The following is a 50,590-nucleotide window of genomic DNA, read 5'->3' on the forward strand; positions in this document are numbered from 1 at the left end:
AGAGAAAGAAAGAAAGAAAGAAAGAAAGAAAGAAAGAAAGAAAGAAAGAAAGAAAGAAAGAAAGAAAGAAAGAAAGAAAGAAAGAAAGAGAATGCTAGAATTTGGAGAGTTTTGTGTAAAAAATTGTAAAAGGACAGCAAAAGAATAAAAGTCATACAAATCCACTTCTGAGGTCAGAGAAAAGCAAAACCACCCGAGGAATGTTGTGAGCTTTAATCATAGAAAGAGAAGAGCTTTGTAGAGAAGTGGTTGTAAGAAAAAATATAAAATATCTGGAAACTATGCAAAGCATTTCAAATATAAATTTGAAAACATTTCAAATGTGAAAGCATGGACCAATACAATATAGAGAAAAATTAGGGAAGTTATAACAGTACAGAAGAAGAGATTATCCAGAAAGGAGCAGTAAAGAGAAATCCATAATTGGATTTTTAAAAAATTACTTAAGGTATAAAGTATAGGAAGAATAAAAATTCTGAGGAGATGTAATACATGAAATTAACTAAAGCTTGATTAAATAATATCAAAATAGTATATAAAGTATGGGGAGAATTTTTAAAATAAAGAATATCAAAGTAGAAAATGAAATATATAGAGAAAGAATATAAAGATAAGGTTACTTATTTAATAAATACTTGCTGAGCACTTATGTGTAAGCAATGTTCTAACACTTTACAGATACTTAACATAACTAACCCTCACAAAATCCCGTGAGGTAGGTAAAATTATTATTCCAAATTTACAGATGAGGACAAGAAGAGACTGAGTAACTTGCCCAGGTTCTCACAGCTCATGTGTTGCAAAATTGTACTTGACCCAGGCAGTGGAGCCCATCCTGTTAACCACTACGGAGAAAATAAGCAGCAGAGAAGAAAAAGAGAAATGAAGGAAGAGAGAAAAATTTAAAAAAGAACAAAAATGTAAAGAGTCAGTACTTGGTAACCAAAATTAATGAAGTAAGACTGAAATAGAGGAAGGAAAATAGAAAGCTTGAATTACATTAATTTTGGAAGAGAAAGAATAGGAGTTGTACTGGCTGTTAAATTTGGGGGGACCAAAGCAAAACGAAAACACAAGGGGCCTCTTGTTAATAAATTACTCAGAATTTCAAGACAATGACAGCAGAACATTAAATCACGTATGGGGCCCTTCTATACATGGAGAAATAAGACAAGGCAAAGCTTTCAAGAATCCTTAAACTGCCTTTGAATTCTCAGAGCAGGGGCCTTTGAAGACTATTTACCACAGGAGATTGCTGCTGCCCACAACTGCAGGCAGATACTCTTGTGCTGTGCAGAGAGGCCAAGGCTGGCTCCTTCCCTTTTAGGGAAGGCTCATCTGCATTTTGACTTGTCATCCTTAGTGCACATGCCTTTGTGGAGGGTGGATTGCTCTGATGCATCCAGAGAAGCTGCAAATAGCTCTTCCAGATGCCAAATATCATCATGGTGAATTTATTAGAATTATTAACTGAAGGTGCAAAGCCACCACCTGGAAACACACACTTTTTCCTGCCTGAACAAGGCAATAGAATATTCTGCTGCATTCCCCAAGGCTCTAGGACTGTGATGGGAGAAATTAATCAGTTTAATTTCACTCAGCCAATAAAATTACCGTGAGTTTTACTATTGCTTGGGCCTTGTTGCATCTTCCCAAAGAATATTTTTTCCCTTAAGATGCTGCTATGACTTTTTTCATTTGGAGCAGGTTTATATTTCTGAAGTTTCCTTAAAAAGCAAACTTAATACTGTTTTGTTTAACGAGTCAATTCAATTTTTAATTGAATTCTCTGTACCTATATTAATTGGTATGTACAAAGTGATTTTCCTAAGATTTTAAAATTTTTACTGTATTTTAATTGCTTCCAACAACTTAAGTGTTAAATATTATAAAGTATATTTTACTGTGAAAATTCGAATGTATATTCAAATGACATACACACAAAAATGCAATATATAAAAGTAAAAATACTTTTTTGCAAATACAAATTTACCCAATAAAACTGAAAAAATAAAATATTGCCAATACTTCGAAGCCCTAAATCTGCCCTTCTCAATCTCATCTTCCTTTCTTCCTCTGTAGAATAATTATTTTATATTTAACATTCTTTTTACTGTTCTCAATTGATTTGCCACATATATATGCATTATGAGAGAATATGTTAAGTTTGCATGTTTCTGAACTTTATATCAATGTTGTTCACACTTCTACATTCTGCTTTGTGAAGCTAGGGCTGGGACTGCAAACCTCACCCTGTACCCTCTCTCAGAATCTAGCAGTGGAGGACTCTAGAAGGACAATGGAAGGCTGGAAAAGAGAGAACAAACTCTCAATTCTGTTGTTCTCTTCCTGTTAGCATCATCCCAGCAGCACTTCACTCTGTAGCAGCAGTAAGTTCCAGCAGCAATTAGTTCACGTTTTCAGTGTTGTTTTCCACACTCCCAGAACCAGCCTCATCATATCCTCTCGAAGATCACAGCACCATCCGGCCAGTGACCCTCCTCAGAGATCTGGCTTCAGCGCTGAGTCCCTTTCTCCAAGCTTCGAGCTTCTAATAACCCCACCTCTTGCACATGTATTTCCTCAGCTCTTGGGGTGGTAGCTGTTTCATGATGTTGCTACTGTTCCTTTTTGCCTTTTTAGTCTTCCAATACCCATTTTACCAATTCCACCTAATACATCCTGTTAAAATAATCAGTGTGCTCTCTGTTTTCCTTACTTGATACTAATACACCTCATGTGTGTGAATCAAAAGACAAAATTTATTTTCCAGTTTTTGAACTTTATATCTATATTGTCTTTTTATTCTTTGTCTGCCTTCTTTTCCACAACTTTTGGTTTGTGATATTCATCCATGTTATTGAATGTACCTGGAGACCATTCACTTTACATTGTGGTATTGTATTCCCCTGCACAGGTATATCACAATTAATTTATTTATTTTCTGGTGTTTGTTTTTGTGAATACACATTCAGATACCTTCCAGATTTTTTATATTCTAAATAATACTGCTATAAACATTCCTGTATTTGCCTTGTAGTACAAATGTATAAGCTTTCTATAAGGCGGTGGTTTCCCAAATATTGGGTTTTATAGTTTTAGCTCTTACATTTAGCTCTTTAATCCATTGAGTCCATTTTTGTATGTGGTGTGAGGTAAGTGTCAAACTTTATTCTTTTGCACATGTCTATCAATTTGTCCTGGCACCATTTGTTGGAAAAGACTGTTATTTTCCCATTGAATAGTCTTGGACTCTTGGAAAAAGTCAGTTGACCATAGACATAAGGGTTTATTTCTGACCTCTCAACTGCAGATTTCATTCATCTATATGTTTATTCTTATGGCAGTGCAACATTGTTTTAATTACTGTTGCTCTATAGTAAATTTTGAAATCAGGAAGTGTGAGTCTTTCAACCTTGTTCTAGTTTTTCAAGGGTTCCATGCAATTGTAGATGCATTTTTGGGGTTGAAGAAATTCCCTTCTATTTCTAGTTTGTTGAGATTTTTATCAAGAAAGAGTGTTTAATTTTTGTCAGATGCGTTTCTTCGTCTTTTGAGATGATCATGTGGTTTTTGGTTTTTATTCTGTTGACATGGTGTATCACATTAACTGATTTTCAGAATTTAAAACAGTCTTGCACTTCTGGGATAAATCCCACTTGGTGATGATATCTAATTCTTTTTACATGTTGTTGGATTCGTATTGCTGGTGTTTTGTTGAGTATTTTTGTCTGTATTCATAAGAAATATTGGTCTGTAGTTTTCTTGTGATGGCTTTGCCTGGTTTTGGTATAAGGATACTGGTACTGGCCTCATAGAATGAGTTGAGAAGTGTTCCCTCCTTTTCTGTTGTTTGGAAGAGTTTGTGAAGAGTTGGTATTAATTCTTTTAAGTGTTTGGTAGAATTCAACACTGAAGCCATCTAGGTCTGGACATTTATTTGTATATAGTTTTTTATTATTAATTTATCTCTTTATTATAGATCTATTCAGATTGTCTATTTCTTCTGGAGTCAGTTTCAGTAGTTTGCATCATTACAGGGATTTGTCTGTTCCATCTAAGTTATCTAATGTTTTGGCATACAGTTTTTCACAGCATTCCTTTATAGTCTTTTTATTTCTATATGGTTAGTAGTAATGTTCAGTCTTTCATTTTTGGGTTCCAATAATTTCGGTTCTCTTTTTTTCTTGGACAGTCTAGCTAAAGGTTTGCTAATTTTGTTGATCTTTTTGAAGAACTAGTTTTTCATTTCACTGATTTTCTTCACATTTTTCTATTACTAATTTCATTAATTTCACTGTTATCCTCAATTTTGCTTCTGTTTAGTTTGGTCTTTTTCCAGTGTCTTTTTTTTTTTTTTTTTTTTTTGAGACGGAGTCTCACTCTGTGGCCCAGACTGGAGTGCAGTGGCCTGGCTGGATCTCAGCTCACTGCAAGCTCCGCCTCCCGGGTTTATGCCATTCTCCTGCCTCAGCCTCCCGAGTAGCTGGGACTACAGGCGCCCGCTACGTCGCCCAGCTAGTTTTTTGTGTTTTTTTAGTAAAGACGGGGTTTCACCATGTTAGCCGGGATGGTCTCGATCTCCTGACCTCACGATCCGCCCGTCTAGGCCTCCCAAAGTGCTGGGATTACAGGCTTGAGCCACCGCACCCGGCCTTCCAGTGTCTTAAGGTGAAAACTTAGTTTACTCATTTGATATCTTTCTTCTTTTTTAATATGGGCATTTATAGCTATAAATTTTCCTCTAAACGCTAATTTACCTGAATCCTGTAAGTCTCGGTATGTTGTTTCTTTATTTTCATTTATCTCAAGTATTTTCTAATTTATCTTAATATTTCTTCTTTAACCCACTGGCTATTTAGAAATTTAATTTCCACATATTTGTGGATTTTAAAATTTCTCTGTGTTTGATTTCTGATTTCATTCCATCATGATCAGACAACATAATTTGCATTATTTCTATCCTTTTCAATTTATTTGGATTTGTTTTATGACCTAGCATAGGATCTATCTCAGAGAATGTTCCATATGCTCTTGAGAAGAATGCACATTCTGCTGCTGTTTAATGGAGATTCTATAAATATTTGTTAGGTCTAGTTGGGTTTATAGCATTCTTCAAGTCTTGTGTTTCCCTACTGACCATTTTGTAGTTGTTCTATTCATTATTGAAAGTGGGGCTGAGGATTCCAACTATTATTTTTGCATTGTCTATTTTTTTCTTCATTTCTGTCACTTTTGTCTTTATGTATTTTGGTGTTCTTATTAATTGCATAGATGTTTATAATTATGATATCTTCCTGATGGATTAGCCCTTTTTGTCCTTACTTGTCCCTAGTAACATTATTTGTTTTAAAGTCTACTTTTTCTATTAGTATAGCCATTACAGCTTTTTTTGGATGAAGTTTGCATGACATATGTTTTACATCCTTTTACTTTCAATTTACTTGTATCTTTAAATGTAAATGGTGTCTTCTCTAGACAAAAGATAGTTGAATACTGTTTCTTTATCCACCCTGACAATCTCTGCCTTTTGATTGAATTGCTTAATATATGTATGTGTAATATTATTACTACAATTATATTACTGCTATATTTGGATTTGTCTGGTATTTACTTTTTATTTTCTGTATATCTCATGCCTTTTTGGTTCTTCTATTCCTCCTATATTCCATTTTTGCATTAAGTAAATATTTTATACTGTAGCATTTAATTTCTTTGATGATTTTTCCACTATAAATTTTGAATTATTTCTTCTGATTTATACTAACTTAATTCCAGTGAGATATAAAAATCTCACTCCCATATAGCTCTTTCTCCTATTTCTCCCTTTTAATCATATTGTTGTTATACATATTACAACTATAAATATTACAAACCTAACATTATTACAATTATTACTTTATGTAATTTTATGTGTTTTAAATAAACTGAGAGAAACAAGAGGAGAAAAAATATGTGTGTGTGTGTATATATATATATATAGAGAGAGCTTATTCTATATTAATCTTCTTATTTATCATTTCTGGTTTCTTTGTTTATTCCTATAAATTTGTCTTAAGTTATTTCCTTAGCCCAGTGCAGCTTTCTTCTCACCCACCTCCTTTTGCATAAAACAAATCCAAATAAATTAGCAGGTATATTACATTTCTATATGCTATAGGCCCCCAGATGCATAATATCCATATTGTTTTGTACAATTACTTTTGAATCAGTTAAGTACATATTTATACTGTCTTTTATAATTACGTGATTACCTTTACCAGTGCTCTTGTTTTAAATGTGTATTTGAATTACCATATGGTGTCACCTTCACTCTGAAGAATTTCCTTTAGTATTTCTAAGACAGATCTTCTAACAACAAATTCTCTCAGTTTTTGTTTATGTGGGAATGTCTATTTTGCTTTCATTTTTGAAAGGTAGCTTTGCTAAATATAGAACTTTGGGCTGACAGTATTTTTTGTTGAACACTTTGAATATCTTATCCTGCCAGGCACGGTGGCTCACGCCTGTAATCCCAGCACTTTGGGAGGCCGAGGTGGGTGGATCACGAGGTCAGGAGATCAAGACCATCGTGGCTAACACAGTGAAACCCCATCTCTACTTAAAATACAAAAAAATTAGCCAGGCATGGTGGCGGGTGCCTGTAGTCTCAGCTACTCTCGGGAGGCTGAGGCAGGAGAATGGTGTGAACCCAGGAGGCAGAGTTTGCAGTGAGTCAAGATTGCGCCACTGCACTCCAGTCTGGACAACAGAGCGAGACTCCATCTCAAAAAAAAAAAAAAAAAAAAAGAATAAGAATATCTTATCCCACTGCCTCTGGCCTCCATTGTTTCACATGAGAAGTCAGTCGTTAATTTGTTTAGGGTTCTTCTGTAAGTGATGAGTCATTTTTCTCTTGCTACTTTCAAGATTTTCTCTTCGTCTTTGTCTTTCAGTGCTTTTACTTGACATGTCTCTTTGTGGAACTCTTTGTATAATCCTATGTAGAATTTATCGAGCTTTCTGGATGTGTAGATTAATGTTTTCCAATTAGATTGGGAAGTTTTCAGCCACTCTCTTTGACAATTTTTTCTACTCCTTTCTCTGTCTCCTTTCCTAGTGCTTTCATTTTGTGTATGTTGGTGTGCTTAATGGTATCCCACATTTCTTTACCTCCTCTCCTGAAACCACTGTTGCACTCTCTTTGCTGTCTCTATTGTTTTGCCTTTTCCAGACTGTCATGTATTTGAAGTCATATGTAACCTTTTCAGATGGTTCCATTCACTTAGCAATGTGGGTTTTAGGTTCCTCTATATCTTTTCATGACTTGATAGTGCATTTCTTTTTAATGTTGAATAATATTCCATTGTATGGTTATGCCATAGTTTATTCATTTGCCTGTTGAAGGACTTCTTGGTTGCTTCCAATTTTTGCAATTATGAATAAAACTTCTATAAACATTCATGTGCAGGTTCTTATGTGGACACTCACTTTAAGCTCATTTGGATAAACACATGGATTGTGGTGGTTGAATTGTATTGTAGGACTGTGTTTTAGCATTGTAAGAAATTGCCACAGTGTCCTCCAATGTGGCTGTACCATTTTGCATTATCATCAGTAATGAATGAGAGTACCTGTTGCTCCACCTCCTCCTTAGCATGTGGTGTTTTGAATTTTAGCCAGTTGAATAGGTGTGTAGTAATATCTTACTGATGTTCAATTTTCAATTATAGTATCTTACTGATGCTTAAATTGCAATCAGTAGTATTTACTGATGTTTGGTTATATATAGCTAAACATTGACATATAGCATATGTCAATGATGCTTAGCATCTTTTTACACTGTTTACCATCTGTGTATCTTCTTTGGCGGGTTTCTGTTCAGATATTTTGCCCATTAATTTTTTACCTTATTATGAGTTTTAACATTCTATGTATGTTTTGTATACCAGTGCTTCAGCAGATGCATACTTATTATGCAAATGTTTTCTCCAGTCTGTGGCGTGTCTTTTCATTCTCTTAACAGTGCCTTTCACAGAGCAGAAGAGAACAGGAGGTGGCCTGAGCAAGGGACTGAGCCGAGTGTTTGTGGAGGGCTCAGGTTCTGGGCCGTAAGGCGCGATTTCCCGTTCGTCCACTCCGGATCTCTGAGGCCACTCCTGATGGCAATCGCCATGAGTTTTCCAAGTGCGAACAGGAAGGAAACCTGGATTCGGCCGCTGGGAGACACAGGTGGATCTCAAAGGTGGCTGTGCGGCAAACGACTGACACCTACTGGCAGCGTCAAGAGCTGCAGAAAGGGAGAAGCGCGGGGATCTTCAATCAGCTGCCTTCCCGACTGCTAGTGCCACAAATGCCATCCGAACGGCACAGATACACCGGTCCAGACCTCCAGTCTTGCGCACCTGCGAAAGCCGCCCGCACTCACCCTGCGGGGCGCGGATAGTGCTCCCCACTCAGACTCAGGGGATCCCGCGGGCAGACAGATCTGCGCCGGGGCCCTGAGCCCCCTGAGCCTGTACCTTCGAGGCCCATAATAGTCGCAGCATGGAAACTGTGCACCCACTCTATTCCAGCTCTGCGCCACTTGGTGAATCCGGACCACAGGGTCCCAGACAGCCGCTGCCGACGCCAGGGGCGTGGGGCCGTGCGCTTCGTCTCGAGTTCCTCTCTCCGCGTCAAGTACTGTAACTCGCTGCAGAGAGAGCAAAAGGTCTGACCGCCCCGCTGAGGTCTCAAAACAGCAAAGCAAGTTACTGGGACTGCTGAGATCCCGCGTGTCCCCCGTTCCCGCGGGTGCCGGGTCTGGAGAGTGCCAAGCGCCCTGAGACTCGCGCTTTCCTCGCGCGTGAATCCCAACCGTCAACCGAACACTGCGCTCTTCGACTCGGTCCGATTGCGCAGATGTCCGAAACCTCGGAAGCCAAAACCTTGTTTGAAGCCGCTGACCGCGCCTCTTCTCTCCTCATGGGCAGTTTCTTGAGCAAGCTGGGACTTTCGCCCTCGTCCCCAGCCCAGGTGCGCACCGACTTGCCCGAGAGGCCCACGAAACGCCGGCCAACTCAGCCCCTTCACCAAGTTCATCGGGTTCAGTTAGTCCACCGCGCCCACCCTGCCCCACGGTATGGACCTGTGAGGAGGTGGCCAAATCTGGATCCTGCCAATCCAACCACGTGGCTGGCCAACGAGGCTTGGAGGCGCTTTCCCATGAAGAAGTCCCGGAATTCCACCCTGGGGCCTCTCCCTTCAGACTGGTGGGAAACTTACTTAAAGCGGACTATTTGGTCTCTTCGACATCCTAGGCCAATTTGGAGCCCAGTGACCATCAAGATCACTCCTCCTGACCAGAGGGTGCCCCCTTCCTCTTCTCCTGAAGATGTAATTGCCCTTGCAGGACCCCCACCCTCTGAGGAGCCCTCAGATCCGTGTTCAAAGGAGACAGTGTTGAGGGCCCTCAGAGAGTGCAGAAAAGGGAAAGGGAGGTTGGAAGAACCACTATTCCCTGAGGGCTTGGACAGTAAGAGAAGGAGTCCAGAGACCAGACCATCTGCATTTAAGCCTCTGATGAAAAATGGAACCCTCACTTCTTTTGTGCCCAGGCCTGGGCCGCTAAAGAGAAGTCTCCATTCCTGGAGCTCAGATCACAGCTTGACTAAGAGACCCAATTGCTCCTCTATGAGCTCCTTGGCCAGCATATACAGAGGTGGCCCCCTCAGCTCCAAAAGGAATGCTATTTCCAGCTCTTACAGCTCTTCCAGAAATTTCTCAGACCCTTGGAAGAGAAGTATTCCCAGTGTATCATTCGAGACACCAGAGTGGCCAATAAAAAAGAAAAAAAGTGATCATCGGCCTTACTCTCCAGTCCCACTGGTATCAGATTTTGAGTCCCCAGGAGCATCTGGAAGTTCTGGGCAGCAAAATCAAAAGATTCCACAGCTGTCGTCTAGCCCTGAGAACCTGCTGTCAGAGATTCCACTTCCCCAGCTTGGTTATGCAGTCTCTGATGAGGACTTGACCTTGGGGAAGAAAACTGAACTACAGTGGAGCACCAACGCTAGAGAAGATACAACTGAGGTCACCACAGACCCTGTCCCTGAGACTTGGCTTGCTATTCAGCCTTCCCTATCTCTCACTCTGCCTTCCTCAGAAACAGATCTAACCCAGGGGGCAAATCCTCAGTTGGAAAACTTAAGAAAAATGCAGAAGTCTCTAGGTCCACTGACCTCCCCACAGTCCACGGGAGAGGCAACCAGTGTGGCCCATTCTCCTTTGAAGACACCCAGCCTACCAACCCCACCAGGGTGCTCACAGTCAGAGCTCCTTCCAGGCACCTCTCCAGACTCAAAGCCCACAGCTACTTTCATCCTGCTGACCCCCACCTCTCCCACATCACCAGTTACTGACACCACCTGGCTGCCTTCAGCCTCTCAGGCTGACAGGTCTCCCATGCCCCCAGACCCACCTGCACCACCCACCATCCAAAGTACTTTGCTTGGAATGGTGAGTAGCCCAACTCCCCATCTTTCCGCATCTGCACCTCCTGATGCAACTTCTGCTCACCTCATGTTAAAACCGATTTTGGGGCCCCTGCACAATAGCGAGATTGGAGGCTCCTCATATTCCAGAATTTCAGTCACAGCTGCAGCATCTTCAAGCTCTTCCCTCTCCACAACTCAGGGCACCTTAACTTCTACCTTCAAGCCTATCTTTGGCAGCATAGATCCACTTAAAACTATGCCCATGATAGCTCCTTTCTCCTCCAAGCAGACCCCTCCTCCATTTACTCATGCTTCTACCCATCATTTCCATGGCCTGGTCAAGGCCACCACTGTGGTCATGCCCACCACCCTAGCCAGCACATCTAAAGACTCTGTTTTTAAGCCACCTTTGGATTTTGGTGTAGTGAATGTTACAGGTGCCATAGGCAACACTTATTCTGTCCCTTCCACTTGCAACACTTTCCTGCTTAGGACTGCTCAGGCCTTCAGGGCCAACTTCACCCCAGCCACAGGATTCATTTTCCCATCACACCACCATCCTGCCATTCCTACTGTGCACACAGTCACCATCTTTACCCAGGTCCTTTCCAGTGCTGTCCAGATATCCCCTAGAAGCAGCACTGCTAATTTCAGGGGTATGGGCAGCCCTCTGCCCGCCTCAGCCCTAGTATCCACGAACTGGCCTGCATCATCCCCCAGCGTCTCCAACCTGACTCCAGCAATCACAAGTCCCTTGGGATCAAGCTCAAGGCCATCTTTCCTACTATCCCAAGGAGCTAATCCCCAGCCTGCATTTGGTGCCACAGATGGACAGAAACAAGGGCCTTCCCAGCCAGCCTTTACTCCAAGTGTCAGTAGCTCTTTTCTTTTTGGGAGCTCAGCAGTGGCAATGCCAACCCCAGTGCCAACTCCAGCTCAGTCAGCCTTCATCAGTACCAAACAGTCAGCCTTGGGGTGTTTGATACCCTCAGCCTCCACCTCTCAAACCCCTGCCAGCACCTGGCCAGGCATTGGCAGCATTCCAGCAGGTTTTTCCATTAGTCAAGCTAGTACAACTGGGTTTAGAATTGTAATTCAGACCCATCAAAGTGGGGCTTTTGGCTCAGTGTTTGGCAGCAGAGCCCCACAACCTTTCTCTTTTGGGGGATTCGTGACCCCTATGGACTGTGATGAGTCTGGGATTAGAATGACTGGCCCAGACATGAGCTCCACCTCCGGAGCTTTCAGCATTGGAGCATTGCCTAGTGGGACCACCAGTACCATGATCCCGTATGGAAAAGGCTGGAGCCAGAACACTCAAGGCCTGCCCAGCCACAGCACAGCTTTTGCCTTGGGGAGAGCTGGCATTTCTGCAAGAAAGACTATGGCCCCCATTGCTCAAAGCACCCCAGTCCCTGGACAAGCTAAGGCAGGCAGCAGTGTTGACTTTGGGATGCCTTTTCCACCTGCCCAGGGCTCTGTTGGGAGAGGACCTTTTAGATCATCAGCCTCTTCATTTTCCATGGGCACAAAATCAAAAACCTCAAAGAATCGGGAGCAAGGGCATTCCCGAAGGCATCATGCCTACAAGAAATAGCCTGTGTTCCCTGTCACTTGCACCCTGATTTGGACCTCAGTATTGTTTTTGAAAAACCTCAGTGTCTTCCAATTTTCTAAAGTAAACATACTTCAGATCTAAAGCTGGAGCTTTAGATGTTCACACTGTGTGTCCTAATCTACATCCTTGAAGAACGTGAAGGACTAAAGCATCTAGTGGTGATTGCAGACTGAGGCCAGGTGGAACCAAACCCATTGGACTTGAACAGAACCTCGCCTTCCCCTTCCTGTCCACTCCTCTCTGTGTCAGGTGTGCAGCATGCACATCAGCAGGATCTATAATATCCAGACTTTCCAAACAAGTTGAATGTCTATCAGTAAGAACATTTTTTCATACATCCCACCATCCCTACTGCTGGTAAACACTAACATGTTCTCTGTCAGTCACTATACATTGTCTTTTTGAGAGTGTCGCTTAAGTGGAATCAAACAGTATGTAACCTTTGGAGACTGGCTTCCTTCACTCAGCATAATGCCACTGAGATTTATCCAAGTTGTTACTTATATCAATAATTTATTTCTTTTATTGATGATTAAAAATCCATTTTAATTGTATTCAGTTGTATGAGTATACCACAGTTCATTTATCCATTTACCTGTTGAAGAACATTTATTTCCATTTTTTCTCGATAATAAGTAAAGTCACCATAAACATTCATGTTCAGGTTTTTGTGTGAACATGTTTTCATTTCTCTAGGAAAATTTCTGGGAGTGGTATTGCTGGGTCATATGATAAGTGTATATTTAATCTTATGAGAAACTGTCACACTATTGAGTTAATGAGAATCCTATGAGTAGGCACTGTTTCAGTCATTATTTTGCAGATGGGGACAGAACAATGAGGAAGCCAAGTAGTTTGTCTAAAGACATACGGTGAGAAAGTGACAAAGGCATGAATTGCGTCTAGGCTGTTGGCCAGGATGCGGAGAAAACATTGTACGTTGGTGGCAGAAATGTAAATTAGTACAGCCATTATGGTAAATGGTATGAAAGTTCCTCAAAAAACTAAAAATAGTACTGCCATATGATGCCCCAATCTCACTTCTGGATAGATATTCAAGGAAATTGAACTCAATGTGTTGAAGGGCTATCTGCACTCCCATGTTTATTGCGGCATTATTCACAACAGCCAGGATATGGCATCAACCTAAGTGTCTGTCCATCAATGACTGAATGGACAAAGAAAATGTGGTATAGATACACAATGAAATATTATTCGGCCTTAACAAGAAGGAAATTCTGTCATTTGCAAATGTGTAAGATGAACCTGGAGAACATCATGCTAAGTGAAATAAGACAAGCACAGAAAGCAAATACCACATGATCTCATTTACTTGTGGAATCTAATATGGTTGAACTCATAGAACTAAAGAGTAGAATGTGGTTACTGGGGTCGGGGGAGAGGAAGGGAATGAGCTATTGGTCAAAGGGTACAAAGTTTCAGATAGATAGGAGGAATAAGTTTTGAAATATATTGCACAGCAAGGTGACTGTAGTCAACAAAAATGAATTGCCTATTTCAAAATAAGAGAGTAAATTTCAAATGTCCCACCATAAAAATTGATAGGTAATTCAGCTCATTTGGGTATGAAAAATAAAAGATAGACAAGGGAACATATTCAGCACCTGATTTAATTTAATTAACTAGCTTGATTTAATCATTCCACACTGTATACATATATCAAAACATCAAAACATCACACTGTACCTCATAAATATAGACAATTATGATTTGTCGATGAAAAATAATTTTAAATTTTAAAAAATTGTTGCTAGGTAGTTTGGCTCCAAAGACTGTGCTCCTCACCCCTCCTTATGGGACTTTCCTGGAGTAAAGGGTAGTGGTAAAAGTATAATATAGTCCAAATCTAGGCTGACACATGGCTCACCTCACATAGGAAAGTTTCTCAATCACTCTGTGACTTTTACCTAATTAATAGAGAATAACTCAAAGGAAAATTAAGCATCTTAAGCCCTTAGACTAGTACTTGAATACAGTGAGGAAACAATGCCTCTTAGCTGATAGTACATTCCACGGTCCTCTTTCCGGACACCCAACACCTATGATGTCTTTAACTTTCCTCAGTGTAGAAAGTGTGATATAAATATGGGTTATTTTCAATCTACACCTGGAAGGCAGTCATTTTCCTTAGTCAAGAGTTAATAATCTAGGAATGGTCCAATTGCTTCAGCTCTCTTTTCTGGATCAATAGCAGACACCATGCTGGTTAGTCTAAAGAATGTCAAAAACTGTGTTTACAACTGTAAAATTAGTGATATATTAATCAATGGACATTGAAAAGAGGTCATGATAAAAATGTATGGTATACAAGATGCAGACTGGCTACATCAGCCATAGTCCAACAAAATATAACACAAGCCACAAATGTGAGCCAGGTACATAATTTTAAATTGTCTAGAAGCCACATTAAATGGATGGTGATATGTATTATTTAATATACTCAAAATATTATTTTAACATTCAATTAATTTGAAAAAAAGTAGAGTTTTTTCACATAAAGTGTCCAAAATCTGTTGTGTATTTTACATTTACATCACATCTCAAGTTCAGTCACATTTCTTTCCTTCTTCTTTTTTTTTTTTTGTTAGAGACAGGGTCTCACTTTGTCATCCAGGCTGGAGTGCAGTGGTGTGATCTCGGCTCACTGCAGCCTCGACCTCCAGTGCTCAGGTGATGCTCCCACCTCAGCCTGCCAAGTAACTGGGATTACAGGCATGCTCCACCATGCACGACTAATTTTTTATAGAAACAGGGTTTCACCATGTTGCCCAGGCTAAGTCTAGCCACATTTCATGTGCTCAATAGCCACTGTAGATAACAAGTACATGAATAGTGCAGGTCTAAAATGTTTTAGAGTTGCTTCTTATCCTTCATCAACACAGCATAAGAATATGGCAAGACTTAGAGCTTTCTCCCTTAAGGAGGGCACCCCAGGTTCAATCCCCAAAGACTCTGTGTTCAGCAATCATATTACAAATCTTCTTACTGGCTAGTACCCTAGCATAAGGAAACAGAATAACTCCCCTTGAATGTTGTTGTGTTTACTTCAAGTGAAACTTTCATGCAAGATATGACTGGATTCTCTAAAAGAGAGAATGCTGGAATTTAATAAAATTAAAGGACTGGTTAAAGAATAGCTATAAATTGTTTAGTGCCTTTGTATGTGTGTCTATATGTCTATCTATCTGTGGGTTTGTGTGTGAGCAGCTGCTCTGTATGTGTTGATTTCCCCACCAGTAGTTTTAACTGACTTACCCACCATTGCCCCAGAAATAGCCTGACTCTCTTTACTCATTTTCCAGGGACCTCAGGATATACTCTCTGCTCCACTCCTGGACTGGCATAGTTAGTACTGCACATGCCCCACCACTCAGGACAATGCATAAAAGGAAGCCAAAAAGAAAACAATAGAAAAGCATATGGTCTTCATGCAGTAATTGCAGCCAGCCACAGAAGAGACCTGTCCCTACTCGAGAGATCTTTCTTTGCCTCTGAAGTCCAGATCTATGGTCCAAACAGACACGTTTTCCTGAATATTGAATGAATGAGCACCTCAGTTAAACAAGAAGTATTTCTTAGTTTTCTGGAGCTCCATTTAATTTCTGTTTTGTTTTTTTTTTCTTTTGGAATTAATACATTAAAAGGTGACTTTCTTCTTGTTTAGGAGAAGGCTTTATCAGAGCCAGTACCCCTTTTAGGTCCACCATTCTGTCATACATTAAGGCCTTTTGTAAACAATCCTGCCTGCCTGGGAGGAGAGCAAGGCTCAGCAAAATAGTGTTTTACATTGAGAGGGTGTTATCTGTGGGAGGCACAGCTCAGGTACTTTTTCCAAATAGTGCTAGGAATTTCCTTCTGCTCCTACGAACCACTTCATGGCTCTACAACTTCATTTAGGAAGTTGTCCTTTGGTCAATTTTGCCTTAGCTCCCTGAAGTGTATATAGAGCATACTTTCCTTTTTCTTGCCTTCTTTCTTTCCTTTCTTCATTTCGGCTTTCACTTTTTTCAGTACTTTATTGAAATATACTTTACATACAATAAAATGTAAAAAGAAAAGTATGCATAGAGCTCAATGAATTTTATACATGTATAATTTCATGTAATTTTGAAATTACACCATCCAGATCAAGATTGAGAAAATATCCAAATTGCATTGGGTTCCTTTATCAAGTCAATAATGCATCTTGCAAGCTAAGTTGTATTCTGACTTCTATCACCAGATGTTAGTTTGCCTGTTCCGGAACTTGGTAGAAGTGAAATCATAGAGCATATCCCATAGTGTGGCATTTTTGCACGACGTTATGGTTTTGAGATGTATTTACGTCTTTTTAAGATTTATTTGAGTTGGGTGCGGTGACTCATGCCCGTAATCCCAGCATATTTGGAGGCCGAGACGGGAGGATTGCTTGAGCTCAGGAGTTCAAGACCAGCATGGGCAACATAGAGAAAGCCCCTCTCTACAAAAAATACAAAAACTGAAAAAAAAAAAAAAAAGTTAGCCAGGTGTGGTGGAGCGCGCCTGTAGCCCCAGCTACTTGGGAGGCTGAAACAGGAGGATCACTTGAACCTGGGAAGCAGAGGAGAGGTTGCAGTGAGCCTAGATGGCCTAGCTGCCCTCCAGCCTGGATGAGAGAGGCCATGTCTCAAAAATAATAATAATAACAATAATAATAATAAATAATAACATTTATGTGTATTTAAAGAGTACTTGTGTTGTCACAGAAATTCATCCTTAGAGCTAAATAGTATTCCATTTTATAAATAAACCAGAATTTGTTGGTATGAGGAAATATAAACTTACTGATTATCATCTTAGCAAAGGAAAGTAAAAGGTCTCTTGGGCCTGCTAGCAGAGTGGTGCAGCAGAATCGTGCTGGGCCCATAACCCAGAGGTGGATGGATCGTTAAACCATTCTCTGCTATCTGCTAGGGTGTTTATGTTAATGATCACTATTTCTCGTGGGTAACTTGATATAATAAAGAAAATCAGATACTCAACGTCCCCTTACTTAACGTCTTAAAATTAGTTATTACTCCATCGCCCAACTTTTATAAAGGTGTTAATAGTTTTCTTTTCTCATCTGTTCTTGCAATACCTTCCCTTATCAGTCATTTCAAAAGAGAGATGACAAATTTAACTTTAATTTCCAGCGGATTCGCGTTCTGTCTTCCAGTGAATATAACATACACCTATCTTTGGTATGTTATGGTTTTATAATTTTCGTACACGAGAAAGAAAAGCATTTTTTACTTCTGCTCAATAACTATACAGTCGTCCTTTGGTATCCGTGAAAGATTGGTTTCAGGACCTCCTGCGAATAGTAAAATCTACCAATGCTCAAGCCCTTGATGTAGAATGACCGAGTATTTGCATATAACCTATGTACACCTTCCGGCATACTTTAAACTATTTCTAGATTATTTATCACACCTTATATCAGGGGTCCCAAACCTCCCGGCCGCGGAGCGGTACCAGTCCGGTCCCTGGAAAAATTGTCTTCTACTAAATCGGTCCCTACTACCAAAAAGGTTGTGGACTGCTGTCTTACATGATGCAAATGCTATGTAAATAGTTGTTATATCGCACTGTTTAGGGAATAATGACAAGAAAATTTCTGTACATGTTCAGTACAGACGCAGGGTTTTTTCAAGTATTTTAGATTCGCGGTAGGTTGAATCCATTGCATGCAGAACCCATGGTTACGAAGGGCCAGCTGTTTTGCATTTTTACTTGGGTTAGACTCTCCTGCTCACTGTCACTCCTTCGTACGCATTCACACATGATTTGTAAACTTTAGACAAAGTTAATGAGAATGCTTTGTGAATTCTTCTCTAAAGCAATATATGTTAATCATGAAGACACCTTCTTCTTTTTTTTTTTTTTTGAGGCGGAGTTTTGCTCTTGTTGCCCAGGCTGGTGTGCAATGGCACGAACTCGGCTCACCGCAACCTCCGCCTCCCAGATTCAAGCGATTCTCCTGACTCAGCCTCCCTAGTAGCTGGGATTACAGGCATGTACCACCACGCCCAGCTAATTTTGTATTTTTAGTAGAGACGGGGTTTCTCCATGTTGGTCGGGCTGGTCTGAAACTCCTGACTTTAGGTAATCCGCCCGCCTCGGCCTTCCAAAGTGCTGGGATTATAGGCGTGAGCTAAAGCGACCGGCCCAAAAAGACACCATTTTTTATCCCCACATACATAAGCTAGAGTCATTTGGACTTTATGGGGAAAACAGAAACAAATAAGTTAAATCTGAAATGCTAGTGGGGGAAATGGAACGCATTAATTTTTTTTTAAGTTTATGCATCAGGTTTCAATAGCAAAATCGGGGAGGGGAGTCTTAGTACGATATTTGCAATTTTTGTTGTTGTTGATGAGGAAAAGGGTTTTTTTTTTTTGGACTACAGGCGCTCACTACCACGCCCACGCAACTTTTTTTTTTTTTTTTAGACGGAGTTTAGCTCTTGTTGCTTAGGCTGGAGTGCAATGGCGCGATCTCGGCTCACTGCAACCTCCGCGTCCCGGGTTTAAGCAATTCTCCTGCCTCAGCCTCCCAAGTAGATGGGATTACAGGCATGCGCCACCGCTCCTGTCTAATTTTGTATTTTTAGTAGAGACGGAGTTTCACCATGTTGGTTAGGCTAGTCTCCAACTCCTGACCTCAGGTGATCCGCCCACCTCGGCCTTCCAAAGTGCTGGGATTACAGGCGTGAGCCACCGCTCCCGGCCTATGTTTTATATTTTTAGTAGAGACAGGGCTTCACTATGTTAGTCTCGAACTCATGGACTCAAGCGATCCGCCCGCCTCCGTCTCTCAAAGTGCTGGCAATTACAAGAATAAACCCCCCGCGCCCAGCCGTGAGAAAAAAAATTTAAATTAAAGCCCTCTTTAGTGAGTCGTTACATATGGAAAACAAAAAAAAGTATATAAATTATTCTAAACAATGAGCACCCTAATTAATGAGAATTTAGCTCTTAAATTAAACACACAAAAGAATGAATCAGACAAATGGAAACAAGATGATTAGGGGAGCACTTTTTTTCCTTTAACCTTGCTGCTTTGAAGATGTTCTTGACCCCCTGGGCCAAAATCTTCAATTTATTTTTACCCACTGACTCCAAAAAGCATTTTGACTAAATGTCCAGTCATAGGAGACTAGTTTATACCTACAGTGCGTGTACACACTGGGATAGTGTGAAACAGAGTGAATAGGGACGATATCTATTAACTTCTACGGAGCAATTTCTAGAAGACATTGTTAAGTGAAGAAAAAGCAAAATGCAAAGGAATATTTATAGTACTATATTACTTTCTGAAGTGCAAGAAGAAAGGAAAAATAAGGCAGACGTGCAGAAGGATAAATCAGGAAGCAATGAAGTCAATTACCTAGGAGTGTAGTGATTGCTGGATGCTGTGGCTCACACTTTTAATCCCAGCCCTTTGGGAGGCTGGGGCGGGCGGGTCCTTGAGATCAGAAGTTCGAGACCAGCCTGAGAGAAGGGCAAACTCCTGTCTCCACAAAAAAAAAACAAAAACAAAAACAACAACCAAAACAAAAACAAAAACAACAACAACAACAACAAAAAAAACGAGCTATTCTGGAGAGGTAAGAGGGTGGTTTGAGCCTCCGGGAGGTGGAGGTTACAGTGAGCTGAGATCAGGGCCCCACATTTCAGCCTGGGCTGGTATTCAAGAGAATACCAAATCACGGTGTAGGAAAAGAAAGAACCAGACCAAGTTACTTTTAACTTGGGGCAGGACGAGAATTACAAACAAATCTTGGACTCTTTTTAATTGATTTTGTTTTCTGTTGTAATGTGGACAAAGCAATTTTGAAGCAATTTTAGGTGTATTATAGGATAGGGCACGTGAGTAAATGTGTTGATTTACTCATTTGAGTAAATCATTTCAGCCACTATTCTAATTGCAGAAGAGGATCATACAAATAGATGGTGGGAAGGCAAAAAATAAAAATTTAAATTAAAAAAAATTTTTAAAAGCCCCTCAGGAGATACATTAGAATTGTAAATATCTGGACAGGCACGGTGGCTCATGCCAGTGCCGGTAATTCCAGCACTTTGGGAGGACGAGGCCGGAGGATCACCTGAGGTCGGCAGTTCAAGACCAGCCTGACCAATATGGAGAAACCCCACCTCTACTAAAAATACAAAATTAGCTGGGGGGTAGTGGCACACGCCTGTAATCCTAGCTACTCGGGAGGCTGAATCGGGAGAATCGCTTGAACCCGGAAGGTGGAGGTTGCGGTGAGCCGAGGTGACACCATTGCACTCCAGCCTGGGCAACAAGAGAAAAACTCTGGCTCAAACAAACAAACAACCTCTCGGCTTTCGGAGGGGGCAAAGATGCTACTTTCTTCTGTCGTCCGGAATCCGGGTTCATCCGACACAAGCCGCCTCCACTATGCCGCCGAAGTTCGACCCCAACGAGATCAAAGTCGTATACCTGAGGTGCACCTGAAGTGAAGTCGGTGCCACTTCTGCGCTGGCCCCCAAGATCAGCCCCCTGGGTCTGTCTCCGAAAAAGGTTGGTGATGACGTTGCCAAGGCAACGGGTGACTGGAAGGGCCTGAGGATTACAGTGAAATGGACCATTCGGAACAGACAGGCCCGGACTGAGGTGGTGCCTTCTGCTTCTGCCCTGATCATCAAAGCCCTCAAGGAACCACCAAGAGACAGAAAGAAACAGAATAACATTAAACACAGAGGGAATATCACTTTTGATGAGATCATCAACATTGCTCGACAGATGTGGCACCGATCCTTAGCCAGAGAACTCTCTGGAACCATTAAAGAGATCCTGGGGACTGCCCAGTCTGTGGGCTGTAATGTTGATGGCAGCCACCCTCATGACATCAACAGTGGTGCTGTGAAATGCCCAGCCAGTTAAGCACAAAGGAAAGTATTTCAATAAAGGATCATTTGACAACTGGTGAAAAAAAAAAAAGTAAATATCGTTGGGTACTCATAATTATTAAAATATTCATATGTATGTGCACACGCATGTATATGTGCACATGTACATATGTGTGTGTCTATTTGCATATTTTGTATATGTGAGTATACACATGTATTTCCTAGATATTGTTGATAAAAGGTTCTAGAAGCAAAGGTGTCTTAGAAACAGTAAGTACACCTAGACCCTGGATACTGGTCTCTAATACATTCCTCACTAAAAGATCACCTCTAAGAAATAGGAGACTTCAGGACGGGGACAGGGTAAATGTAGTAGAGCCTAGAACAATTTGTCCTGCCAGAAATTAAGAAAGTTTTAAGAAATATGGTGGAGGAATGTCACAAGGACAGAGTACTCAGCTTGAAGGGTCTACCTCTGACAAAATCTGGGTTATATGGACTACTAAAGTTATTAACAAGACAATAATGGAATTGTAAACCACTGAAAAATAAGATTTTATGAGCCCATACTGATAATAAATACATAAATGGATGTTAAAGGGGGACTCTTTTTTTATTTTTTGAGACAGAGTCTCACTCTGTCGCCCAGGCTGGAGTGCAGTGGCGCGATCTAGGCTCACTGCAACCTCTGCCTCCCGGGTTCAAGCGATTCTCCTACATCAGCCTCCCAAGTAACTGGGACAACAGGCCCCCGACACCATACCCGGCTAATTTTTTTTTTTTTTTTTTAAGTAGAGATGGGGTTTCACCATATTGGCCAAGCTGGTCTTGAGCTCCTGACCTTGAGATCCACCCTCCTCGACCTCCCAAAGTGTTGAGATTAGAGGCGTGAGCCACAGCGCCCGGCCAAGGGGGATTATTGATTACAATAGAATGCCAAAGTAAAAACTGGTAAATGTGAAGAAAATTCTGGAGTTGAAAAAAAGAACATCATTTTGCAACCATCATAGTAAATATGGTCCAGGTAGGAATTATCAATAGACGCTAACTCTAGAGGAAAATTTTGATGGGGAGTAAGTTATTTGTATGATCTTTAAGCATCTCCCGCTGATTGCTTATTAGTTGCAAGGAGGAAAGTATACATATATATCAACTTGACTATGTGATTGGAATTAACCTCAGTAATGAGGGGCAATGAACATTGCATGTCTCCAGATTTAATAGTCCTGAGAACGACATGTCACATACATTCTATTCTCTGGGATGCATAACGTGAACCCAATTATAAGGGGAGAAAATCACGCAAAGCCCAAATAAGAAATGTTCTCTGTTTAAAAATGTGAGCAGTTACCATGTTCTTCAAAAAGTCAATGTCATAAAGTACAAAGAAAGGTTGCAAAAATGTTCCAGGTTAAAGGAGACTAAAGGGGTACGGAAAACACCCAATTCTAGACTGATTCCTGAATGAGAGGGGGTAAATACTATAAAGGATATTACTGGTCAATTGAAAAAAATGGAATACAGGTTAGAAAATTCCTAAAAACTTATATCAATGTTAAATATACTGAATTGGTAACTATATTATGGCTATAGCACAAGAAACTACTCCTTTAGGAAATACTCACTGAAATATTTAAAAGCAAAGGAACATAATATATATAATTTATTCTCAAATGTTCTGGGACACATACACACAAACATACACAGATATAAACATATACGGAGAGATAGAGAATTAACGTTAATAGGTGAATCCTGATAAAAGGTATATGGGTGGTCTTTATACTATTCTTATTCTTAATTTTTTCCTTAAATTTAAAATTATTTCCAGATAAAAAGTTTTAAAAGCTCGAGCACAATGACTCACCCTGTAATCCCAGCACTGTGGGAGGCCGAGGCGGGTGGATCACCTGAGCTCAGGAGTTGGAGACCAGTCTGGCCAACAAGGTGAGACCCTCATCTCTACTAAAAATGCAAAAATTAGTTGGGCGTGGTGGCAGGCGCCCGTAGTCTCAGCTACTCGGAAGGCTGGGGCAGAAGAATCGCTTGAACCCGGGAGGCGGAGGCTGCAGTCAGCTGAGATCGTGCCGCTGCACTCCAGCCTGGTCGACAGAGTAAGACTCTGTCCAAAAAATAAAAAATAAATAAAAAATAAAAAGCATTTTAATAAAAATTTGAGGAAGTGAAAAGATTAGTATAACGAACATTCAACTTCCCATCAACCAGCTTAAACAATTAACAATATTTTGTCAATGTTTTCTCTATTGCTCCCCAACATCAACTAGTATTTTGAAGCAAATCCCAGACTGGAGATTCCAAAGCACTTTACTTTGACAATAAGCAAAGGTACAGATTACTCGTTTATATGTAAATAGAGAGGAAGGTGACACACAAACACTTCGGTTAATTGTTCGGAGGAGAGGGTAGTCAGGGTCTGAACAATGCCTTTGGTTCTTTGACTTTGTAACATGAAGCACTATGTGAGTGGAGCAAGGGATCGGTTGCACCGTGCGGACGTCTTGGCTAAGAGCCCTTCAGGTGCAGGCAATGCCCGCAGCCCACGATGTAGTAAACTGTAATCTAAGAATGGAGAGTAATTCCACTCAGATCCGCAGGAATTCTGTGGAACCTCAGGAGGAAATAAAACTGATAGATGGTCGAGAGAAATTAGAGGAAACAAAAGGAGGAAAGCTGTAGATAATCTATATAACGTTTACTGAGAACAACTCAGACCTGCGACAGAAACCTGGTTACCCTCTTAAACAAGAGAGTCGACGAAGGTGGGATTCGAACCCACGCGTGCAAAGCACAATGGATTAGCAGTCCATCGCCTTAACCACTCGGCCACCTCGTCCTTCGGGATGCAATGCGTTTTTGGGATAATCCTTTAAGGCTTGCTTTTGACGAAGCTTTGCAGCTTGATTTTGGTGATGTGTTGATATGGATTGTAATGTCCTTCAAATTGTGGTCTCTCTAAAGAATTCTTACACAAAACAAGTTCTTTCCACCTTCGTATGGAGAACCTTTTACAGTTTAATGATCCTGCCCAACGCCTGTGTGTCCAATCTTGAGTGTTATCGTTCCTCCGTATCCATTCTCACTTTCCAACTACAGTGAATTTTTTTTCTCCCCAAGCTCCATGCTCTCCTTCTCATTTTCTACCCGCAGCACTCTTAACTCTTCTCTCTGCCCTCACTTCATCTGTCTTAGTTCATTACTCATTTCTCAGATCTCAAGTTAGGCCTTACAGCCCTTCTTACTGAAGGCTAAGCAGCTGAAAATTGAGGGTGGAAGGGGAGAACGGCGGGGGGGGGGGGACCCTTTTTCTGTTGCAAATGTATTTCTGTTCTGTTTCTGCCACAGAATTTTATCCCAATATTACGTATTTTTATGCTTAAAGACCCTGTCATAACGCACAGCAACGGAAAATACGTATATATGAAAGTATATATGAAAGTATATATATTTATTTTCATAAAATAAGTATATATGAAAAGTAGAGTTGCATTGGAAATGCATCTTTTAGTGAAATGGCTGTTAACATGTTTTTTCTCCATCAATTCATGTGTCCGCGGATAAATACTTCTTATAGCTGGAATAAGAAAGGTTCGGTGGAATTAACAATAAAAAGATTAGTAGATTGTCGTTTTGAATAAGTCCGAGGCTTCCAAAAGGTGTTTTTATGATTATTTAAGGTACATTATTTAAAGTGGAACCTTCAACTCATTCCCATCACGTTTATCTAAGTTTAATAAATAAATGGTAGCAGTAAATAAAAGTGATGGCGAGCAGGAGATTTGGGACCACGCAAAATATGTAACTTTACGGATATTCATATTTGATAAAAGTCAAAGAATTTTCCTACTAGTCTCAATAATTGTAAAAAAAAAAAAAAATGAAAACACTAACTTTCCACGGCCCAATATGTACGTTCCGATTTGTTAAAAATGGAATGTTATTAGTTGGAAGTAAATGAGGAATTTGTCAGTTCCTTCATGAAATCATGTAAAATACGCAATTGAGAAGCGCAACTCTGTGTCTTGTTTACAGAAGACTTTGGAGACACCAGCATTTCCAATTGTTCTGTCACAGTAAGATGTTATCTAAAAGGCGAGAATGATTCGCAGGGGAAGATGGAAGTAGGGAGCATTCACATCCCATAGGGAGTTAGTGCGCGGTAGGGGAGACACATTTGGGGAAATGTTTCTTTGTAGCCTCTAGGATCTCATGGTCTCCGGTGCAGCAACCCTGTCGCTAAGCTTCTCTGCTGCACCGGGCGCTGGCTTCTCTGACATTCCTTAGCTAGCGCAAGAACTTTTTCCTGATCACATTCCCTGCCTTCTCTCCTCGCTCACCGCTTTCTTCTTTCGTCCCCGCCTCTCTCCAAAACCAAACCGCCCCAGCAATTTCCGGGTGATTGAACTTCTCCAATCGTCTAAGAGGGTCCGAGCTCTGAAATCCCTTCTTCAGGAGCTGGTCCATGCCCAGACGTGGAAATGCCAAGAAAGCCGAGTTGCTGCGCGCCCAGCAATGCGCTCAGGGAACCCTCACTAGGAAACGCTGAGAGACTCTGGGCGTTGGGAAGAGTGGGCGGGGAGGGGGCGTAGAGTAAACTCTGTTATGCTGGGACAGGGAGTCTTTTCAGCTCATTTCCTCCTCTTCTCTGTCCAAGCAAAACTTGCTTGTGCAAACTCCAAGCAGCAATTATATTGACTATTGACTGTCGCCAGTTGTATCTTCCCGTCACCTGTTCTATCGGCCCAGCCCTCAGAAGTTGAGCTTGTATCCCCATGTGGTCTTGTCTGAGGACAGTTTTCTCTCGGCTTCGGCGACTGTCAGCTCTTCCAGACCCATTACGTGGGTAAATCCTTTCCTCAGTTTCCATCCCAACTTTTCTCTGTCGGTGACTATCACCAAATTTCCTTTCCTCTTCTCACCAGCCTCAGTTTTAGCAGAGGACAAAAACTAAGGTTCCACCGAGACTTAAACTCGGATTACTGGATTCAGAGTCCAGAGTGCTAACCATTACACCATGGAACCTACGCCTACACACGTGTTTCCTAAAGTCATAGGTGACCTATTTCGCCACCTTAGGTTCCTTCCCTCTGCCCCATAGTTTGGGTGATGGGTACATTCTGCTTTTCCTCGTGGAGGATTAAGTCAAGAAGACGCTTACCTGCCACATGCCTACATTCAACACTTTTACACCAGAGTCGTAATGGAAAACGTTGACTTACAAATGTCCGGAGTACTCTCATCACTGTATTTCCTTTCAAGTGGTTTAGGAGCTTGGCGCCCCGGGCCTCGGGCCTCTCTATTTCATCAATGGAAAACAAGTGAGATTGTTAAACAAGACTGTGTGCCAGGTGCCAGGTACACAGTATACCAGGTTACCGTGTGCCAGGTTTTGTGACAAGTGTTTTCTATTGTTACCTCACCTGTGAAGCTCACAACCACGCTGTGAGATGGGACCCATAATTTCTATTTTACAGGTGAGAAATTTGAGTCAGATACCTGAGATGCTTTACACCTTTTCGTTATAGATCTAATTATTTTCTCAAAAATCATTTTTACCAGGGTGACATGTAGCGTTTTTGAGGACTCGTTATGGAAAGATTTTACCGAAGTCACAGGTGAGCCACGTTGCTGTTTACAGAAAACTGAAATAAATGCACTTGAACTACAGGGTTAGAGGAAGATTCCAGCAACCCTAGGATAGCAACTCAGGGAAAGAAGGGGAAGAGTAGACAAAGGTCCCTCTGGAGTCTCCCAGGACAGTGCACAGCTCCCCGGTCCTTCCACTGCCCTTCACCAATGAGGAATATGTACAGGGTAGACTTCCAAACGGACACAAAGAAAACTCCCTGCTTCTCCTTCGCATATCCCTTTGTGACACACACAGGAGCCCACGTGAAAACACACACACACACACACACAATCGGTTTCTGTGAACAAAATAAAACAAAAAAAGTCTGTGGTTCCTTGTTTAAAGTGATAGCTTCCTCACAGGGCAATTTTGTCTCTCAGTTAAATTCGAAAGGGTTTTCAGAGACACACATCCTAAGAATTTATTCTTTATCTTGTGTCTCGACAATTTGAGAAAGAAGGTAGGTTTCAGGACTAATTTGGAAGGAAAATGTGAAATCAAATAAGCTTTATTTTTTTAAAAAAATGCCAGTTATCTTTCCACTCCTTGAACTCTTTCCGCATTCCCCACCCCCACTCTCATTAAGCAGGCTCCCAATCTTGGAGGTCTCTGCTCTGAACAACTTTCTGTCCCCAATCCTTATTCCTGGAGGAAACAGAAAGAACATTTAAAACAAAAAAAAGAAGAAGAACATTACCTGGGGAGATGTAGCATTTCAGATGATCAGGAAACAAACTTAGGTTCTAGGTTCATTAAGAAACGGGGACGGTGAATTTGAATCATCTTAGAGCATGAAAACCAAATTTCTCGGAGGGGAAAAGAAGAAGCTAGTGGCCCGTACGGGGATCGAACCCGCGACCTTGGCGTTATTAGCACCACGCTCTAACCAACTGAGCTAACCGGCCGTTCGTAGGAGCTCGCCTTTGTTATTCTTCTCACTCGCATCCCGCCCCTGCTCCGCTAAAGTATTAAATTCTTTAACGTAATTCCTGTTTGTCTTACAGGGAGGAACAATTTCTTAGCTGCTTTAGAGTCTTAATAGAAAGAAAGAGAAATTTCCTCTTAATGCAAAAACAGAACAAAATAGCTGTATTCGTAGACTTGAAAGAGGACGCTTAAACATTTCAAACTGTGGCTAATGGCCCAAGAATTTATGGAAATATTTGCTGCCTTCTGAATGTCTAGTCAATACATGCAGACAATGAATCAGATTCGGTGAAATATTAACGAGTCTTTGCTTCGTAAAAGCCTCTCACTAAAACAACATACAAATTGGTACCTGAAGGATTTTCCCAACGAGTCTGATTCTCGATAGTCCCACAATCGAGATCGTCCCAGGTTTCTTTTGTCCAGATCCTCAATTTGGGAGTCTTCCTATGTGTTCCCTTAGATTCCCAAAGTGAACTCAAATCAAAGGTCGCTTCGAAGACCTTGGTATTGGAAAATGCTGGAAATGTGGTTCTAGTCACCATTCTAGGGGCTGTTAAACCGAATCATTGTCTACTCAGCCATTGTTTCCCAAAAGCATTACCATTGTTTTTAACATCTTGTTTATCGTTCCAGAGATTTTGAATACATAGACAAAGTTACCCAAGTGTTTTCTTTTTTCTCTTCACGAATAGTAGCATTTTATACACTTTTTAAATCCTTTGCCTTTTAAAATTTTTACTTACAATGTATTTTTGCAACCTTTCCGTATCAGAATAGACAAGTGTTCTCCATTCTTTTAAAAATATGTATAGTATTATATATACTATACACGTGTATACCTATGTAACAAACTTGCACGTTCTGCATATGTACCCCAGAATTTAAAGTATAATAATTAAAAAATATATGTGTAGTAGTTGGCCAGGAGCAGTGGCTCACGCCTGTAATCACCACACTTTGGGAGGCTGAGGTGGGCAGATCATCTGGGTCAGGAGTTGGACACCAGCCTGGCCAACATGGTGAAACCCCATCTCTACTAAAAATACAAAAATTATGCAGGCATGGTGGCACACGCCTGTAATCTCAGCTACTCAGGAGGCTGAGACAGGAGAATCACTTGAACTTGGGAGGCGGAGGTTGCAGTGAGTGGAGATTGTGCCACTGCACTCCAGCCTGGGCGACAGAGTGAGACTTCATCTCAAAAAAAAAAAAAAAAAGTATAGTATTCAATTATGTTAGTATATATCATAGTTTAATGACCAGTTAGTTTAGTTTTCCATCCTGCTATTGCAAACTCTTTATGTCTATGAACATACACCATGTCTGATATCTGCCATGATACCACGCATTCATGTGGAAAAGCTGTATCAAAGAATACGTATATTGGCAATTTTGACAGCCATTGTCCCCCTGTGTTGTAGAGGATTGATCCCAATATTCTTTTTCCTTGTTTGTTTGTTTTAACTATATTGAGCACAAATAGGATGCTGGGCACATTTCTACCCCTCTTTCTTCCTGAATTACAGTCAGTGAAAATGTAGAGAAATTCATACTGCGGAATGTTTGTTTCTGGAATATCACCTTCTCTCAGTTAGGCAAGACTTTGGGAATGTGATAGAATCAGGTGGGAGGAGGAAGGGTCTGAATGGAGAGCAAGGAGAAGGATCAGCAGAGGCCTTCCTTTGTGCACCTCAGAGAGAACAATATGGCAAAAATACCTGATGGGAGAGGAGCTAAGACAGTGTCAGTGTGTCTGGTGATTAAGACTGAGCTGCAGAGTGATGTGCAAGCAGTAGGAGAGGACAACTGAGGAGGAGAGAACATGTGCATGCTGGAGGACCCTCTAGTAGATTATTATAAATAAATCAGGATACTTTACTTGATAGTGAAGAGGATGGGGCACTAAAATTAACAGGCATTAATTGATCTATATTGAGTCTAAACTAAGAACTATGATTACTCTGTATGGGCCAAGTTAAGGATTTTTGAATTGGCCCTACCAACAATGGGAATCCATGGAAGGATTTTAGGCAGAGAAGTCTCATGAACAGATTTGCATTTTGAAAAGATCTTTTTAAGTTCCTGTAACAGACAAGCCCATTGTTACTGGGCCCATGCTTAGCTTCCATCGCTGACATTAGGCTATTCAATTCATGTAATCAATCTGCCAGCACTGTAGTGGCTAATTATTTAGGCTAGCTGACAAAAACTGGTAGAATCATTAGTTAGTTAGTTAGTTAGTTGTTTAGTTCTTCTGTGGTGGACGCACTCTGGTTAACTTAACTTGTGACACAAAGATCTTCACGCTTTGTGTGCACACATCTCCCCGTCTAGGTTCCTTTCGAGGACCCCAGTGTATTTAAATGTAGGGAAACACGCTAACTTTACCCCATATCCACCTGGAGCGTCCTTAAGTGGAACTTTGCCATGCCCCAGTGGGAGCCAGATTCCCAGCAGCGAGTGAGCAACCAGAGCCCAGCCTGGACCTGGAGAGGCGGGTCCGGCCCAATGTTCCATGCAACGCTATCTTCCCGCAAACGTGCTATTACGCATTGACTTCGCAGTGGAAACGCTCCGAGCCAAAAGGCCCTTAAACAAGGCTCCTGCGAACCTAATCCCTGAGGTCTTTGTGGCGATCGGGAGATGGGACCATCAAGGGAAAGGATCGTGGAGAAACACGCGACGCAGTAGCCTCTGCCCTAATTGAGCTCTCCCTGCAGAATCTTGTCTTACACGTATTCCCTCCCCATTCTCTCTTCTTTTCTTCCCTAAAAGTCATGCGATGTTTGAAAATACTGTCTGACAATAAATGAATTGCTGGAGACTGGTCATGTTCACTCAAGTGGTCAGGGACTCTTGGTCTAGAAGCAGCGACTCATACTTATGGAAATCTCCAAGAGCCTCTCTTCGAATAAAGCCAGCAGGCAACAATTCGCATTAGGAAGAGGGCAGAGACCCCTTCATCCCCAATCTCGCCCCCTTTAAAGACAGGAACCTCCTCCTATTCAGAACACTGCTGACAACATGCAGAGAGAAATACCTAATAGAACAGTATTAATGCTTTTTGAAAGCTGAAAGTGTTCGAGAGATCGTGCAATGGTGCCTTTGTAAAGACGTCCACTGACAAGGTAAGCTAAGGGAATCTTGAAAAACAGAAACACCCCGAAAAATTACAAGTTGTTTCCTCTCGGTTTCGACCCGAGGACCTTTCGCGTGTAAGGCGAACGTGATAACCACTACACTACGGAAACCCGTGTTTGTTGTTGGCTTCCTTCGTTAAGGGAGAAATAAATTTTTCTCTTTCAGCTTTGGTAACGTCGAGTTGATTGGCCTTTCCTTTCAGTAAATTATCAAGGTTACTATACTTTTCTTTACTACAAAGTCTTTCATTAAAACTTCTTTTTTTCAGACGTGACTGGAGAATTTAAGAAAATCTCCCCTGAGATGCGAGGCTCGTTACTGTAGACGTTGATTTTTCTTTTTCTTTTTCTTTTTCTTTTTTTTTCTTTTCACGGGGCAGAGGCAGGAATTCAGAAGAGTGTGATTTCGTTGTTGTTGATGTTTATGGAAAAAAATGTAAAGAGATGTAATATAGTAAACAAGATTCTACATAGTGTAAAAGGAAGGGTTATGGTGGCCAGAATATTGCGAACTTAAGTTGAGGCTCAAAGTGAGTGTATCTCCTATCTTGATGACCAGATGTCTGTGTTTCTTGTCTGGAGATCTTCATATTGTTCTGAATATATCACGAGAGTAAGCATGCTTACAGAATTTGGTAAGGGCAGAGGACTATCAGGAAAGTGGAAAGGTTCTATTGTCTATGAAATACCTCTCTATACAGCATTCAATTTGTATAGTTAATGAGTGTCTCACTGGGGTGATGGTGAAAATCCTGTTCAAATACACCAGTCTGCATTTTTCCTTAAAGATGCTGACCACGAAGGCCATTGTTATTATCTATCTTTTTTAAAGGGAAGAATTCAACTCCTCTTTCCCTACTGATTACACAGTTTCTGCAATTGAGTCCCAAATCCGGGAAAAATAGGAAATAACTCTTTTACTAATTCTGCAATTTGGACAATTAACTATTAACCTCAGTTCTTTGTCTCAAAATAAGATTAACATTTACCTTGTAGAATGGTATGGGTTCACATATTATTCAAATCATATTTATTGTGTGCCCATTGTGTATATGGGCATTGCAATGGACAGTAGGGTTTTATTAGTAAACGAAACCAGGCACTGCACCTGTCTTCTTGGAAATTATATTCTTGTGAGAGACAGACAGTAATCAAGTTATCATCCAAATTAATGCATCATTTCCAAGAAAAGAGAGACATATAGTGCTCTTATTTAATATATGAAGATTAATTTAGAAAGTTTAGGGGAAGATTTCTCTGAGAAAATAATGATTCTGCTCAAGTTTGAAGGTTGGGGAGATGTTAACTAGGTTTAAAAGAATGTTAAAGGTAAAAGAAATCGTATGTACCCAAACCCATGGTAAATAAGAGGGATTGATTTGCAAGTAGGACAGTGTGGTTGGAGAGAAAGGGGCAGTGGGGTATGAAATAAAGCTGAACACATGAGAGTCAGCCGTGGAGAGGATTTCAGGTCATAATATTAAGGATTACATTATTAAATAGCTATAAAATGTGTGATAATCGGCTCTTTTAAAATGCCAGTTTTTGCCCTTTATCCTTTCGTTCTCTCAAAGTACACAGGATGTGAGACCTAGTGTGACCTAATCTCTAGGTTAAAACCAGCTAAAATTTCCCCCAAATAATTTGGGAATACTCAGAGGAATTCAGATCATGTGTATACCCTTAGCCAACTAAAACAAAGGTGATGGTTTCAGTTGAGAGCCCAGCAAATTTGACTCCCCTACGTAGAATTCCAGTTCTGTGTTCTCTCCGCCCCCACTCCCCTACCCCATCCGGTGCTGGGCTCTGCAGATGCACTAGGATTTAAGACATTGAAGTGTAGCTGGACTAGGGAGGTGGTAGCACTTATTTTCTAGTCTTGTACTCAATCAAGCAGAAATCCTGCACTCCGTATTTCTCATTTTTTAAAACCAAAATCTGTGACTAAAATACACTCCAGTAAGTCAATACACTATTAAACTATTTCCTCCTCTCCTTTCTCATTTCAAATTCCCTCAAACATCCTGGCAAATCCAGAGCCCGCTATGCACAGTTCTGATTCCGGAGGGAGTAGGGCTCCCTCCTTGCAACCAGGACGTCTTCATCCCCACCTTGAGCTGAGCTGGATGTCGAGTCCTTGGCAATATCCTGCACCAGTTGCTGCCAGTCTAGATACCCTGCCTGCGAGGGCCCCAATGCCGGATTTCACGTCTGTCCCATAGACCTATTTCTAAATCACACACTCAAGTAAACTCATCCTAAGCCAACATCAACCCAGGCAGGACTATTCCGTGCCTAAATTAAACTCGCCGGAGCGTGACTCTAGTGACAGTTGGATAACTCACAACCTCTGGCAGAGAGTGGCCGCCGCACCCAGGGAAGCCTCCGCCTGGACTCCAGACGCCTGCGCGGCGCCCGGGATTCCTAGAAAGGTGAGGCTCGGAGTTGACCCTGTTGCGGAAACACCTTAGCAGAGAGACGCAGATCAAGCTGGGCTGCTGACCAAGTCCCTGGAGGAATTGCTGGTGGTAAGAACAGGGTCGTGGCGGCAACCGCGGCGAAGGAAAGCAGAGTGAGGTTAAGTAGTCATCTCTATCCAAAGAGATCTGCCGCAGTTCCAGACAGGAAACTTTTCTTAGTAATCTTCTCTATCCCCTACTGCTTTCCACCCCACCCCCTCCACTCACAAATCTCCTGCGGAAGGTTTCTGAAAATAATTCTGTAAAGGAAAAAACAACAATAAATGTTTACCAGAGATGGATGACACCTCGTAGCGTCGTCTCTCGTTTTTCGTTTGTTTACTTGTTTAGACCCTCTTCTTTTTTGTTCAACCATACACCTTAAAGTGCAAATGAAAACAAAGCCTATTAAAGAAAATTTAGAAAAATCCTTCTTGCCTTTGTGATAGCCAAATGTTTTGTAGATTTGACAAAACAAGTAAGCATTTTTAAAAAGATTGAAACTATGGACTTCATCCAAACTAAGCGTTATTTTCATCAAAAGGCTATTGAGAGAGAAAACGCCAGCCTCAGACTGGAAAAAGGTATTCGTAAGACAAATTTTTTGGAAAAGCTGTTGTTTCCACTGGATTTAAAAACCAGAATCCTTTCACAGGCTAGGCGGACATGCTAATTACTACATTACAGAAACTCCCTGCTACAATCAGGCCTTTCACAGCAGAATGAGATGGTGATTCTTTGGATATACTGAAACCTATTAACTTTTAATGTTTCTCTTTTTTCTTTTTATTTCTTTGTTTCTTTCTTTTTTTTTTGAAATGGAGTTTCGCTCTTGTTGCCCAGGCTGAAGTGCAGTGCTGCGGCGAGCTCAGCTCACTGCAACATCTCTCTCCTGATTCAAGCAAATCTCTTGCCTCAGTCTCCCAAGTAGCTGGGATTACAGGCAGATGCTGACACGCCTGGTTAATTTTGTATTTTTAGTAGAGACAGCGTTTCACCATGTTGATACAGCTGGTCTTGAATACCTGACCTCAGATGATCCACCTGTCTTGGCCTCACAAAGCGTTGGGATTACAGGCATGAGCCGCTGTGCCCAGCCACGTTTTTTCTTTATATTTTTACCCACCTGTGTTTCTTTCCTTCATGCTTTCTTTTTTTTTTTTTTCTTTTTCTTCTCCCACCCCCAAGATGGAGTCTCACTCTCTCCTTGGTTGTAATGCAGTGGCACGATCTCAGCTCACTGCAACATCCACCTCCTAGGTTCGAGCAATTCTCATGCCTCAGCCTCCTGAGTACTGGGATTACAGGCGTGAGCCACCATGCCTGGCTAATTTTTGTATTTTTAGTAGAGACAAGGTTTCACCATGTTGGCCAGGCTGGTGTCAAACTCCTGACCTCGTGATCCGCTGGCCTCCGCCTCCCAAAGTGCTAGGATTACAGGCGTGAGCCACCATACCCGGCCCTTTCCTTCATACTTTCTATTTGTTAAAATTAATGCTATAGAAACTCCATGATTCATAACCAAATACAGCTCATACCTAGAGTCTAAATTTCTCCCCCAAAGCTAGGCAGAATAAACACAGAGATTTGATTTCAAGGAACTCTTCAATGTTTTCCTATGGCTTTGATTTCCAACTCTCTTCTTGACCATGAGGAGCCAGGAGGATCCAACACACTAAGATCTGGAGACCACTCAAGCTTCTGCAAAGTCAATGCTTGTCTGGAGGACACTGCTGAGCAGGGGATGTGATGGGGGAGGGGTGGGCTGTGCCCAGTTGACTGTCAGAAGGTGAAGAAAAAAGAGATGGTATCTGGGAATTCATGTGACTGGGAATTCATGTGTGGTGAGTGTGTCTAGGAGTCATCAGTCATTCTATTGTTTGTGTCACTCATACTGCTCTGGAAAGCATATGTTCAGTGATAACATCAATCTGTTTAATGGACAGATGATGTACAACATTTGTCTATTCTTTATTTATTTTCCTATTTCAACTGACATTTGTCACTGTCTTTTTTCCTTTTCCAGCATTTCCCGGGTATCTGGAAAGTGCTCAACAGTGAGATGGTGCTCTTCCTCCAAATCTGTTGACATGACAGGACAGTGCCGCTTATGAATCTTTGACAAATAGCAAAGTGGAAAACTCCTGCTCTTGGCAGCTAAAACTTGGATTGACCACAATGTTTCAGGAAACAGAGAAGAAAGACAGTATTTCCCAGTTAGCAAGATCTTGAGTCTTATGATTTTTTTCTGACATTAAATCTGAAACATAAATGGCATGAGTTTATTATTTTCAACAATTTGATTAGACATTTATTTCAAAGAAATTAATGAGTAGCCTACAATATGCCCCATCCTGAGCTAGGCTCTAGAGGTAACAGATAACCTGAAAAAATTGACATGCCCGAGGTAACAAAGGGCTCAAGCACTGATTTTCGTAATAAAATTACCCAAAACAGGGTAGTTATATTTTAAATTGACAAATGAAACCTCAGAGATAAATACTCATGCACTATCACAGAAACATAGAGAAGGGAAAACTCTGTCACTCCAAATAGTGAGGAAAAACTTTCAGAAGAAGTGATAACTGATCCAAGACTTAATAGATGAAAAGTAAGAAATTGGCTGATGAGAGACGGAGGGGATAGGGGAATCTGTCATTAGAGGCAGCATGGACAAATAAGTCAGTGTTTGGGGAGAATCCAAGGAATTCTAAATTTGAGGCAGGGAGAAGGAGCAAATAAGACAAAATGAGAAAATAAGGGTTAGAGCAGGAAGAAAGAGGAATGTCTTTCACTTAACACTTTAGTGTGATGTGCTGTGGAGAGTTGGGAAAGTTTGAAGAAGAAAAATTATATTTTCCATTTCAAGCTAAAGTCTCAATGGCTGCTATGCAAATAAGAAATTTAGGGGACCAAATATGTAGACAAAGGAGCAAGGAAGGCTTTTCTGCATACGTTAAGGTAAGGCCTCAGAAAATTTAATACTTTAATTGGATTATCTGAAAGAAAGAAAAGAGTCAATAGAGTAGATGTAATCATTACAACGATTATCCAAGGAAAGTTCCTATAAATAGAAGCCTAGTATCAGACTTCTGAACAGTAGTATAAAAAATTAGATCAGTATTAAAAATAGAAATAAAGTGTGAACCAAGAATTACATAACAAGCTAAGCTAATCTTCAAGAATCAAGATTATGGAAAATAAATTGGGAGGCTGAGGCTGGAGAATCGCTTGAATTCAGGAGGTGGAAGTTGCCGTGAGCCGAGTTGTGCGATTGCACTGCAGCCTGGGCAATGAGAGAGACTCCGTCTCAAAACCAACCAACCAAACAAACAAACAAAATATATATGTATATATATGACGACAACTAAGCAATATCGTTTCTTCAAATTAAGGTATTAAGTGTTACTCAATACCCCCTCTGGCAGGTGAAGTTATCTTGATGACTGTGCTTGGGTTCAGCAGTGACGATCTATAGTTTGTATTCAGACATATTGGTTGCGTTCACAGCGTTCACAGATGATCGATATAAATGATGAAAAGCTAACACCCACTGTGGCCCGTTCGGGGATCCAACCCGCAACCTTGGCATTATTAGCACAACGCTCGAACCAATTAAGTTAACCGGCCGTGACGCGAAGTTCACTTCCCTCTTAACAAGATACATATATGTAAAAAAAGAAACAAAAGGCCGGGCACAGTGGCTCACGCCTGTAATCCCAGCACTTTGGGAGGCCGAGGCGGGCGGATCACGAGGTCAGGAGATCGAGATCATCCTGGCTAACACGGCGAAACCCCGTCTCTACTAAAATTATAAAAAATTAGCCGGGCGTGGTGGCGGGCGCCTGTAGTCTCAGCTACTGGGGAGGCTGAGGCAGGAGAATGCCGTGAACCCAGGAGGCGGAGCTTGCAGTGAGCCGAGATTGCGCCTCTGCACTCTAGTCTGGGAGACAGAGCGAGACTCCGTCCACACCCCCCCCCAAAAAAAAAAACAAAAATAAAATAAAACAAAAAAACTATTTTTTTCTCTCTTCATTTTTTTTTTTTTTTTTTGAGATGGAATGTCCCTCTTGTTGCCCAGGCTAGAGTGCAATGACGCGATCTCGGCTCACCACAACCTCCGCCTATCGTGTTCAAGCGATTCTCCTGCCTCAGCCTTCCGAGAAACTGAGATTACAAGCATGCGCCACCACACCCGGATAATTTTGTGTTTTTAGTAGAGACGGAGTTTATTCTTGTTGGTCAGGCTAGTCTACGAACTCCCAACCCCGGGTGATCCGCTCGCCTCGGCCTCCCAAACTGCTGGGATTATAGGCGTGAGCTACCGCGTCCGGCCTCAAGCAATTTTCTTATTCGAGTTCAAAACGGGTCATAAAGCAGCGGAGACAATTCGCAACATCAACAACGCATTTGGCCCAGGAACTGCTAATGAACGTACAGTGCAGTTGTAGTTCAAGAAGTTTTGCAAAGGTGAGGAGAGCCTTGAAGATGAAGAGTGTAGTGGCAAGACAATTGAGAGCAATCAGCGAAGTTGATCCTCTTGCAACTACCACAGAAGTTGCCAAATGACTCAGCGTCGACCATTTTACCGTGCGGCATTTGAAGCAAATTGGAAATGTGAAAAAGCTTGGTAAATGGGTGCCTCATGAGCTGAGCAAAATTTTTTTTTTTAAATGGCCGTTCTGAAGTGTCATCTGCCCTTATTCCACGCAACAACGAACCATTTCTCCATCGGATTGCGACGTGCGATGAAAAGTGGATTTTGTACGACAACCGGCGACGATTAGTTCAGGGATTGGACCGAGAAGAAGCTCCAAAGCACTCCCCAAAGCCAAACTTGTACCAAAAAAGGTCATATTCGCTTTTTGGTGGTCTGCTGCTTGTCTGATTCACTATAGCTTTCTGAACACCCGTGAAACCATTACATCTGAGAAGTATGCTCAGCAAATCAATGAGATACACCGAAAAGTGCAATGTCTGCAGCCAGCATTGGTTAACAGGAAGGGCCCAATTATTCATGACAACACTCGACTGTACGTCGCACAAGTAACGCTTCTGAAGTTCAGCGAATTAGGCTACGAAGATTTTCCTAATCCATCATATTCATCTGACCTCTCACCAACCGACTACCACTTCTTCAAGCATCTCCACACCTTTTTACAGGTAAAACGCTTCCACAACCAGCGGGATGCAAGCATTTTCTAACTGTCCAATCCCGAAGCACAGGTTTTTACCCTCCAGGAATAAACAAACTTATTTCTTGTTGGCAAAAATGTGTTGATTTTAATGGTTCCTATTTTGACTAATAAAGATGTGTTGAGCCTAGTTATAATGATTTAAAAATTCACGGTCCGAAACTGCAATTACTTTTGCACCAACCTAATATTAATTTTAACGAATTGAAAGTATGAAGGGGCGGGGCGCGGTGGCTCAAGCCACCCAGCACTTTGGGAGGCCGAGACGGGCGGATCAAGAGGTCAGGAGATCGAGACCATCCTGGCGAACACGGTGAAACCCTGTCTCTACTAAAAAATACAAAAAAACTAGCCGGGCGAGGTGGCGGGCGCCTGTAGTCCCAGCTACTCGGGAGGCTGAGGCAGGAGAATGGCGTAAACCCGGGAGGTGGAGCTTGCAGTGAGCTGAGATCCGGCCACTGCACTCCAGCCTGGGCGACAGAGCGAGACTCCGTCTAAAAAAAAAAAAAAAAAAAAAGAAAAAGAGAAAGTAAAGAAAGTATGAAGGAAGAAACACCCTGTGGATAAAAATATACTAAAAAGAAAAACATATTAAAAGTTATTAGGTTTGAGTATATCCAAAGAATCTTCCTTTCATTCTGCTATGGATTGCTGCACAGAAGAGAAAGTTTTTTGGAGTGTACTGGTTAGCACGTCTGCCTACAAGAAAGGGGTCTCAGATTTGAAACTGATGAAAACAATAGCTTTTCCAAAAAGATTTCTCACTTCATCGAGAAATACAAATAATCACATTCCCTAAATGCCAAAGTCTTCCCCTTCTCTCTATTGTTCCAAACTTACATATGAAAGGTTTTCCCAGTTCTCCTAGAAAAAGGACTCTGCCAGATTTGGTCTAGGCCATTTAGTCATTTAGGCAAAAAGGTGCTGTTAAGTCTACATATTACCATTATACACACACACACACACACACACACACACACACACACACACACACATTCTCTCTCTCTCTGATTCTTCTCTTAAAACACTTTTATGTTTTGAGGTGTTAATTTTTCCCACTTTGAAAACTAAACACGTAAACAATTTGTTAAAAGATAACATGTCTGTTTTAAATTTATGAGGTTAATAAATCAGTTCCTACATTCCAACATTTAATGTCAGTTATGATTTATGGAGTAACTTTATTAAATTTGTGCCGCCTTTCATCTTTACTGTTTATTTTTGCACATTTTTAACTGCTGCATGATTTATCACACATTTTGGCCAAGATTCTTCCCCTTAGTGAGTTATGTCTTTATTCATAGTAGGAGGAAATCATGTGATTCTACAGAAAAATGTATTTTCATGTATTTTATGACATTTAATTAAAAATAATAGAGTACTCATTACTAATCCATGCACACATCATCAGTACACAATATAAATATATAAGAAAATACAACAAAACTGAAACTATGGTAGATTAACAGACTGCAAAAATTAGTGATGCGCCCACAAGTACACCAATAAAAATGTACACACAGATGATAAATTGGAAATGATACTTCCAAGGCACAGGGAGGCTAAAGGCATTTCTTTATCCATTCATCCAATGGTGAACACAAGAATTCCATATCTTGGCTGGGTGCCGCTGTTCACGCCTGTAATCCCAGCACTTTGGGAGGCCAAGGCGAGCCCAGGAGTTCAAGACCAGCCTGGGCAACATGGTGAAAACCCGTCGCTATTAAAAATACAAAAAAAAAAAAAAAAAGAAAGAAAAGAAATCTTCCGGGTATACTGACATAGGCCTGTAATCCCAGCTACTCGGGAGGCTGAGGCACAAGAATCGTTTGAACCCGGGAGGCAGAGGTTGCAGTGAGTCAAAATCGCACCGCTGCACTACATCCTGGGCGACAGAGGGAGACTCTGTGCCACCAAAAAAAAAAAAAAAGATTTCCGTCTCTTGGTGGTATGCAGATAATCTCTTGGACATACTGATTTCACTTCCTTTAGCTATATACCCACTAGAGGGTTTGCTGGATCATATAGTATCCCTATTTTTAATTTTTTTAGGAACCACCATACTATTTTCCATAATAAATGGTATTAGTTCTTTAAATAGTTGATAGAATTCACCAGAGAAGCTACAGGTCCTGGGCTTTTCTTTGACGGGAGACGTTTTTATCACTGATTCAATTTCCTTATCTACTATTGATCTGTTCAGATTTTCTATGTCTTCATGATTCAGGCTTGGTAGGTTGTGTTTGTCTAGGAATTTTTTTTTCATTTTTCCCAGTCCTTATCCTGCCTGGCAGACAACTGGACCCACTCGACTCCCGGGCCCTCAGCTTCTTGCCTTGGAGCACCGCCCAACACAAACAGCAGGCCGTTTCCAGGGTTCAATCCACTGGCTTCGGGTTATTTTCTTGGGGTAATTTTCTACCTCCCAAGAGATGGAGATCACAGAGCCTTCTATTGTTGGAGAAGGCCTAACGGAGGGAGCACTTAAGCAGAAAAAAATGTACTCTACTGGGGGGCTAAGTAAAATTTCTGTGCTGTGTTTGAAAAGAAAATTTTCCACAAGTCGTAGTGTTTCCTTTGTGTGACTCGTGAACTCCGATATTACTGACTTTAATAAATAGAAAAGCTTATCAACCTTGATAATTTCCTGAAAGAAAAGATCAATTCGATGTTACCAAATCTGGGATACCCAGAAAAATTTTCTTCTCCCCCTAGGAGAAAAATTGTCAAACATGAGGATTTCTGTAGTGTAGTGGTTATCACGTTCACCTCACACGTGAAAGGTCCCCAGTCCGAAACCCGGCAGAAACAACTTGCATTTTTGAGGAATCCTTAGCTGAATTTCTCAGTGCACGTTTTTAGAATTGCACCCCCGTACCATCTTTAGCCGTTTAGGAGAGAAGGTTGTCCTTGTCACCTGTGGTGTGAATGTAAACCAAAGTATCCCTGCTGCCTTTCTCCCACCAGAGCCCTTACCGTTTTCGACAAGGAAAAAGTCCTCTTCAAAGCCAAGAGTCCATGTCTTCTCAGGTGGACACGAACAGTCCCAAGCAATTTTTTGCGGAACAAATTGTTATTATTATAATTGACGCTCTCATCGCCTGGTCCCCAAAAGACCTCAGGGACTCGGTTCGCAGGCAACTTGAACGATCTTTCCGCTCAGGAACATTTTTTCTGCAGGGTCAATGCGAGGCCGAGACTTTGCTGAAAGCCACCGTTTCCGGGAGCACTGGGCCAGACCCGCCTCTCCAGGTGCAGGCTGGGCTCCAGTTGCTCACTCGCTGCTCCTAAGTCTCGCTCCATGGGATCATCACAAGGTTCCACTTAGTACGCTCCAGGAAGATTAGGAGTGGGATTAGGGTGTTTTCCTACATGTACATGTACTGAGGTCCTCGAAAGGAACCTGGGCGGGCAGATGTTCTCTCCGAGTTTCCCTCCCCACTCAGACTCAAGAGTACAGCTCGGAGATTACTGCAATCAGGCCAAGGCCAGCACCTGTGGGTAAATGGAGCCTACCAGCTCTGGATGTATGGACCTGTTTGTGGATTTTTTTTTTTTTTTTGAGGTATAGAAGGAGCCAAACAGCCACTCGCCTCTTTTCAGATGTATTCACGAAGAGAACAACCGGAATCCTAGAAAAGTTATTCCCAGGTGGGTTGAATTCATCAATGAAGGAAGCGGCTCTGAATAGGGCAAGTGGTAGACTGTAATGGATATGATGGTGTTCTACCTAGAACCCAATGGCTTTCTACATTGCCCAATGTTTTGTGGGGCAAGGTACTCAGACACCCAACATCCTGGTGTGCTGTTTGCTGCTAACTCAAAGCTGAGCTCTTCCCAGGAATTGTTCTAAGCTAAAGAAAGCTACCCTGTTTAAGGTTATACCTTTTCTCTGGGATCAGCTTACATCTAAAGCCACGTCTATGAGTGGATACAACGACCCAGCTCCTTTTCCCCAATTCAGGACAATTCTAAAGGATCATTATAGCTCCAGAGCTCCCCATGGGAATAGTTGAGTCCTCTTTTGTATATCATTCTTGGATACACAATAGACTTCCTTCATGAAAACTAGATCCTGGAGTCTGTTTCTCATAGAATACAAAAACCTAATGCAATCTTTTATTTTTTTTTTTGAGATGGAGTGTAGCTCTGTCGCTCAGGCTGGAGTGCAGTGGCGCAATCTCGGCTCACTGCAAGCTCCGCCTCCCGGGTTCACGCCATTCTCCTGCCTCAGCCTCCCCAGTAGCTGGGACTACAGGCACCCACCACCACGCCCGGCTAATTTTTTGTATTTTTAGTAGTGACGGAGTTTCACCATGTTAGCCAGGATGGTCTCAACTCCTGACCTCGTGATCCGCCCGCCTCAGCATCCGAAAGTGCTGGGATTACAGGCGTGAGCCACTGCACCCGGCTAATGCAATCTTAATATAAAACCGAATACAATCTCCTAGAGTCTGTTTACAAAAGACCTACTAAAAACAGTATTTTAAAGCATGTATCAGATTTGTCTCTCCTGAAATCAGAATTATACAATAAAATTATTTAATTCCCATTTTACTTGAATTAAAGCCAAAGTCCTAAGACCTCCTACAAGATCCTACATACTCCGATCCTCCAGTGCTCTCTGATCTCATCTCTATGACTCTCTTCCTCCCTTGTGCTCTGGCCACATGAACCCTTTTACTGTTCCTCAAACATTCCATGCGAGTACCCACCTTAAGACTTTTATAGTGGTTGTACTCTGCTTGTAACACCTCACATGTCAGATGGCTTGATTGCTCATTTTCTTCCAGTCACAATCTTATTAAGGCTGCACTAACAACTCTGTTCAGCATTCCAACCTATTCCCACCACTCCAATTCCTCCTACCTACCTCTATTTACCAATCATATTTAACACCTTCTTACATATTTAATAATTTACATTTTTATTATGTTTGTTATTTATATCTGTTTCCATCCTCTATGAGGGCAGATATTTCATTGGTGCGGTACTAGTGATGTGTTGCTATAGTTCCCTGATGCCTGCCAAGTGTCTAGAACTGGACCTGTGGTTGTTACACAAAGTTAAAGAGATCTTTTTAAAACATGAATCCGGCTGGGCATGGTGGCTCACACCTGTAATCCCAGCACTTTGGGAGGCCGAGGCAGGTGGATCATTTGCAGTCAGGAGTTCCAGACCAGTCTGGCCAACATGGCGAAACTCCGTCTCTACTAAAAATACAAAAAAAAAAAAAAAAAAAAAAATTAGCTGGGTGTGGTGGCACATGTCTGTAATCCCAGCTACTGGGTAGGGTACTAGGGAGCCTGAGGCAGGAGACTCACTTGAACCCGGGAGGTGGAACTTGCAGTGAGCCAAAATCGTGCCACTGTACTCCAGCCTGGGGGACAGAGCCAGACTCTGTCTCAAAAATAAATAATAAACAAATTTTTAAAATGTGACTCTGTCCATGTGACCTTTCTGCCTAAAATCCTTGTATAGATTCCCATTGTTGTTAGGACCAATTCAAAAATCCTTAACTTGGCCTATAGTGATCATAGTTCTTAGTTTAGACTTAATGTAGATCAATTAACACCTGATAATTTATTTTTATTTTTATTTATTTATTTATTTTAGACGGAGTCTTGCTCTGTTGCCCAGGCTGGAGTGCAGTGGCGCTATCTTGGCTCACTACAAGCTCCACCTCCCACGTTCACGCCATTCTCCTGCCTCAGCCTCCTGAGTAGCTGGGACTACAGGCCCCTGCCACCACGCCTGGCTAATTTTTACATTTTTAGTAGAGATGGCGTTTCACCGTGTTAGCCAGGCTGATCTCAAACTTCTGACCTCAGGTGATCCGCCCACCTCAGTCTCCCAAAGTGCTGGGATTACAGGCGTGAGCCACCACACCCAGCCAATTTATTTTTAGTGCCACATCCACTTTACCATCAAGTATTCTGATTAATTTATAGCAATCTACTAGAGGGTTTTGCATCATATATTAATACATGTTCTCTCCTCCTCAGACTTCATCTCCTACTAGTCGCCCTGTACCACTCTGCAGCTCAATCTTAATCTCCAAACAGACTAACGTATCTTAGTTTCTCTCCCTCAGGTGTTTCTGCCCATGTTGTTCTCTCTGAGGTGCACAAAATAAGGCCACTGTTGGCTCCTTCTCCCTGCTCTCCACTCAGCCCCTTCCTTCTCCCACCTGATTCTATCACAGTCCCTTTACATCATTACTTGTAACCCCAAAACAATATTCCAGAATATAATATGCCCCAACTAGACAGTCTACACACTGATTGCCTAGTTTCGCTTCGAATTTGTAGCAGGGAATTCAGGAAGAAGAAGGTGTAGAAATGTGTACAGGATCCTATTTGTGCTCAGTATAGTTAAAACAAACAAGCAAGCAAAAAGAGTATTGGGATCAACCCTCTAAAGCACAGTGTGACAATGGCAATCAAAATTGCCAATGTACATTTTCTTTGACGCAGCCTTCCCACATGTGCAAAGTATCATGGCACACATCAGATACAGTGTATGCTCATAGATATGGACAATTTGCAATAGGAGGATGGAAGTCTAAGCTATGCCCATTGAACTATGGTATAAACTTATGTAACTGAATACCATGCATATTTAAAAGAGAATGAAGAACACTTCTGTTCTGATATGAAAGAATTGCAAAAATATATTCTGAGTTAAAAAAAAAAGCAAAGGGTTTAAAAAGTGTATTATCAGGGAAAACCCCCACCCCCAATATTCAATGTGGGTCCTTTTCTATTTCCCTAAGCGTTGGCTGGTCTGAGAAATAAAGGGAAAGAGTACAAAAGAGAGAAATTTTAAAGCTGGGTGTCCGGGGAAGATGTCACATGTCGACAGGTTCCATGATGCTCCCTGAGCCATAAAACCAGCAAGTTGTTATTAGCGATTTTCAAAAGGGGAGGGAGTATAGGAATAGGGTGTGGGTCACAGAGATCACATGCTTTAAGGGCGACAAAAGATCACAAGGCAGGATGTCAGGGCAAGATCACAAGGTCAGGGCGAAACTAGAATCACTAATGAACTTCTATGTCCACCTGTGCACACATTGTCATTGATAAACAAGGTTCAAGAGTAGAGAACTGGTCTTACTAAAATTTGCCAGGCTGGAATTTCCTAATCCTAGCAAGCCTGGGGGCGCTGCAGGAGACTAGGGCGTGTTTCGTCCCTATCTACTTCTGCATAAAAGCAGACACTCCCAGGGCGGCCATTTTAGAGGCCCTGCCCTGGGAATGCATTCTTTTCCCAGGGCTGTTAATTATTAATATTCCTTACTGGGGAAACAGGTCAGCGATATTTATCTCACCCGTTTTCAGTAATAAGAGAAATATGACTCTGTTCTGCCTGGCCCAGACAGTCAGACTTTAAAGTTATCTCCCTTGTTCCCTGAAAATCGCTGTTATCCTGTTCTTAAGGTGCCCAGATTTCATATTTTTCAAACACACATGCTCTACAAACAATTTGTGCAGTTAATGCAATCATCACAGGGTCCTGAGAAGAGATTAAAGTAAAGACAGGCATAGGAAATCACAAGAGTATTGATTGGGGAAGTGATAAATGTCCATGAAATCTTCACAATTCATATTCTTCTGCCGCAGCTTCAGCCGGTCCCTCCATTCAGGGTCCCTGACTTCCCACAACAGTGGATAAAATGCCACTATTTGTGAAGAGAAAAAAGAAAACATTTGTTTAACTTTGTCTATGCGTTCAAAATCTCTGGAACAATAAAGAAGATACAAAAAACAATGGTAATATTTTTGGGAGACAATGGCTGGGTAGAAAGATTGGTTTAACCATCCCTGATTGGTGTAGAGCCACATTTCTAGAATTCTCCAATACCAAGGTCTTCAAAGTGGGCTTTGATTTGAGATCACTCTGGGTCTGAGGCAACAGGTAGGGAAACTTCCAAATGGAGACTCCGGGCATAAGAAACTTTCAAATGGAGACTCCTAGGACGATCTCGACCGTGGGACCATCGAAAACAGACTCGTCGGGAATGTCCTTCAGGTGCCAATTTCTAGGTTGTGTTAGTGAACGGCTCTTAAAAAACAAGGACTCGCTAATATTTCACTGAGTCTGATTCACTGTCTGCACGTGCTGATTACCAGACATTTAGAAAGCAACAAATGTTTCCATGGATTCCTGGACTGTTCGCAGCAGTTTGAAATTTTTAAGCGTCCTTTTTCAACTCTAGGGACATGGCTTAAAAAATAAAATAATAAAAATAAATAAATGAAAAATGTTCTTTCCTTGTTTTGTTTTTGTTTAAGAGAAAGTTTCTCATTCTTTTTATTAAGACTGTAAAGCAAGTAAGAAATTGTCTCTTCTTGTTAGACAAACAGGAATTATATTGGTAAATTTAATGCTTTCCCAAAAAAGAGATGAAGGTCGAGATTAAATAGAAGAAAAAGAAACGCTTGGTAAGGTTGGCCGGTTAGCTCAGTCGGTTAGAGCGTAGTGCTAATAACGCCAAGGTCGCGGGTTCGATCCCCGCACGGGCCACATGTTCTCCTCAGCACTCTTTCACGGCAGTTCTACAGAAATTCGTCGGTTTTCAGCCAGCTGAGGGCTACGGCTAATTAACAAAGCAACGCCTCGGTTTTCAGCCAGCGAAGAACTGAGGGTAATAAACCAGTACTCTCAGAGCGTTGAAATTCGCCGCCGTCTTTTCTTAATCCATCTGAAACCCAACTCTATTCCCGAATCCCCAAAATTTCTACATCTTCTCAGGTAAAGTTCTTATTCTTTTCCACTATGTGTAAGGGCTGGGGACAGAAAGCTGTTCACGGCAGAGGACCCAAGATTGGGAGCACTGCCTAAGAAAGAAAAAAAATTAGAAGATTATTGGCTTTTAAAAAGTTATTTAAATGAAGCTCACTTGATCTCAAATTGTCCTTCCAAATTACTCCTGAAACCAATCTTCTTTCTCAAATTGTCAAAAGATACAAGATAAAGGGAAGAAATTCTTAGGAGATTGTTATTATGTGTCTCTGAAGACTCTTTCAGATTTAACTGACAGAAAAGATTGCCCTGAGAGGATGCTATCGCTTTGAACATGGAGCACAGACTTGGTTTGGTTTATTTTGGTTTGGTTTCTTGTTTTGTTTTTAGGAAAGGATGAACTAGACAGGAGTCGAATCTGGCCTCTTGTGATTAATAAACATGCATATTACATACTGCTTCCAACTTGAAAGGGCTATTCAATATTTCTTCTCTGTTATCTCGTATCTCTTGTAAATTTGAGAAACAAGGTTGGTTTCAGTAGTAATTTGGAAGGACAATTTGAAATCAACTAAGGTTTATTTAAATAATTTTTTTAAAGCCAGTAAAATTCTAATTTTTAATTTTTTTTTTTTTTCCTTTACCTGAGGAGATGTAGACATTTGGGGGATTCTGGAATGGAGTTAGGTTTCAGAGAGATTAAGAAATGATGGCAGGGGCCGGGCGCGGTGGCTCAAGCCTGTAATCCCAGCACTTTGGGAGGCCGAGACGGGCGGATCACGAAGTCAGGAGATCGAGACCATCCTGGCTAACACGGTGAAACCCTGTTTCTACTAAAAACTACAAAAAACTAGCCGGGCGAGGAGGCGGGCGCCTGTAGTCTCAGCTACTCGGGAAGCTGAGGCAGGAGAATGGCGTGAGCCCGGGGGGTGGAGCTTGCAGTGAGCCGAGATCGCGCCACTGCACCCCAGGCTGGGCGACAGAGTGTGACTCCGTCTCAAAAAAAAAAAATCAAAAAAAAGAAAAAAGAAACGATGGCAGGGAATTTGGACCATCTGAGAGCACTGTTAATTGCTCTCAGCTCTTCGCTGGCTAAAAACAGACGAGTTGCATTGTTAATTATCCTTAGCTCTTCGGTGGCTGAAAACTGATGAGTTTCTCTAGATTTACTGAGGAAAACATGGGGCCCATACGGGGATCGAACCCGCAATCTTGGCGTTATTAGCCCCACGTTCTACCCAGCTAAGCTAACCTGCCAACAGCTGAAGTTTTGTGTCTCTTCCTCCCCCCTCACCCCATTCATCTAGATCCTCATCTTTTTTTTGGTGAAAGCATGAAATTCAGCAATATAATTCCTGTTTGTCTCACAAGGAGAAACAATTTCTTAGTTACTTTAGACAATTCAATATCATATTACCTCTGATGATTCTGGGTAGTCTTTTCTGTCCTGTATAGTTTCCATACCTGCACATACTCATGAGTATTAAGCTGAACACTGCAGAAGTTTTTTCTGGAGTTATCTCATATTACAGCTCTCTTCTTTCTGGTATGCTGTCATATTAACTGTAGCTGCCCTAGTCTCCCAGTCTATCAACTCCTCATCAACTCTGGGAGTCCACCGGCTCTGCTTGGGTTCTGCCTTCCTGCATTGGGGCCTGGAAACTCAAGGCCATAGTTAAGGGCTAATCCTGGTGTTCACCTCCCCCTCTCTCCAATCATTCATTTTTTTCCCTGTGATTCAGGGGTTATTATTCTTCCTTACCAAATATTGTACGTCTTGAAAAGTGTCATTTCATCTTTTTTGTTAGGTTTTGGTTCTTTACAGCAGGAATATAAATCTGATCCCTGTTATTCCAACTTGACTGGAATCATCTCTCAGTTATTTGGAGGATGAGGAGCTATTTGGAGGAGCTATTTTCTGCTACGGGTTGCAGGCTTTTGGCACCAGAGAGGACCCTGTTATTATGTAAGTGCAGCGGCCTGTCTCCCAGGGCTGTCCGGAGATCTTGCAGCCTCAGGATTCTTGGGGCATCCTGAGATACTGAGCTGCATCTCCAGGCTCCAACTGGGACAGCATGTCTGAAGAGTTCAGGCTACAGGCCCCAGGGTGGCTAAATTGCCTGCTCTTCTTTTGGGTTTGCCCTGGAATGCTCTGTTTGACTGATTGGAGTGGGCACAGAGGGAGAGAGAGGGCTTGGGGGAGGGCAGGTTCTGGGACCAGGGGTCCGGAGGGTCAAATATAACTAAAATGGACATTCGGATCCCTGCTGGACATCAACTGGTAGGTGGGATCCACGCACTTTTTCTTTATTTGTGCCCTGTAGCCACCAGTAGATATCCTTCACCTGAGGAAATTGGAACACCTTCGCCTCTGCACTCTATGGGCATCTTCTGGTAAGCGAATCTGGGCGGTCCTCCCAGCGTCTTTACCTAGGAGGCACAAGGGTGGTTGCCATCTGGCACAGCCTAGGGGATTGTGAGTGGATGAATGCCACCCGCCCAGAACCTGAGTTCCCCACAGCGAGTCCGCTCAGGCCCTGTCCTTCCCCACAACAGAGGGTACGGAGACCAGAAATTTGTGTGAACTCGCTTGTGGACTAGATGACTTAGTTAAGTTGTTCGCTGACAACCTTTAAATTACCTTTCTTGCAAAAGTTACATTCTACCTCTATCGGTGGTGGTGTTAGAAAGAGTTGCTTGTGTACATCTTTAAAAGCTACTTTGTTTGAAATTCTCGGGAGATTGAGTATCCTAGCTGCTTTTATTATGGCATAAATATTTAGACACTAATTCAATTAGATCTTGTGGTATTTATACTAAAATTATAAAATCCTAGTGACCCTACAATTGTATCGAGATAAGTAGGCTTTTGTTCACCTTTTCAAATAGTTAAAGTTCTAATTTTAAAGTGTATTTGGAGAAATAGAAGTTAGCATTTTTATTATATGCCCTGAGAACTTTAGTTTCATTAAGAATCATTTCATGTATCTGATTTTGTAAATCAGTTACCCTTTAAAAATAAGAATAATTTTTCACTGTTTTTGTCTTTTTCGTTTTCTCTATGAAGTAGCTAATACATCTTATTTATTGGAAGTAATATAAAGGTTCCTTTTAGATACAAATCCATATTCCAAGCACACCTTGCATTTTCTTCAGTGAACATTTTAAAAAGAGAGAACAGAAATAAATCTATATAAGAAATATGTGGGCCGGGCGCGGTGGCTCACGCCTGTAACCCCAGTACGATTGAGAGGCCGAGGCAGGTGGATCACGAGGTCAGAGTTCCAGGCCAGCCTGACCAACATGGTGAAACCCCATCTCTACTAAAAATACAAAAATTAGCCGGGTCGTGGTGGCCTGCGGCTGTAGTCCCAGCTACTCAGAAGGCTGAGGCAGGAGAATTGCTTGAACCCGGGAGGCGGAGGTTGCTGTGAGATAGGGCCACTCCACTCTGCACTTCACTACTCCAGCCTGGGCGACAGAGCGAGACTCCGTCTCAAAA

At 41.7% G+C, this 50,590-nt stretch overlaps 1 protein-coding gene, 5 non-coding genes and 1 pseudogene across 6 annotated transcripts; 3 read left to right on the forward strand and 4 right to left on the reverse strand.

Annotated features, from left to right (window-relative positions):
- The first annotated feature begins 8,835 nt into the window (after window positions 1-8,835).
- On the forward strand, window positions 8,836-12,124 carry POM121L2 (POM121 transmembrane nucleoporin-like 2). The gene has a single exon (XM_011944944.1). It carries the CDS (start codon window positions 8,884-8,886, stop codon window positions 12,052-12,054), a length of 3,171 nt encoding a protein of 1,056 aa, XP_011800334.1. The 5' UTR covers window positions 8,836-8,883; the 3' UTR covers window positions 12,055-12,124.
- Window positions 12,125-20,466: 8,342 nt separating this feature from the next.
- Window positions 20,467-21,006, forward strand: LOC105513902 (annotated as a pseudogene).
- Window positions 21,007-23,744: 2,738 nt separating this feature from the next.
- On the reverse strand, window positions 23,745-23,826 carry TRNAS-GCU. The gene has a single exon. It is a non-coding gene; the product is annotated as a tRNA-Ser (tRNA).
- A 2,114-nt stretch (window positions 23,827-25,940) lies between these two features.
- On the reverse strand, window positions 25,941-26,012 carry TRNAQ-CUG. The gene has a single exon. It is a non-coding gene; the product is annotated as a tRNA-Gln (tRNA).
- Window positions 26,013-27,450: 1,438 nt separating this feature from the next.
- Window positions 27,451-27,524, reverse strand: TRNAI-AAU. Its single transcript has one exon. It is a non-coding gene; the product is annotated as a tRNA-Ile (tRNA).
- Window positions 27,525-30,727: 3,203 nt separating this feature from the next.
- On the reverse strand, window positions 30,728-30,800 carry TRNAV-UAC. Its single transcript has one exon. It is a non-coding gene; the product is annotated as a tRNA-Val (tRNA).
- Window positions 30,801-46,795: 15,995 nt separating this feature from the next.
- Window positions 46,796-46,869, forward strand: TRNAI-AAU. Its single transcript has one exon. It is a non-coding gene; the product is annotated as a tRNA-Ile (tRNA).
- Window positions 46,870-50,590: the final 3,721 nt, after the last annotated feature.

The sequence above is a fragment of the Colobus angolensis genome, unplaced genomic scaffold (genome assembly GCF_000951035.1).
Source record: "Colobus angolensis palliatus isolate OR3802 unplaced genomic scaffold, Cang.pa_1.0 Scaffold237, whole genome shotgun sequence".
Taxonomy (NCBI): Eukaryota; Metazoa; Chordata; class Mammalia; order Primates; family Cercopithecidae; genus Colobus; species Colobus angolensis.

What these genes read in the sequence shown, in the direction of transcription:
- POM121L2 (XM_011944944.1), top strand. Translation starts at nt 8,884, where the DNA reads ATGTCCGAAACCTCGGAAGCCAAAACCTTGTTTGAAGCCGCTGACCGC.